Source organism: Scomber japonicus, chromosome 11, assembly GCF_027409825.1.
Source record: "Scomber japonicus isolate fScoJap1 chromosome 11, fScoJap1.pri, whole genome shotgun sequence".
Lineage (NCBI taxonomy): Eukaryota > Metazoa > Chordata > Actinopteri > Scombriformes > Scombridae > Scomber > Scomber japonicus.
In genome coordinates this window covers 6,990,510-7,041,013 of record NC_070588.1, presented here as the reverse complement: position 1 = coordinate 7,041,013, position 50,504 = coordinate 6,990,510, and the positions used below count along the sequence as shown (strand labels likewise).

Below are 50,504 nucleotides of genomic sequence, written 5' to 3'. Positions count from 1 at the left end.
ACATCAGAGCCAAGCATTGTGTTATTCGTAAGAAATGTCGGATTGGATTTTCCACTAATGCGCTTATACGTACAATGCAGTAATCAGAGTAGCACAATTCATGTAATCATGTCAAGTTCCTAAATTCATGGCAGTGGTGATTGCTTTCCGCATGAACAGATGCCCCATTCATATTCCCATTCAACAGAGAACGTGATTCATCAAGGCTTGTTATAGATTTCTTAAGAAACTGAAAAGGCTCAGAGGTTGTGACATGACTGGCCACGAATGAGGAGTTCAGTATCTAGTATTATTTCTCCTGTGCTGTCTGTCCCTGTACAATTACAACCACGTAATTGTTATTTAATTCAATCCTATCCTTGACTTTGTTGATTCTTTGTTGATTATCTGTCTTATCCGAGAAAACGAAAAGTGCTGATATGTTTAATTTTGTCTTTAACTTTCTCCGGGTGAAGGTGGAGGTGGAAGATGACGAAGGATCAGAGGAGGAACGAGAAGGAGAGGAGGAAGAGGAGAACTGGGAGAAAGCACTGTCTGTGGAGCGCTTTGGAGACATCTTCAATGACTCTGCTTCCACAAGTGGAGACCGGATGGGCAGACACTACACGGAGAAAGACTTCGAGTGTAAGCAAAGATGCTAAATACAGATTACACATTATATCATACAATTAAGAAGTAAGTGTCACTTATACACTGTTAATTACTCCAGTACTGAGTATTGATTAACATTTTTATCAGGAAGTCAGCTACTCAAATAGGAAGAAGAAGTTTAGTGTGAAATTTTCTGATTTTTTCCCCTCAGTGTGACTCAAATACTCAACTATTAACTCAACAACTCTCATAATAAGCCTTTTTCTAATAAAAGTTTATCATAGCATTATGACTTTATCGTGTGACATTACTACTTTTTCTCATAGAATTACAACTGTATTCTTGTAATTATTATGACTTTATTCTTTTTTTTTTTTTTTTAAACAAGGTTAGTTAGTCTTGCTTCTCTCACATAGATGATAGATGTATAGATTAAATGTCTTGACACTGTTTTGTGAACAGTTGATAATGGGGCCAGCAATATTCCAGACAGGCTGCATTGCATATGGAGTAGCTCAAAATCACCTCCCCTGATAATGCTGCCCATCCTGAGGACAGCTCATGACTTACCATTTTCAGCATCAATTTAGGTTTATATCAAAAGCACCAAGGACAATACTTTGTCATCTGAAATGTCAACTACTTCCATAGTAAGACATCATATGCAGTACAGAGGGACAAGACATGACTTTCTGTGTGACAGTATCTACTTAGTCATTAATCAAAAATCTATATATTGCTGTGTTTTTGACTTTTTTTTTCTTTTTAACACAGATCACAGACACACATTTCATCACACACATCACCCCCTGTCCACCCACCTGCCCCTGCCACAGCGTTTACGCAAGAGGGTGCACAGCACAGACAGAAAGCGCAAAAAGAAACGTAAGAAAAAAAAGACCTCTCTGCCCCCCTCCGAGGTTACGCCTACCATCCACGAGGTAGATGAAGAAGAGGCGGAGTCCGAGAGAGAAGCACATGAGGTGGCTGCCACTCCGACAGAGCTACCTGATATTCAACCACAGGTAAAATAAGATTGAAGAGCCACGGGATGACTACAGTGTCAAGGCAGCAAAAGTGCTATAAAAAATGAACTCAGGGTCTTTTCTTTTCCTTATTGATTTTGTGCATCCGTTGTTTTTCACACCACACGTCACCATATTCCACCCCTCTCACTGATCTTCCTCTTCCTCTTAGTTTAGTTTGGGGAGCCAAGAGGACTTGGAGGAACCCCTTCCGCTCACTACCTTTCACACGGAAAAGGAAGAACATCTGTTGTCGGGGAAATCCACACCAACTCCCATAAAGAGGGAGGTTCATCTTGCTGTCCTTAGACACCATAATGAGTTGAATGGAGAAGAAGCAGCTTGCAACAGGTACGCTCTTACAGCACCTCACGTTATTCTGTTTGTACTGAAGGCTCCTGTGGTATATGTCCTAAGAGAGGTATTCATAGGGGATTTGGGACACATTTTAGGATTACATAATTGACTTAATTTACCATGAAAAGGTTTTGAAGCATAGGATGGTTGACCTAAATACATTACAGCCACCTGTGCTGACTACAATTGTGCACTCATGATCTATAGGGCTCAAACTGTCCATACAGTAGAATCCCCAAAAAGTCTGAATGGGAGAATATATAGATAATATATAGTATTAAGTGTCATTATAGATAAGCAGTCAAGCACAATGTCAAAGTGTATTATCATGTTTATACCATGGCAACATGCTTCAGGGAAAAGCAGAGCAAATGCTATTGTTATTGTAACACCTGTACTATTCAGTCTGCTATGAAAGGCCTGTTGCCATAGCCTACATTGATGGCTATAGTATTATGCTCAGCCACTTCATGCTTTAAATGCATCAGCTTATTCTTCAGATAGTTGTAATCTTTTGCAGCTTTAGCTCACAGTGGACCTATCAGAGCTTTGTCACTAAAAACAGCTACCTACTGTGGCTGGAAATGAGTGAAGTTAAGTTTTGGGCCATAAAATCAAAATCATGTCCTAGGAGAAAAAAGGAAAAGGAATCTGTAAAATAAATGTGTTCCCAGTTTCATTTCATACTAGATAACCAATGCGTACATGTCTAAAAGCAATTATGATTGACTAATGGCTCAAGCTGATTCATAGATATTAAAGGACCCATCTGGCCTGGCAAACATGCATAACCATCAGAATATAAATTATTTGGTGGTGGTTTGAATAATGTATGGAGTTTGCCACTGGGAGGTTAGGGGCTCTATGGTGACTCACATATTTGTCTCTGCTGAGTCCAGCGTTGGAAAAGACATAGAAACGCCACCATGTCTGTGTCATGTATTGCTGTGTGAGGAGTTCAATGTCAGCTGCTGTGTTGTGAAGCCCTCTGTTGGTGAAGAGACAGCAATACAACCAAAAGGCATAACACAGTGTATGTCCAGTCAGCAGCAGCAACATTTAAATCTTATTTGGTTTAAGAAACACATTAAATACAGTGGAATTATAATTTATTGAAATATTACTATACTGTACATGAATAACTCATTATAAAGTATACTGCAAATTAGTGTAAGAATGGTGTGTAGAGTATGTCAGTATTGTTCAAACCTAAACAAAATATACTGTACACACTAATCATTACTGAAATAATGCACATAGACAAAACAATAAAAAAGTTATTTCCTAATGTCATGAAATGTGGAGGTCACCATGGCAACATTTTATCATTATACAACAGTAACCATCTGTCTTCCTTGTCAGTGTTTCCCTAGGATCAGATCCCTCAAGTGCGTCTGCAAACCGTGGCTGGTTCCGCAGGAAGCCCATCCACCATCGTCTGGCGGGTGCCCAACGGAGCAACTATGACCTGCGGGAGCGGATCTGCATTGGCAGCATGACTGCTATGGAGACTGCCATCTATCAGCAGGTGCCCACTGATGAGGCTGAGGCACAGATGTTGGCCACTGCGGACTTGGATGACATGAAAAGTAAGGGAGATATAATTTAGGTCTCTTTTCTTGCCACCATTTTAGAGGATAGGAGCTCTTGGAAGAGATGATTGTGTTTTAAGCACGATAAAACAGTCAGATGGTTTATTATTATGGTGTTTCTTATATAATTTATCTTATTGATCTCATTTGAATAATGACTTGTAAATGAGCTATTCACTGTCTTGTTGTAAACATACAGTACCAGATCAAAAAATATGGCTAATAAACAAAGTAACAGTTCATTTGTGTTTCAAGCTGTAATGTAAACTACCAACTACAGGACTGAGTACACCACATTTTCTGAACATTCATGGTTCTCATACAATACATCCTAATGACTTTTGTGATCCACTGACTTTTCTTCTGTCAGTGCCATCATGAGGTTAACATTTGTGGTTTTGCTTGAAATGTTTGAACTGTTGGATGGATTGCCAAGAAATGTTATAAACACAATTATATCCCCTTCAGGATTAATTGCAATAGTTTTCATTTAGCTCCACCATCATCATCTGGTAAACATTTTTATTTGTCCAATACTTTGTTTTATAGCCAAATTCTTGCAAAACTAATGGCATTCCCACCAACCCCAGCCTCACTTTGTGTTAGTGCCAATTAGCAAATGTTAGCATGCTAACACTCTACTAACTAAAATGGCGAACATGGTAAACAGTGAATAAATGGTATTTCTGGAATATGAGCATATTAACATCAACATTGTGAACTGTGAGCATCCACCTAACACCTTTCAATACAATGCATGTATCAAAATATATTAAAATATAACATAAGAAAGCAGGTGAATCATAGAGTAAAATTGTTACATAATCCTGTTAGAAACATTATCCGGAGTTGATGGTTCTTGCTTTTTTTCTCCGTTTGCACATAACATGCTTGTTTGTGGCACATTTTGTCTTACAAAGTTGTGGCATGGCTGAGTCATTTTAAGATTTTCAGTAGCTTGAAGAATTACCTTCATGTTCTCATTGCTATTGAGAAAAAAAGGCTTTGGGGCAGGGGAATGGGATTTCAGCTGTGGAAAAAACTACCTTCTGAGATGACTCAGTGTTATTTTTCACCCACACCACAGCAATGTTGTGGGGGGATCTTTGTTATGTGTCTTTTTTTAGTGTGGTTGTTACATAGTGTTTCAGTCAGTAACTATGACAATTTTCTATCGGACTTCCATGATTGCACCTGATGTGGTTGCTAGGGTATTTATGATATAACTGCCGAGTCTCTGTAACAGTGCAAGTAGTCGTGTATGAAATGTTTTGACGTTCAAGGATTGTACAGCCTGTGTATGGACACTGATGGTTTTTATGAAATGGCTTGCATCCAATTTTTTAATTTGTTTAGCTCATTAACACAATTGTTTGGAGATTATCAATTAAGATTTCCCCCAGTATCTTAATTCTGCCTTAATGCGATTGATATTTACCGGATATACTACAGTAAATATGTAGGTGAGAGCGACAGAGAGATGAAGACAGTCTGTGGAAGAAGAGCAAGACTGTGGATTTGTCAAAAATGCTGTTAAAGACATTTAATCTGACTAAACAAATCCATAGGTCTTGTACTGACTTCAGCACTCTGGTTTGAATATAAAATGCTGTGACTTCAGACTCTTTTCCCCATGCAAAGGAAAGACACTGTCAGCATCAATTCTCCCTGATACAGACCTGGATTTTAGTCCCTTGTGGAAGACGAAAAGACCTGTGCTGCTTTGATTGAAATACTTAGTTATACTGTAGGTCCAATTTATTGTTATATTTGGTCATGTAGTATTTTCATGTTCATATTGATTTAGAGCTAGATGGATAATTTGTTTTAATGGAAATTAATAAACTCTATATCTACAGTGTAGATGAACGCTACAGCACACTCTACTGTTAATATAAAGTACTGCTACATACTTGTGAAGTCTGTCTATGAAGCACATTAATCGTGGTCAGCTGTCAGCTATCTTGAATGTTAGAATTTAAACATTTTAGCTTTCACGACTTTATCTCAGCCTCCTTCTGTATTTTTCTGACTGCTTTATTTTTTTTTCAAACCAAGTGCGACTTATCTTCCTTTGTGACTCAGCTGCTGCAACTCTGGTCATTATCTCCCTTTTGCTAGGCTCAAAAAATAAAGCTATTAAATGAAGACAGAAGGATGAAGGTATAATGGCTTATGCTTTTTTGTGCATACTGTTTACTGTTACAGAACAAATCCATTATTTTGTCATGTTAATATGCAATATATTTATTCCACCAGAAAACTAACAAATAGACAAACAAAAAAGACACAATGAAACTGAGTTCATGAAACCGATCAGGACCTTTAACTAATATAGCTGCAGGTTTACTTTATGTTATATTAATTTGTATTTCTTGAAATGTCCAATTCTGAATAACGGTGACCGATTATGTAGAAGAGGCCCTTTGTCTGAAGTATGCCATGACCTACTCATTAGATCAAAACCATATACCTGAATTAGCTAGCTATCTTGTAAATGTTATGTCAAGACTGAAACAGTAATTTTTGATAAACATGGCTACAAAATGTTGTTATTTCTGCTTCTTTGAATTAGTTTAAACCTATGCTGCAACATTTATTCACTCCTTTGCTGCTTTAGTGCTGCCCATCAACATGTTAGCTACTTCTCACATTTCTCATGTCTCCTGCCCTACAGCTCCAAAAATGCTTCCAAAGCAAAGTAATACAAAGTATATGGCTCAGAGAAGTTAAAAGTATGTACTAGGTATTCCTTTGAATGATAATCACGTTTAGACCAGAATACTCCTAGATATTATTCTGACACTGTTCGTTATCGCAATACTGTGCATTACAACTCATTTCCATTTTCGAAACATTGCAGTTGAGCATATTAATGAGAAAATCTGTAGCACAATTAAGAGCAGTACCTTTCAGGCACACTGAGCTCACTTCCTCATCTCTTCACAAAACAGCCAGACACAATGTGGTTGGACTTTATGTGTTCGGCTTACCAAATGGCTGCCTCATGTATGACACAGGGGAGGCACCATAGCTGTTGACCTGCCAGATGGACAAATATTGAGTTAAATGTTGAGACTGAACAGAAAAAAAGAGCCTACAATAGAGAAAAAAGGATAGAGATAGGGATGCAAAACCTTGTGTTGCAAGAGAAAAACTTTCTCTCCCAGCAACCAGGGGCATTAATTAACGGAGGCTACAGTCGATTCCCCTTCAACAGCAACCCTGCCTCTGGCCTTTCCTGCTTTGTCAGAGCAAAGTAATCATTGACTGTTTAGAAACAGAAAACAGGGCCACCAGAGTCACTCAAAACAGGCTATTGGATTTACAGAGAGTGATGCTTGACATTGACAGGCCATGTATATCACTGCTGTATATCTCTCTGCTCTCATATTTCTCTGTACTTAATCTTCTGATGCAGTATACAAGTTTTGTTTATTTGGTGATAAGTCATGATTTGAATTTGTATTTATTATGAACTAGGGCTGATATTTAGTTTTTAATCAAAATCAAATAAAATTCAGTTTATAATGTTATGTGTCAGCTATTTGAGATGTGACTTTGAGATGTGACTTAAAAGGCAAAATATATGTTTTTTCCAGTCTATTGGTGTTTCGTATGCCAGTTACAATAGCCATATCACACCAAATACTTCAAAGTGCATACATTGCACTAAAAGTCCAGTTGAAAGTAGTTTCTGCTTGGAAAATTGTGTTTCTATAGACTACTACTAAAGTTTTGATCTTAACACAAGTCTGCAAGGTTACATTTAAGCCAGAACAAGTATCAATTCTGAAAGTGACTACTAACTTTACAGCAAATATAACTTTTCCTAATTCAAGTACATGTGTCTAACTAAACTGTTGTTGCCTCTCGATCCAACTAGCCACTAATCCATCCCGCCTGTGGTCTGCTACACGTTTTTGTCAAAGAACTGTCCATAACTCACAATCCAGCAGTACCAATAAGATACCACTTCACCACCACACCCACACAGAGGGTGTTATCATTGCTGCTGCTCAGAGGAAAGCTACTCCGGGATTCAGACACTCTGCACACGTCCACATAATAGCTAACATGCTGGTCCTGGACACAGCTCCTGCTCATACAATTAAAATCTCCATTTGAATAGTTGTTTACCACTAGAGCCTTAGGGCGAGGGACATCTTATTCCCCTTAAATGATAATAAAGCCAAACTTTTACAACTCTACTTCAATCACTCCTCCAGTCGGCTGTTCCAATCCTCACACTTTTCAGGGTTCACCATCCAATGCCACCCTTACACCACATGACGATTCAGACCTCGCTGAGGATGAAGTTATATTTCCCCAAGTTCCTGATCCCTTTCAATCTTGTTTACCTCATGCATTTTGTTCATTTCTTTCATCCCTGTGTCTGCAGGCTGGGCTTACAGAATTCTTGACCGATGGTCAACTCAAGCTTACCACGGCTACATCCACAGCCACCTCAGTGACATCCAAAAAGCCTGCTCTCACCTCATCATATGAAGCAAACCTTAGGGGACCCCTTGACCCTCAATAATGCCACCATACATGACCCTCATTCAACTGACAAACTAAAAAAACTATTTTGTGTATACTGTACAAATGGTATGGTCTTTTTAGTTAAATGCTTTAATAGTTTGTTAATAGTTAGTTAGTGCTGTGCATGAACATGAGCATCAGAAATTGCTTTACAAGTGTATGTTCAAAGGTAATAAACAAACTGAACAAACTGCTGTACAAATCTATGCAATTAATTTGTAACAGCTTTTTCATATCAATGGGTCCACCACGGGTTGAACAAACGTGAGACATAAAAGCATCTGCTGTGTGAAATCAGTATAACATTAGTTTAACCCTCCTGTTGTGTTCGAGTCAAGGAAATAAGGAAAGGAGGGAGGGAGGAAGGAGGGAAGGAAGAAAGGGGGATGGAGGAAGGAAGGAAGGGAGGAAAGGAAATGAGGAAGGAAGGAAGGACGGAGGAAAGAAGTAAGTAAAGAAGGAAGGTAGGAGGGTGGGAGGAAATAAGGTAGGAGGGTGGGAGGAAGGAAGGAAAGAAGGACAGAGGAGAGAAGGAAGGGAGGAAGGAAGGACGGAGGAAGGAAAGAAGGTAGGAAGGAGGGAGGAAGGAAGGAAGGAAGGAAGAAAGGAAGGGGAAAGGAGGAAGGAAAGGAGGGAGGGAGGAAAGAAGGGAAGGAAGGAAGGAGGGAAGGAAGGAAGGAAGAGTCAAAACAGATGGGTCAATTTGACCCGGGAGCATAACAGGAGGGTTAAGCAGCTACACTGTAGAGTAATTTACAATGTGAGATCAAATAAACTGTCTTTTCATATTAACAAGACATTAAGCAATAGCAAAAATGGCCTCCTTGTTTTCCAACAAACGCTTATGGCATATACAGACACAAGTAAGCATGCATACAAATGTGGACAAACACATTTTTAAAGAGGGTCCTGTTTAGCTCACATTGGTGCATCTGTTGTAGACGAGTCAGACCATGACACCTCAGGGGACACATGGTTTCCATGGAGACATGGAGACAGAAACGGTGCAGCTCACTCTGATAATTAGCATCTTGATGTCTCATTAAACAGAGAGCCAGTGCTGATTCTTGGGTGTTATTCCATTGTTTGTATCAGTCAGGTTTAGTAGTAGTATTTCTGTGCAGTATAAGAGTGTTTTTTATGCCTCTGTGCTGGCGACAGTTGTGACCAGAGGTATCTGTCCATACGGACACGTCTGTATCAATCTTGTGACCATATCTCAGGAACACCTGGAGGGAATTTCATCTATTTGGACTCAAAGTTGAACTTATTAGAATTTGGTGGTCAAGGTGACCTCACAAAATGACAAAGTTTCACACAATTATCTAATAGGAAAAAAATATGTCCTGATGACATTTTACATCCAAAAGGTCAGAGGTCAACTTCACTGTGATGTCATAATGTTCTGCAAAAACACTTTGGTGGCCATTATTCAAAGCCCAAACTTTTGAACAGAAGGTGAGATTGTGACATTTGGTCTGATACTGAATTGGTGACACTAAACTTGGGTGAAACTGTGGTAATTGTACGGTTTGTGAGAGCTGCCAGATTGAAGTTGTGTGTGAAACATCTTCATTTTAGAATTTGTAGCTTCTTTACAGCAACATTTATATCTGAAGCTTTGACTACTGTGTTCTATCAGCATCAACTTTATTGGTCAAGCATGTGAAGACTTAAGGAAAATACACTTGTTTGGATGGACTGCAACTTAACTGATAGTCAGAGTCATACAACCACAAGGCGTATTTCTAGTTTTAGTTTAACGCAATTCAGTGGAGGCGTCACCCTATGGAACTTGATCTTTACCCTAAACATCAGCAGGTTGGAAAGTGATGGTGGCACAGTGGAAACAACAGGCATCAACTCTTCTCTGATGCACTACATCTAGCTTTCCCAACAACCACAAAGATCAATGAGCTGTGGACATCATTAAAAGAGGGCGGCACTTTCATTCAGCTGACAGATCCAACAAAGTAGACCATCAGTTGTCAATACTTCTTTGTTTATTTGTGGCTTAAGTGAATGTTGCTTCATTTTTGCACCTCTTTGACTGTGGATTCATCAGGGGTGCTTCTACTTGCCTGTAGTTTACATTTTGTTTTTATTTTTGAAATAAGGTCAATATTTTGACTGACAAATTATCTGAAAATATCCTTGATTTTACTTTTTTGTGCTTGTTTTTTGCTTCATGTAGTTTCTTATTCAGAAGTTGGACTCTTGACTACAAGTTATTTCTTTTCTTGGTTGCCTCATGCACAAGCCTCTCAAATACGTTGGATTTCTGGCGCCACTTAGGAACTGGTTTCCAAAAACCAAACAGGTTTAGTTTGGACATAGGTCCTTTTGCACCGCCAATAAAAAAGAGGTTGACTGGTGGTCTCTGTGAAGGCCCTGGCTCTTCTGAACAGTGACCCAGGGCAATCACAGCGTTCAAGAGTCGGGAGCCCTGGATGAGCAGTGAGTTTGCTTGGAGAGAGGAGGATAGGAGGAGGTACCGACTGTGGAGATGACAGACATAGAGGAACAGGAGAACCAGGGGCATGGGACCTCTGATAACAAGCGTTCCATTGACCACCATGGACCAGATCGTCGGTGCAGTGTCCAAAAAGCCATTGGCACCCCAAGACTTCATGAGCATCACCACTCATTGTCCAATGCGGAGGGCTTTGAGGACTTTGAAGAGTTTGTCTTGGACTTTGATGATTATGACTTGCTCGAGTCAATCCACACCCAACTGGAGTCTCCAATCGAGCCTGTTCGTAAGTAGTTTGTAGTTGTGTTTCTATGGAGATTCACCTGTACTCATACTGGGTAGAAGTTTCTGTCCATTCAATGAAGAGTTTTAAATCATTCACATTTGAGAGTAGTGAAAGTTACATCAAAGCATCTTAGGTTCTGATGCAATCATAACAACATGAAGGCAAATTCACATGGAAGAGCATTTTATTCTGTTTTTACATGGTGAACTGATGGATGGGAGTTTACTTGTTTCAATTGATTATGTAGCTCGGTGCTAGCTTGATTAATGGCAATATATGGTACAGTCATAGCCACACAGAGAACTAAGTTGTCCACAATATTGAGTGAATTGACACAGTGCTCGACTGCTGTTGTTTCCTGCTTTTGTATTGATCCAGTGGCACCCATTTGGCTTTGGGCTCAGCCACAGCTAGAGCGGAAAGATATTTCATTGACAAACTGTGTGTGTTTCTGCTATTTGTGTCCCTATTTGGACTTTTAACATGGCACATTAGTTCTGTGATAAAGCTAGGTTCCTGTACATAGACGATAAGTTAGGGTGGTCAGCCTGCAGTAAAGAATGAGTTGAAATACTTTTTGCACTTGGGCAGCAAATGGCATAATCTAACAGCTCCAAAACGTCAATTTTTTTTCTTGAGGTAATGCCTGTTGGACAGTGCCAGACATTCCCATCAACCTCAGTGTTGCTTGTATAGTACAAAGTAAAGCATCCTAATAAGCTAAACTAAGATATGAATATCACACTAAACATCAGAATATCAATATTGTCATTTTAAGCATGTTAGCATGCTGATATTAGCATAAAGCACAAAGTAGCACTTTGCCTAACACTACTCAGCCTCACTGAGCCACAAGACTGTGTTTATCTGTGTAAGTTCCACTTACGTTATTATTAGAAACTCTAAAGCCTGCTTTTGGTGTCTGTTAGCTATATCTTCTCATGACTTTGTCACACCAATAATAGAATAATGACAGAACCAACAGTGGAAATATTCAGTAAGAAGAAGCTTTGAATCATAATGACTTTTCAATGGCGGATGCACATGGGACTGACAAAATCTCACTAATAATTACATTACATTGCCTCAGTACTAATATTTAGAAAGATTGTGACTACTTCTCTATATTTTGTGCGCAGGCATATATTTAGCATAATAGGTTATATTAAGATTTTCAATTTGTCTATGCGTCAAACATTAGCCCATAAAGTTAAGGCTCCACATAATGTCGAAATTGGGTGTCTCAATCTTTTCTTCCTAATAAAGACAGATTCCACCTCATTTTGTGCACAAGCCCAGTCCTTTCATCACAGTATGACTTATTAATTTCACAAAATGACAATAGGCTCGTGTGGATTGCAGTAACAGAATGAGTCAAATAAAATGTCACTATAGTTTAAAACATGCTTTAGTCCCTTTTGTTTTGGACTGAAATGAAGCTAGATTTGAGATTTGTTGGTTTAAAATGTTGCAAATCAGGTTTGTACAACTGCATTTCACTCCAGCTAAGAGCACAAAGAAACAGAAAATCAGACATGTTGGCACCATGGTAACAGGAAAGCAAATTGCCTAAGGATATTTGATACTGAGGGAATTATTTGAATCATTCTTGGCATTTTAAAAGTGCACATTCATCAGTATTATCAAAATGAGATAGGAATGGGATGCCCTAGAGCTGACATGTTTTCCTTTGAAGAGCATGTGTGTCTTATCATTGACCCAAATTAACAATCAAGACCAGTAACGACTCTCATTACAGAGAAGACCCTAAGAGGTTTGTCTTCCATCTCACTAAAAAAGAAACAGGGGCTCAAAGGTATACGTATGAATGTGCCATATTGAATTATATATTGAATTACATTATAATCTGTATATTGATCTGTATTCCTTCGATCCATGATGTGATCTGAGAATACTTAGATGTGGCTTTTGCAGTAAGTGTACATGCATGTTAACCAAGAGAAGAACTGGAAACTGCCCAGTTTATGCATGATAATTACTTTTTGCCAACTAGAGATGCTGATATAATTAGTTAAAAAATGTTATTGCCTCAGAAACCTCTTTAGATATTCATTTTGTTTTTAAGTTTTGTTTGTTTATAACAATTAAAGTTGTTATACTTAGGTTAGGTTTCATCTTATTAAGTCAGACAAGACATTAAGTTTACCATTAACTGGACCCGCCTCTCACCCGCCTCATGTGTCGAGGCTACAGTCCTCACTGCAGGTGACCCCAGTTCAAATCCTGCACCAAGTGGTCTTATCCATTAAAGGCAAAAAGCCCCAAAAAATATACTTTAAAAAAAAGTTTACCATTAACTGAACTACAGAAGTACATAACCCTAATCAGTTTATTGGGAGTCCTCGCTAAACCACAACAGACTTATTTTAAAGTATTTTGGTATTTAAAGCATGAATGCTTTTGTGTTGTGCCTTCTCATCAACATTAAAGTACTATATTTAATCAGATATCCATGAAAAGGATGACTGATAAAATGTGATTTCTGCGTAGACAAGCTTTTTAAAAAAGTCACACTATCACAAGAAGAGTGGTAGGAGGAATACAATCCTACATAATTCTTATCCTTTATCCTTTCACCAAGAGTTTGCCCTGTGTTGCTGTGCTCTATAGTGAGAAAGGCCATCTTGTCCACATCAAATGGAGCAGTTCATACAAGTACAACCCTTAGAGCTTTTCCTTTGGGAGAATCTAAAAAATGAAACACTGCCTAAATGTTTCTCTGCTTTCCACTTCTCTGTTTCCCTGAGGAAGGCAACAGAATGAGCTGCAGTTTCTGCACAAATGCACACATTTGTGCCCACACAAACTCTCTTTCACCTCCATTTTCATGACCTCAGACTACTCATGTGGAAGATTGAAAAAGGACAATGTATTTTAAGGAAGAATTGTTACTCAGCTATTTGCCAGTCTGGCTGGTCAACATTTCCAGACATTTTGCAAATGTCAGCTTCTAAACTGCCCATAGATATTTACCTTAACCATACCATGCCCAGTTTATCCATGTATAACCTAAATGCCTATGCATAATCTTTATATTAGATCTAAACAACGCTGCCATTTATATCAGTTTTTTCTTTGTTGTTGTTTTTTGCCAGAATACTCCGTGTTAGCACCTTGCTGCATCAACCAATGATTTCAACACAGGTGTTACACTTTTTACTTTGCTTTTCCCAGTTCTAGTGGCATCTAGTGGTGAAGTTGCAGATTAAATACCAACCAACCAACTGAATACCCTCTCCCCCAACCCATCCAAGCATGTAGACAAACTACAGTGGCTGCGAAACACGCAAAAAAACACCAGGGTGTTTGGTTTGTCACACTATGAATAATACTCATTTCTGCCAATGTCAGTGGGCAAAACCACTGTTGCTGGATATGCTTCTGTCAGCTGGAAACGTAAACAGTCCTAAAAAACAGTTTACTTATCAAATTGGCCTATTAATGTCTAGACATCATGACCTAGCAATGTTGACCTGTTGATTTTTAACTTAAAATACTTGTGGCTCTTCAGGTCACAGATTTGAGGACAACCCCGGGGTGAGACGCCACCTGGTGAAGAAGTCATCCCGATGTCAGATGGCCCGTGCCAGCAACAGTTCTACACCGCTATCCAGCCTGAAGAAGAAGAAGAGAGCAGCAGATAAGAAGACTCATGAGGTATGCAGCAAACTACCAACAGTGCTTTGTTCCCACATCTATTACACTGAATAGTTGCCATTTACACATCCAGCACATACAGAGGTTCTTTAGCTTAGTCCAATGTTCACACTCCTTGTAGCTCTGCTTTGGCCTTCACCAGGTCTTTAGGGCACTATTGTACGTTCATCAGGTAGTTCTTAACTTTGTCTATTTGCCATTTTCTGTGGGCAGGTATCACAGGTGTGTACCAAATACTTAAACCAAAGTTGTGAGCTGATAACACTAAAACACTCCACAGTGCTGAGGGTTGGAAGATAACTTTTTGTGGACTTATCACTGCAAGCAACATCTTTCACATGACATTATACTCAATTGATCCATTATGAATGTAAAATGATTGATAGTTTAGCTTTAAATGTCTGAAATTAAAAGAAAACATATCTCTTAAAATTCAAACCTCTAGTCTTCATTACATTCCTCTTTACTGAACTGGCTACTCACCAGACCAAAAATGAGCTTTATGTTTCACATCATGTCACAAAAACACTAGTGGTTTAATTACGTGTTGTCCTGGAATCCCTTTATTAAATATATGTACTCTTTTCTTTGAAATGTGACAAAATGTCTTTCCAAACCACTTCAATAACCTTCTAGTTAAGTCCAAAATATGTAGATATCCTCTTATATGGCCCTTAAAAATGTTATTTCTGTTCCCAGAAACTTGATCATGTAGTATTAACAACGTGTTTTTGCTAGATGCTGTTTTATACCCATTGAGTCACCATGTGTTAGCAATACCTAGTTGTTAAACTTCCTCCACATCAATCTTGTAAATCCATGTATCTGCAGTTTTGGAACTTACATATCTGCTTAACTTCATCTCCAGTTGTTTGTGGAGCTGAATGAGCTGATTGTGGAGAAGGACCATGAAATGCGTTGGAAGGAGCGGGCTCGCTGGATCAAGTTTGAGGAGGATGTGGAGGAGGAAACAGATCGCTGGGGCAAACCTCATGTGGCCTCACTCTCTTTCCGCAGCTTGCTGGAACTTCGCCGCACCATCACACAAGGTAAAAGGCTCCTGCATGTGTATAGCAATCTGCAACTGAAGTAAAAACCACAAGGATGAACATTACATTTAAAAGGAAACCAAACTTTTCATCTTTGTTGGTCAGATCTGGTTTGACAATATTCCAATGATTTCCCAGTAATATGTTGGCTTGAAAAAAAAAGATTGTGATTAACATTCAGCCAAGCACACAATGTGGATACTTTCCCCATAGCCCAGTCATAACTTTCATTTCACTCCTTGTCTTTCTGAACCTCAATTTCTCAGGTGCCATCCTTCTGGACCTTGAGCAGAACTCTCTGCCTGGCATTGCCCATCTGGTGGTGGAGACGATGATCATTTCTGATCAGATAAGAGCTGAGGACAGAGCCTGTGTACTCCGAGCTCTGCTTCTAAAACACAGGTCAGCAACCAGGCAAACACTTAAAATGCATCTTATTTGATGTTATACCCTCAAACAGAACATATGTATCATCTGATCAACACTGACCAACTCTGACTCCGTACTAAAACAACCAAAAGTGCATTTATGTCAATATTATTTTGTATAAGAGGTTAAAAAAAACAACATATTGACACATTTTGATCCTTGTGTACAACATACACTAATACTGGCAACAAGCTCTCTCAGTATTTATTAGAAACCTTGTTTTATAGGCAGAGTGGAGAATTAGTTACACTGGAAAGATTTACTATGTTTCTGATAAAATATATTATCATGGAAAGTCTTGCTACTGGTTTGTAAAAATATAACTCTGCGCTTGCTATATTTTTCCTATTGTCAGCTAATCCTGGTGAAAACGCCAAAACCAAAAATTAATTGATCTTAAAATACTATCAGTGCAGCCGTAGTCCTATTTATCTTATGTATCCCTGCCATAGACCTCCATTGTTGTCTGAAAACTATTAAAAACACATCAAGTCACACCATCACACTGGATACATGGGCCTTCATTAACATGAACATGCACACTGTAGATTGCTTTGGGTATCCCACTTACTTCCATGCTGTTGGAAATACTCCAAATCCAGCTAAAAATAGTCTGTTATAAATGCCCTTTTTAAATGTTTACTAAAAACTGAAGAGAGCCCAGCTGTTTGAGGCGTTAAAAAAACTTAAACCACACAATCAGGATTCTTTTTTAAAAATATACATGTTCAGTAGAAACCAATGGGCTTGCAGCTGAGTGCCAGACATTTGATGGAAGCTGGAAAGTGTTGAAAGATTGAGTAAGAGTTTGTTTAGTATTTCCATGGGATTTATCAACAATAACACTAATATACAATATTACCAGCCTTATCCTTTAAGCACCTGTCCCTTTAATGTGGATACGGTATTTTTGACATACTGTTAATTGATGAGAATGTGATTCTTTTTATGTATTTGATCTGTAAGCTTGAAGAAAAACTCCTACCTGTCTGCCTTGCCAGTGGTGTTAGTTACCCAGGCAGCAGAGCTCAAACATGCCAGTCCCAATGAATCCCAAAGTTGATGACTAACTCTACTATTGCTACAGTACTTCATGAGACATGATGAACAACAATGTTATTTTAAATGGAGTTGTTTCTTTATCCATGTATAAACATAGATATCAGTGTTTGTTGGTGGGCATGCAGCTACATTTTAATTATTAATTGTAATAGGTATAATATGTTTATTATAATAAGCATGAAAAATAGAATCCAAACCCCTCTCCTCCTCATCCTTATTAATCTTTCTATTGCACTGAAAGTTGTTACAAAAAGGCTAACTCGAGGGAACTGAGCAGGGAATTTCCAGAATGTGACATTTAACAACACTTGGCTCATCACTGGGTGTACTTCCCCGTGGTTGACTAAGCTGCAAATGTCAAGACTGCACTGTAGCTGCACTGGGTTTTAAAACCTCACCCATTAGATAAAAAAATGATGCTGCATTGTGTGAGCCATTGTGGTCCTTTGATTTATGTCTTCTTAAGACCTCTGCCTTCGCAATCCTACCACGTGCCAGGCTTTCATCTATTTCACACACAAAAGAGTGGATGTTTCAATCTAATGCTCAGTGCAACACACTGAGAACAAAAAGGACAGTTTGCTTGTTTGAACTTTAAGCTGTTTGGCCAACTTCATGCCAGATGTTCACTGTTTCTAATAGGGTTACATGTTATTTTGCCCTCTGAAATGTGGTGCTTTGTAGTTAATGTATATCTAAGCAGGTTCCTTCCTGTTAGCACACTCCAGCTAACAGATATGGACTGTCCCTATCCAGGTCGATGATGTTGGAAATTATTGGGTGTGAAGCGGAAGTGTATGTGAGTAGATTGAAATAGCGGATGCATATCACAGGACACCACAACTTGCTCTTAGGTGATTTAAAAAGGTTTTCTCACTAGAAAACCTAGAGCCCCTTTCTCCAAGCTGGGTGTGCTCATAAAGTACCAGAGGATAGTTGCATCATTTTCTGTGATGATACCCTGATACAATCTCTAGCCCCCTAAAATGTCTCCCACTTATTGATTAACACTTGCATTGACATGCCATCTAAACTGACCTAACACACAGGGCCAATGGAATAGTGCATAGTGCATTATAGATTTTTTTGTGTTACATAATGAACAAAACACGATTACTGCATGTTGGCTGTCAAATTGAATTATCAGAGGATGGATAAGCCATGCAAAAATACAATAAATGCCATCATGCTCACAGCTATACATGTAAGTATGCTGCCATAAATGGCAAATGGTAAATGGCTGCATTTATATAGTACTTTTGTACAAAGTGCCTTACACTGTTTTTTCTCAAGGACACTTTGACATACAGACAGGAGGAGGGGATTGGACCAACCCTACTGAGCCACAGCTGTCCCTAAGAGTTGCATGCTTTTATTTAACCTTTACTTTTAAAGGCTGGTCCAATGAGAGCAGTTCACTCTCCTTTGTGTGTGCGCCCTGTCAAACATTGAAACGTAAAAAAAGTTGAAATTCAAATTGTAAAGGCCTAGTTAACCTTAAAGATCTACACTTGACTCAGATCTAACCATTACAGGAATAGTCAACGGGACAATATCATAAAAAGTGCTCAGGAAAAAAGGCCTAGTTAACCTTAAAGATCTACACATGACTCAGATCTAACCATTACAGGAATAGTCAATGGGGCAATATCATAAAATGTGCTAAGGAAATCAGGTGATCCAAGTCCTGCTGCAGTTTATTCCATCTGAGTCAAGCAAAGTATTTAACACCTTTTTTTTAACCAAGCTCTGTTTTTAATTTGAGTAATATGAAGTCTTGAGTCTTCTGAATAAGAATTTTTGTGTGTCTGCAAATGTAGTCTTCCTTTTGTTTGAGTTTTTTGTAAATCTCAAATCTCAGCAATTAGTATCCACCATAGACTATACTGTATATGTTGGGAAGGGCACATCTACGTTTTTGTTGTTGCTGTTTACATTGTAAGGCCTGGAAAATCAGCTTGTAGATTAGATATCTTCAATGACTCAGAAAAATATGCATTACCTGCATACAAATGTTATTTAGATTATTTACAGAGCAACAGATATTGTGTATAGAGACAATACCAGTGGCCCCAAAACAGACCTTTGAGGAACTTCCTTACATATTTTTATAAATTTGGAGTCAATGTCCAATTTCTGCACACTTGTTCCTTGTGTCTCTGTATACTCTCCTAAGCCATTGGCCCAGCCTTGTGTGTCCGGCTCCCCCCTTCTATCAAGTCATTATGGTACAGCCGAGGTTTGATCAGTAATAGTTTCGTGGCTGATGTTGTCAAACGTTTGGGTTAGGCCAGTAGATCATAGCAAATAATTGGATATCATCACATTATGTTGACTAAATTTGCTGCGTTTCACAAAAAAATAATGCGTATAGGACGGATTTTGTATGCACACACACAAAGTAAGCCGGCCAGCTGAGCCATTATGCGGTCACTCTGTCTTTCACACCCTCTCCACATAAATTCCCAGCAAGTCACTGGCTGCTTCCACAGGGACAAAAACACTGTCATTAGAGTCATCACGAGTCTGAGATATCAGATTTATGATGTGAAAAGAAACACATTCAGATGCTGCTAGAATTTAGCTCATTGCTTTCTCAGACCACTTAAAAGATCCACAGGAAACATCTTGAGTACAATTCACTTCAGTGTCACACCTCCTTCTTTTGTCTCAGGGTGCTGTTATGTCCAATTTGTGCGCCGTCTTATTGGACCATGTGGGCCTAATGAGTGAGGTGATGTCACCATTGTACTAAACAGTGATGTAATGACGCTGTTTTAAAAAACTTGGCTGGTGTTACACACTAAATATTTCACTTTAAGAGGGAGTGAAATGTGCTTGAAACTCATCTGTGCACTAAAGTACTGATAATAAGGCTATGCAGCTTAGTCTCTGGCTGTTTTGTTGATGTACTTATCACATTAGTACATCACATTTTTAAAAGTTAATGTGTCAACCCAGATTTCCTCGTTACAGCTTTTTAATTAGCTCGACCTGGAAAGTGGTTTAGAATTGGAGTGATTTTGCTGACAAATGTTCTGAATTTATGAGCTGCATTGCAACAGCATGAAAAAAAGCTCTCCAACATGCCAAATGAAAGGTGGCTTAGGTAAGCAATTATCACAGCTATGCGGTGCATTTCTAGAATTTTAAATCATCTGGCAGCCCATTTTATTGAGTGAAAACTGCACTATTATCATTATATGATCGTACTTTCCATCACGCTCAGGCTGGATACGAGATAACAGGTCAGATACAGCATATGTTCTTATTGAGGAAGTTAGAGAAAATTAATTCAGCGTTTACAAGAACATGAACCAACTCCATGACAGCAGAGCAAACTCCATTTGCCATGAGATGTGATTTTAATTACCTTTAATTAAACATACATTGATTTATTGAAGCCTCTTAGTTCTGTTTTGGCTTCCACCAACTCCTGAAGCAATATATGGATCTTTTGCTGCTAAATGCTCCACTGTGTTCACCAATTTGTCTCTAATGCTTTGTGTTGCTGGTTGATGCTGGGCAAGAGCTTTTTGCTGGGAACATTTGGCTGAGAGACTGAACCAAAACAGTAAACAGCTGAGGGGAACTGGGTCAACTGAGTCAATTCCACAAAATATTTCACATTGCAGATACATTTTACCCATTTCCAACATTAGCAAAAATCAAACTACAATGTTGTGATGTTGCCCCTTCTAAACCTGTTGCATGAAGCTACCCATATTAAACTTTCCACCATGCTGCTGGTATGGTTTGTGTTTTGCCTTAAATGGTTGAAGCTAAAGTGTGGTCTTCAAAGCTGTTCTTTTGATTTATTTCATAAATACCGTACAGACAAAGCGAGACTGAATGTTGAAATTGTAGAATTTATTGGAACATAACAGGACCACCCTGCCGGTACTGCCAGTGCTCGATGGTTGGCAGTGGCAGTTGGTCCAACATTTTGGTCCAGACTGAAATGTCTCTGTAACTATTAGAGAGATTGGTTAGAAGTTTGGTACTGGCATTCATAGAGGATGAATCCTAATGAAGTTGATAAACCCTTGACTTTTCATCCAGTGTCACATTCGATCCTTGACGTTTTCTGTGTTTCTTTGTCATCAGTTTAAAATTTCAATTCGTCCAATTCTTTGTTTTATGAACTGTTAACATAATGTAATCACTTTCCCAGCTAATACATCCTTACAAAGCTGCTAGCGTGGCTATGGATACATATCAGACTGATTTTTTGTTTTGTTTATCTTATTTTTCACAGCCATCCAAGTGATCTGAAACCTCGTTTTCATCGCCACCACTCAACCAGCAGTCTGCATGGCAGCTTCAATCACAACCACGTCCAGGACACCAGTCTGCCACTGGTAGCTGAAGAGCCAGATGAACACAATGAAAACAAAGGGCCGCCAGTATATGACCCCAAACAAGATGTGTTTGTCAGCCTGTTTGTAAGTTTATTGTTTTTTTCTTCTCTTTCTAGGTCTCTTTTACACACTACCTTTACTTTTCATGTCGGTTTTGAGAGGTGGAGATCTAAGAGATATGAGATCTGGGTGATGATAGACTGTTATATAGACAGACAGCACAATTCACCAAAGCCAAATGAAGTGATTACACACTTCTGACATAAATCCACCAGGATAATTGAACTCAGCTATCTAAATGGACAAAGATAAAAGAAATATTTAGCTGTCTTGTTCTAGTTTATGGTTTGCATTAAGTTCTAAGAATCACCAGTAAGCATAGATTTAATCATGATTACACTAAATTCCTGATGTGAAGCTTGTGGCTATTGCATTGTTCTTTGAAACGCTCCTCCATGAGGGCAGAAGTCATGTAGGTAGTTCTTGAAGTTGGAGAAACCAAGTCTCGCTGTACCACATGTGTTAAATTATGTTCTTAGTCAACTTACAGGTGCTTTTAGTTAAAACTTCTTGATGCATTAACTGTGAAAACTTAATGTTCCCCATGGCGTAAAATGTTGGCAAATTTAAAACAGCCTATTAAAAAAAATCGGTACAAACGTAAAGAACCAGTCATCTGTGAGATTTAAAATGAATTGCATAGAGCATTATAGTTCATAGTTCATACAGTACATACATTGCCATTCTCACAATAGCTCTGTATTATTGGCCCCATGCAACATTATGGTGTCACATCATGTTATTCGGAACAATAATGTGGATAATCTGTGTACTGTTCTTCCTCCAAGAAATCTCTCCACCCTTTGCCTCCTGAGAGCCATCCAGCTGCAGCCAGATCTATGAAACTGCTCGCCAAGATTCCCAAAGATGCTGAAGCTGTCATTGTTTTAGTTGGTAAGCTATGGGATTTTTGACAAAGTAGATTACTTAGATAAGTTATTTTCTTTTCTTTTAAGTTTTTATAAAGTACTAAGAAGATAGCAATCTGCTTGTTTTAAGTTATCCACTTGGCTTGGCCTCAATCATACAAATCAAATAATTGAAATACTTCAATATGAGATCACAGTCATTTTATACTCACCAACAATGGTACCTACTACTGTGTATTCTGATCAGCTTTTGGCTTTGCTATATTATGTTGTGTTATGGTGTTGTTAATGTAAAGTCAACACTTCTGCAGCTTCTTTGCTGTGTTACCTGTGGACCTTCAAACTTTTACCATAAAGCCTTAGGAAGTCTTGATATTTGCCTTAACAGCCAATTAACAACAAAATAATTCAAACAGCAGTAGATTCATTTCTGTTAAGATATTTGATAATAAACACTTAATAAATGTACTATTGGCCGTTAGATTTTTTTTTTTTTTAATTCACCCCTAATGTGAAGATATGAGAAGTCACAAATAAATCAACATGTTGTGTTTTTTCTGTCTGTTCGTACCAGGTAATGTTGAGTTTCTGGAGCAGCCAGCCATGGCCTTTGTTAGGCTGAATGAGGCAGTACTTCTTGAGTCAGTGCTGGAGATCCCTGTCCCTGTTCGCTTTCTTTTCGTCCTGCTTGGTCCCAGTCAGTCCAATGTGGACTATCATGAGATTGGACGGTCCTTCTCCACTCTCATGTCTGACAAGGTAGATATGAATATTCCACATATTAGCCAGATTCCCAAATTTTTAGTCACAAAACAAATAATAAAAAACAAATAACAAAGTATGTAATTTTCTACAAAAACTTTTTAAAGTAAGTCTACTTTAAAAAAGGATTTTATTCTTGTCAGCCATACTGTATATGGACATCCAAGACTCATCATTTTAGTTTTATTACAAGTTTTCACTGAACCCTGGATTTAAAACAGATTTGTTCTTCCAACGAGGACAGCTTAGAAAATTATTATTGGAAAGTGTCATATATCTCACTTGTGCTCTGCCACTGATATTTTTTACAAAGTAATCATCTAGACTTTGCCTGGTAGCCTGTGAAGTTAAATAATTGTTGGAAGGAATTTTCTAATCACTAATAACACTGGCATTCAGAATATAGCACCTCTCCCTTCTTCTATATACTGTATATATATACTTCTGTTTAGCTTGAATGGCCTTTCATCAACCATCTGGTGCTGACATTCAGTTGCATTTTGCTGTAGAACTTCCACGAGGTGGCCTACTTTGCTGACGACAGACAGGACCTCCTGAATGGTATCAATGAATTCTTGGACTACAGCATCGTCATTCCACCCTCAGATATAGAAGGCAAAGACCTCCTGAAGACAGTGGCTGACTTTCAGAAGCAGATGATGCGCAAGAGGAAGGAAAGAGATCTTAAAAAGCGCCATTCTGTATATGGGATGGAGCACATGGACAACAAAGGTACTCAGTCATGTCCTAAAGAGCTTTTATTTTCTAAGCCAAATCTCCGGTTACTTGGTTGGAAGGCCACATTTCTGAATCAGCAAACCATCTTTAGTCTAGCAGTGCTAGATGGCAATGGCCCATTACTTGCATTTGCCCTGTTAAAAACATTAGTGTTTCACCTTTCAGTAGATTTAAAGTTACCCAATACTGTCAGTGAACAAAACACTGGTGCAAGAAGGGGTGAGTTGGTTATTATTTCTAGATTATGTGTTAGGGATTTTTTTTTTTAATCTTGTTTTTCATAAAAATTATAAAAACATTTTCAGTGAACAGAAAACAACTGATTAGATGCTTGCTTTTAAAAAGCTTTCAATCTGTTTAAAGGTCCATCCAATAATGTTTTACAATATATGGATATTTGCATGAATAACAAAGAGTTTGGTATTATTATTATATTGCAATAATAAATTAAAAAGTCTGATTTTTTTTTAGAAAGGTGTGCATTGCTGGCTGCCACAGTGCCAGTAGGGGGCACCAAAGTCAGCAGTGGTTTAAAGATTAGGAGTGGCAATTATGAACTTCATGAAAAGACTGAACCCAACAATACAATAGTAATGTAAAACAGCTTGATTGCTGGGCTTCTCTGTGTATTTATGTCATTTGCTAGTCAAGATAGTGAATGTGGGATTGACTCAAAATAGAGTCAGTGAAGGAACATGTCACCCAGAGCAACCATGAGGCTCATTGATGTGGTTTTAATATTTTAGGACAACAATGGAACTCTGTTGCACAGTTTAATAAGCTATACACAGAAAATGCTTCTTAGACAATATTATCTCAGATTGTGCCTTAATGCCTATTGTTGACTTTTTCTTGTAGTACTATGGATATAATAAGTTTCTTTGATGTAATGGAGTCTGTAATAAACCTCTTAGATGTGAGTCCAGAAGAGGAGGAGGAAGGAGACCAGGAGGTGGACCCATTAAAGCGTTCTGGGATCCCCTTTGGAGGCCTGATCCACGACATCCGCCGCCGTTACCCACACTATGTCAGCGACTTGAAAGATTCGGTGGACATGCAGTGCATCGCTGCCGTCATCTTCATTTATTTTGCGGCACTGTCGCCCACTATAACCTTCGGTGGCCTGCTTGGTAGGTTCAAATTGTGAACAAAATGGAGACATTTGGATTCTTGTCAATATGATACTTATTCTTTTATTTTTTCCATGTGTTTTTGCATACAGGAGAGAAAACTGAGGGCATGATGGGAGTGACCGAGCTTATTATTTCAACTGCAACTCTTGGAGTTATATTTTCGCTATTTGCTGGTCAGCCTCTTCTTATTATAGGTTTCTCAGGACCCTTACTGGTGTTTGAAGAAGCTTTCTACAAGGTAGTAAAGCAAATAAATCATATACATGTAATTTACATATAGCAGCTGCTACACATGAACCCAGTTTTATATTTGAAGACATAACATAATCCCTAAAATATGTTAATGTAAAACTAAATATTGCTAGAATATATTTACCACCTCTTAAATATAATGAGAAATGAAAGTGTCATATGATTACAATTTTGTCTGTGTGTTTTTTCATACAGTTCTGTCAGGCCCACAATTTTGAGTACCTCACTGGTCGAGTGTGGATTGGTTTCTGGCTCATCTTCATAGTCCTGGTAATTGTGGCAGCAGAGGGTAGCTTCCTTGTTCGCTACATCTCACCCTTCACTCAGGAGATTTTTGCCTTCATGATCTCCCTAATCTTCATCTATGAGACCTTCTCTAAGCTCATCAAGGTAACTATTCACAGATATTGCACAACACACTGGGCTCCACAAGAATGTGGACCTTTCCCTAAATGCAAAAAACCCCTACAGCCAATCCACGAAGAATGAATTGAGACTCTTCTTGTTTCCAGGTGTTTAAGGAACATCCACTGAAGGCAACATACCACGATTCCGCTACCCCAGCTCCTATGTCTCATGATGCCATCAACCAGCCCAACACTGCTCTTCTGTCTCTGGTCCTCATGATGGGCACTTTCTTTGTTGCCTTCTTCCTCAGGAAGTTCCGAAACAGTCGATTTTTAGGTGGCAAGGTAATCTTTCCAAAACATATTCAAAAAGTCAGACTCTCGTGTTGGCATTTAAAGGTTCCCAGAAGAGAGTTCACAGTTTTTCAACAAAAAAATGCACGGGTGTATCGTACCTAATAAATGTCTTGGTAACATTTAATTTGTCATTCAACTCTTGCAAAGCTGATTTTTATATGAAACCTACTTTGTTACATCCATGCTTACATAATCCAGCTTCTTCTTCACTTACTTATCTGGAGCAAGGCTGTGCTCCTGCCACCAATTGTTGAGCTGTAAAATGGGGACCCACACATAAATATTTCTGTTGTTATATGAGCGGTAAAAATCAACACAGGGTGCCTTGAAATTCAATTTCAGTTTCAAAAATCAACAGTTAAAAATGTGCATTGCCAATACTCCTTATACTTTTCTTGTTATGTTTGTGTTGTGTATTTTCCCTCCCTCTGTGGATGCTGTCTAAATTTAGATGATCTCAAGATGTGGCTTAGCAAAGGTCCAAAGTTTGACAGAATTTCCATGTTTCTAACATTCAAAGTAAATGTCAGGTTCTTTCTGGTGTGTATAACCTGCTGCATGGTCCAGGAATAAGAACAGATAAACTGAAATGTTTCCATGATTCAAACTTATCCCACTGCAAATTCCCATTTGGCATTATAAAGTTCACTATGATCTATCTGTTTGCTACCATATAACTTTCTATACCAGTTATCTACATGCTTTCTAAGTCACCTTCTTTTTTCTTTTAATTGTACTAATAGACCTTTCCACACCATTTCTCCAAAATGAAACAAAAACACCCTAGAAGTAGTAGTACCATTTTTTCTGCCAGCAGTAGCACCTATAGACCCTGATGACATGCAGACATAAGACATACAGTGCTCTGCTGAGTATCTTGAAAATGAGTTTTGTTCATGCTGCTTCTCTTAAGGCTGCCAATAACCATTCAGGCACACTAAATAGCCAAAACACTTTGGGGAAAAGTGGGCATGTCAATATTGTAATCACACATTCACATAAACAGAAAGAAATGGAATCGAAATGGAAAATATTGATCCATCCACCTGTGACCTAATTTAAAAGGAGTGGTGTTGGGTAGCATAGATTGATTCATCTCTGGCTGAATGACAACTTAATTGGATTTATGTTTTTTCTCCCACAGGCTAGAAGAATTATTGGTGACTTTGGCATCCCCATCTCAATCTTAGTTTCAGTGTTGTTGGATTACTCCATTACTGACACGTACACACAGGTAACACTAGTCTCAATCGCTTCAGTCACAGCAACAGCTGTGTACAGTTTGCAGCTCCAACATTAGAGTCATTCCTCATTCAACATGCTCATGTCCTGCCTTATCTACTTCTAGAAACTCAACGTGCCGTCAGGCTTTTCAGTAACATCCCCTGACAAGAGAGGTTGGTTCATCAATCCCTTTGGTGACAAACAACCCTTTCCCCCCTGGATGATGGGAGCATCTATTGTACCCGCCCTTCTTGTGTTCATCCTGATTTTCATGGAAACTCAGATCACTTCGTAAGTAGAGTGTGGTCATCTAATGTGGTAATGCTCTGTAAAGTTTCCATTTTACAAATTTACACATACTTCACTGAATTTCCAACTTTTCAACATCTTCCTCTCTTCCCTCAATTTCTCAGATTGATTGTCAGTAAGAAGGAGCGTCGCCTGGTGAAAGGCTCAGGCTTCCACTTGGATCTGTTGCTCATTGTCATTCTGGGAGCCATCTGTCCACTTTTCGGCCTGCCGTGGCTCACCGCGGCGACTGTGCGCTCCGTCACTCATGTCAACGCCCTCACTGTCATGAGCAAAGCCACAGCGCCTGGAGAAAAGCCAGTGATCCAGGAGGTGAAAGAGCAGAGGCTGACCGGGCTTTTTGTGGCTGTGCTTGTTGGTAAGAAAAAAGGGGAATATTGGCTGGGTGTGTTGGAGGCTTTTTGAAGGAATGTTTCTTTTAAAGTCCATGAGAAATGTTGTTCTATCTAGACACATGACATGTTTTCTCATTCAAAACCACATTAAGGTTCATTATTATACTACATTTACATATTGTGCACTGTACAAATGCAAAATGTATGCATTCTACCACATGTCTGCAGTTTGATTTATAGTTAATTATTCTCAAAATTAAATAAATCACATGAACACTCAACAGGCCTCTGAATTAAACTGGAAAAACTGAATCTGACCTACCGATCAATCCCTGAACGATTTTTCTTATTTCGTTTTGGGCCCGTTAGGGTTATATTTTTGTGCAGCGTCATTACAGTGCTGGAATTTCCAGGCAAGTAAGTTTCTTGAAAAGCACAAGAAACCTGAGCTCATAGGTACAGAGTGGCAGACTGTACGTCCAGTATGTCTAGACACTCATGACGCATGAATCGGTTCTCCGGATCAGTGTTCCCAAAGAAGTGTGAAATACAGTTTGATCCAGTGTGGTTATACAGCCATAATGAGTCATGATTGTTGGGTTTTTGTTTGATTGAAATGCTGTTTGATGTAGGATTAAGACTTTTTGGATTAGTCCAAATTGTGTTTCAAACAAAGCAGCTCAACAGTGAATGTGTTTCAAATCAATGGCATGATGTTCCCTGGTTGAACGAATAATTCTCTCCACAGTTGTAAATACTTGTGCATGTGCGCAATGTAACTGGAAGAGTAATTGAATCTAAAAAAATAACTATATCCCACCTTTATGCCATCTCTATCTATCAGGTATGTCCATAGTGATGACAGATGTGCTGCGCCTCATCCCTCTGGCTGTGCTCTTTGGCATCTTCTTGTACATGGGGGTCACCTCTTTAACAGGCATTCAGCTATATGAGCGCATCACACTGATGGTCACGCCTGCTAAGCACCACCCTGACCACATCTATGTCACCAAGGTAACATAACACAATAAGAAGTTATTAATGGTATGATGGAGAAACAAAACAGAGCAGAGAGGAACCAAACTGGATCCATCCTTTGCCGTTGAGTCACCTCACTCAATACAGAAATGACAGAGTATCTGGGATGTTGAGGATTCAAAGACAAGCCTTCACTGACACAAATTATTAGAAACCTGAATAATGAAAGGGATATATAAATAATGAGCAGAGCAGAGATTTCCCCAGAAAAAAATATAGCAAGGTGGTAAGCCATCCAGATTCTGACACCTCTTGTCTCTCCAGATGACAGCATAACTACCACACTCCAATTAAATATATGGCATTTTCTGTATGAAATACAAGTTGTTAGTAAAGATGGTCTCAGTTTCAAGCAAAGTGGCCCACCCCCCAATATAGAGCACTGCTATAAACACTGCATAGTTATTAATAATCAGGTTACATGTCCATGTTCCATATAAACATCATATCACGATTACGATGAAAACCAGGATAGGACTAGAATAAACAACTGGGACACTACATATAAACATACTCAGTAACGTAATATTTACAACCTACTGCTTGAGGTTGAGTTTGGGGTTGCAATGTGGAGTAGACAAGTAGGGACTTACGGCACAACCTCACCCGCTTTCAAGGTGCACAAAGATATTAAAATGTCTGAAAAGGTCAAAACCTCCAGCAACGCTTCTTGTATAAAAGGCCAACTTTATTATCAGACCACCACAGGGTCACAATGTGGAAACATGAATCAGCAAAGATGATGGGAAAAAATGGATTAACAGAAGAAACAGATTGGAAAAAGCGGGTTTCTATGTTGCAAATAGAATGCAATTTCAAGCTGAGAGTCTTGAGGGTGGCCCAGGCCAAAGTAATAAATAAAACCGAGCACTCAAAAATGTGAATATGAAAAAATAACTGGCAACAGCCCCAAACACAACCAAAACTAGACTTGAACAACCAACATGTTTGTGTCTAAAGATGGACAAAAAGAGAAAAAAGCTTTTTTTTTTGTATACTTCAGCACTACATTCACCAAACACATCCAGCACAGCTATTGATCAAGCGGACTGACGCCTAAAATAGTCCCTAAAAGTCCCTACAACTGTTTACATTTGAATTTATCAAATGAAAAATGTGACAGAAAAGGTTAACAGAAAATTCAGTCCCAATTGCATCTTGGACACAAATAATTATCCACTAGATGGAGCCAAAAACATGTAAGATATTCTTTCTGCAGGGGAGTGTGAACAGGATAATGTGTCTTTACCTGTTTTGAGTATCTCTGTCTGTCTGTCTGTACTGTGGTCTAAGCTCTATTGGTTTTTCTACCCATTACCCACCACATGTGTGTTGCTTCAGGTGAAGACTTGGCGTATGAACATGTTCACCATTATCCAGCTGGGGTGCATCGTGGCTCTGTGGGTAGTGAAGTCTACTGAGGCCTCCCTGGCATTCCCCTTCGTCCTCATCATGACAGTGCCGCTGCGCCGTGTCATACTCTCCCGGATTTTTCAGGAGCGTGAGCTCCAGGCGGTAGGTTTGCTAGCTGAGGCCATCCCGGCATGTTTGAATCTGTGCCATAATCATCTGATTCCACATAGCCTCGGGATACTTATTTTACAGCAAATTTAACATTGGATGGATGTTGGCATGTTTTTGTTTCTGCCTAATGCTAACATCTCTTAAAGAAATGCTACAAATTAACTTCACCCCTGAAATTCCTGGTGATTTTCTCTCTGTGATTGTGGAGAGCTTTCTCATTCAAATATTTTCAAATGATACAGAAATATTTCTTTTTTGCTTTGTGCTCTAGCCAGAAAACCATTCACAGCCCAATCCAACCTCATGTTTTTTTCTTGGTTAGATACCCTAAACCCATAAAAGTGGTATAGAAATATTTATTTTTGCTCTATGCTGAAGTCATAAAAAGATTCACAGCCCATCCCAACCTCCTGTTTTCTTGGTTAGATATACTAAACCCGTGCATGTCATCACTGTCAGATTAAAACCCTCCATTTGCTAAATGTCAGCTTCTTCAGGAGCTTGGATAAACAGCTTTGTTCTTTGTTCCTAAGGTCTCATGAACCCCAGGCATTGTAGCATTGCCTCAAACTAATTTAAGCAGTTAGCCCTCTACAATGCCAGATTCCTCTCCCCACTACCTTCACCGCTACATTAACCATACAAATCATATATGTACTTTTAAAATTGCTATTCTTTTCTTAAACCAAACATGATTTTTCATAGGAATCAAAAATATTTTATAGTAAAGGGTGCTTTCATACCTGTAGTTTGCTTAATTTGGTCCAGACTAAGAATAACATTATTCATTGTTGCCTTTTAGTTCTGGTTTGCTTTGTATTCACAATTACTTTTTACAAATGACACTTTTGACAATGTCATCCTGCATTATCAGTGCTACATGAACCCAGACACTGACATAAAGTCATTCGGCATGTTATTATTTTATACTTTTATATTAATTTATTTATCTTGCTTCTCTGGTCACAAAGATCTGACAAAGAAATAAGTAATTGTGATTATTATAAGTCAAGACTACAAATGAATTTCCTATATCACAAATAGTGATAAACATGTCAAATTAGATAGACAAAGAGAGAGAGAGTTTTTTTGTGCAGTAGCATTACAGTTTAACAGTTACAGTACAATCACCCCTTTTTATTGGTGACACACACTCAACACACCTTTGATTAAAGTATTTTTACTCTTTGATGTTATAATCCCTGTACTTTGTAATGAAGGGCATACATGTTGCTGTTGTAACCTGTTGTGTTGCATAACAATATGCAATATGCAAATCAAGAGATCACTCACTTTCAGCAACTGGATTCAGTTGTTGTTAAGCTTATGAATTAATCTATCTATCAATCTAGGGGTGCAACAGATCACAAAACTCACAGTTCAGATCGTATCATGGTATTGAGTCACAGATCTGATCTCTTTTTTTTTTAAGGGAAAAAACTATAACGTAGGTTTCCATTATTCTGTATTAAGGAACTATTGCCCATGGTTTAAAATAAAACTGACATTCACAATGTCCAATGTTTCATTAAAATCTATTTTATATATTAAATATTTAAAAGTCAATTATTACATGAATATGAAATTTAAGGCAAGATACCTTCTTCCTTTAAATATGGTAGTGAGTGAAAAAAAGCCTATGTCCACATTGTCAAAATTTGAACCACCAAACAAACATTTACAGGGGAAAAGTGCACCACTAATGGTTAGCAGCTAGATAGCTAAACAGCACATAAACATACCTGCAAATATCAGTTCGGACCTGTTAATTTCTGGTTTGGTTGTGGCTCTTCAAGATCTGTAGCTACAGTAGTCTGTCTACTTTGTCTCTAATGAGACATAAACCACCCATGCCACATATGTGCTGAACTGTGTGGGTTGATTACGGATGAACGACTTTCAATTACAGCACTATTATAATCACATATCACACATTTGTTTGAACCGTACCAACCAGGTTAGGTGTGAAAGCAAACTATCCAGTTTTGACCTTTAAGCAAACCATGAAAGAGAATGACTGAGGATGATGTGTCTATTCACAGCTGGATTGCGACGAAGATTCTCCCAACTTTGATGAAGATGGACGAGACGAGTACAACGAGATTCACATGCTTGTATAAATTCACATCGGATCCACAGCCAATAGGACTTTCTCCATCCTCTAGCTCTGACCATTCAGAGCAAACCTCTTTGGAAACCTCAGTGTCTCTGAGTAGTAGTGACAAAGCAAGAGGAGCTACAGTAATGCTGTTTGTAAAATATACAAAAGCTATAGCTGGATAATCACTTCTTACCTTTGTTTATTCCAGTTTTCTAAAAGAGCACACCTAATGTTAGATCTTTGTGATGGTGGTGTTGTGTTAACCTCCCTGAAGAAGTTATTCTGTCAGACGCCAGCAAATAATATGTGACATGGACAATGCAAAATCTAGCAAAACTCACATGAACACTTTATTCAACTTTTTATCCTCTTTATCCCTTTAACTGTTCTACAGGTTTGGGGCATAAGTGCAATGATGATGGTGACCTCTGAGACTACAGCAGACTTGTTGATTCATGCTGATTTTGGGGGATGAATGTAGGAAATAGGGTCAATTTGCTTTCATTTCTGTTAATTCATCAAAATTCATTATAATGTTTTTCACCCTCTCTTTACCTCTCTTTGTGTCCTGTTTATGTGAACCACATTTTATACTGTATGGCCATGTGAATTGACCCTAAATCCAAGTGGTGGTGCAGGATAGCCAACCAAAATTGATTTAACTGCCTATGTAGTTCGGCTGCCTTTTTCCCTTTATACTACTGCCATTACCTTTAGATTACAATGATGTGCAAACAAGGAGTTAAGTAGTCTTTTTCCTTTATATGCATACTTTTAGTAATGAGCACCTTGACTGGGAAGTTTTGTCACTGCCAACTGAGCTCCCTGGCACAAATCCTCCACTCTAAATGTAATCTCTCCTTGAAGCCAAAATGTAGAGACTGCGTGAGCCCCTTCAAGGGGTGTTACCATGTTTTGTTAGGTGTATATACCCAACATACCAGTCCACTGACCCCATTATTGTGACTTTGGATGTGTAAGGAAATAACTAACAAGGTCTTTTTCAACTTTGTTTTGTCTACTTATTACGTGACCTTCGGACTCATTGCCATGGTTTGTTATCAGTGTTGTTTAGACTCTAAATAGCATAAACAGCTGGTTTAACATTAAAAATATATATATACTCTATGTATATTAGGTACTTCACACACACTAACTACGGTACACAATGGCTAATTCTCCATCCATTCAATTATTTCATCCTCTCTGCAAGATTTCTATAACGTGTTGCACTTTTCACAGATGCCGTGAAAAATATAATAACACACTTGACTGGAAAAGCATAGAAACTAAGCAAACACACAAGTACTGAAACTAAGCAAACACACAAGCACTGAAAAACGCTGGGGAGCAGTTGAGTGTTGGCAGAATGTATGAATGATGCATTGTACAGTAAGACTGCAGAGCTAGGAATTATAATGTACCATCTGTGTTCAGAGTTGTTTTGAAATACCAAGATATTTAGTTTATTCACCTCCTATATTGAGAGCCCACTATAGAATTTTAATTACCATTTAGTAATGACACGTTCAGGAACCTTACTTCTGCAACACAGAAACACCAGTTTTTAGAGCTACTGTACACTGAAATTACACAGCTCAATTATTCCAAGATAATAGAAACAAACCGAACTGAATGAAGCTCTTATTTATAGTAAGTATAAAGAAATCAAACTCTGATAAACACAGTATTTCATGAGTGTTGTCTGGATGTCAGATTTCAGCCTGATGTAGTGAAGGAATGAGAAAAAGCAGAAAGTGTAACATTCACCTGACATGTCTGGGATGTTCTGTGACGTGTTTTTTCAAGATAATGTTTTGAAAACTGGTGAGCAAAGATCAGATATCAGCAGATGTGCTTGAACTTGTTCACATGCATGTAATAGTCCACTGTTCTTCTAATGGTATCTCTGCAGTACACAAAGGCCCACTGAACACTCTGATCACATTCGAGGACAATAAGATGATAAGATAATTTCCAAACTCCACACTCTGAAAGGTGCTAGATATATGAAGGATTAACTAATTCAAAGTAGATGAAGGTTTCTGCACACTGTCACTGTTGCCAAATCCAATATTTAGTCAATAAATATGACATGTTCAGAGGAAATAGTGTCTAAAATCCTACCTTCTATTCTTTCCTGCTATGATAATACATTCATGGTGTAATCAGTACAGAGACACTGTGTGGCTCAAGAGGTTTCTGTAAATACTTGTCAAATATAACTTTAGAGTAAAAAATGAATGTGTTCGTGTATTCACCATTTAATTTTATAGCTGCAGTCAGTCATGCAATCTACTGAAAAAACTCCAAAGTGCATAAAAGTTAACCATAAGAATGAGTGTCTAATTTACATAACTGTGTCCTACATTACAAGCCATGCAAGAATTCTGTCTCAGGGGAAACTGACCTTCGATCTGTAAATATTGCTTCCCAGCCTTTAGTTTGTTGAGACTTTTGTGTACATAAAGCGTTCAAGGCAATCCAACACTTGCAATGTAAAAGTATATGGCTTGCAGTCCAGTCCCCGTTTTGTGTTGTACAATGGAGTGAATGAGGTCAAGTGAAGAGAACAGTGTGTTTAGAGAGGTGACATGGTAAAATCAATCATTTTTTTGCTTTGTTATTGTCTTTCGGCTTCAACTTTAAAGCTACACTTTGATGTGAAGCATTCACCTGCTGTAGTCTATATTCAATTCTACAGTTTCCCCAAGTTAATGAGTCACTGAATGTGCTTTGCATTAGCACTCTGTAGCAGTTTAATTTGAAATGGGCTTCACTGTTAATGGACCTTTTGGACCAGGTGTTTGTTGTCAGGTTTTAATCTTAGATTGAAATGGCAAACTGTGTGCTGATAAGTGTTCTTGCTTATTAGGAACACCGTGTTCATGACATTATTGAATGTAAATGTTTGGCTGCCTGTGTTTTCAGGGTCATGATTTTTCTTGGCAGAGGTAGCAGAGCTGATCATAATTTATGGAAGTTCATTACCTGCAAAGCTACTGAGCAACCACTAACACATTTAAAGGAGTATTGCACTTTTTTTTTTTTTTAAACTCCACAACAAGCTAAATTTGTATTCTCACATTTGACACATTGATGTATTTTTGACATGTTTGATGCTGGCCTGGTACAGATGATTTATCAGCACTTTTTTTGCTGAAAAATATTTCTGCTATGGGTGAGAGAGTGAACAAAAAAAGGTATGGACAATTAAACCAAAACAAGGCAAGGTAGTTTTATTTACATAGTGCATTTCATACACAATGGCAACTCAATGTGCTTTACATAAAACAGAAAAACATGTAATTTGAGAAACATTAAAACATACAATTAACCCCCCATCCCCCCTCCCCTCACCCTAATAATAAAAACAAAGTACAGAAAAATAGAAAGAGAGAAATAAAATGCTAGAATAGAGCATTAAATATAAGATTGCAGCATAAAATAATGATTTGCTTTGAAAGCATTAAAAGGACATAGAATGCAAATGAAAGATTAAAATGTAAAGTGCTTTAAAAGAGTTCAATCATAAGCACAGTCAACTAAACAGTCAACTAAAAGATGCTAAAATTGTCCATATATAAATGAAGGAAACTGCAGTGATGGGTGATCATTTTTTCATTATTAATGTTACTAGTGACCTTTTTTAATGTGACACATAGTCATTTGGCCCATTTTTCCATATACAAATATTTACTTTGTGTGTCAAATGTCAGCAAGCATGAAACCTTTCTCTGCTCACTCTCTTCAAAGTCACATGCTCTGTGTTTTGGCAGTTTATATTCCTTCAATTGAAAGAAGAGCAGAATTGGAATTGACCTGGAACATAATCCAGTTAAAAGACTTAAATTATGATCCTAATTGCTGGATGGGAGCACATTTTGTCAAAGCCTGTCACAGAAAAAAATGTTGGCAAGCGGTTGTACGTTCTTAAGATCTCAGATTTTGTTAAATTGGCTCAAGAAAAGTAAGAGCAGATTTTAAAACTATTTCTAAGCATATAAATATACATCCATGCAAGCTCTCTTTTTTTTATTATGAGCTTGATTAAAGTTTGAATTTGTTTTGTGATTGATGAATAGTTTTGTCATGAATTAACTTCCATACATAACCGGCTAAAGTGAATAGTTAATCATACACACTGTACGAAACAAACAGTAGATTAAAAAAGTCATGCCTGCACACAAACTGTTTGCCTGGTCCAAAATATTTCGACATGATATAGCTCAAGCTGTGAACAAAATACCTAACTTTAAGGACTGAAGTCAGTTTTTTTTTTTTTCTTTTGGGACAAATATCTCTTAGCCAAAGCAGCTGTCACTAGGCATCTGCCATTTGAATCTATTGGAGCTATGTATTTTTGTGCTGGTTGACCAGTAGTGGTAAAAGAGGCACACGGGTGTATGTGCTGTGTTGTCTGAGAATACAAGACTGTTAGACTGTTCAACATGTCCACGTGCTCTTGTTTTGACAAGAACTGGTGTGTGTGTGTGTGTGTGTGTGTGTGTGTGTGTGTGTGTGTGTGTGTGTGTAGCTGCGTAGGCTATAGCCAAGACAGAGCCGGTGAACGCATACTTAGCACAACATCCTTTCAGTATTTACACAAGGGAAAAAAATGAATTATGGGTATTATTTAAGATAATAAAAGGTGTGGTGCTGCCACTCTGTCCTGTCTGGACGATAGATGTTGAAACACGCAAGATGAAAAGAAAAATAGTTTTGTTTTTTTTTGACCCTCAAAAAGTTCTGCCATGTCAATGATCTTAGTTCACCACACTTCGTCGCCTTATACCACCATGGTTGCAAGGCAGACCACCCACCCAAATCTAAGACGTGGCTCTGTTGTTTTTGAACCTCTTTTAATTCAACATTATTGGTTTTAGTAAAGACGTCTGGCGGTCTTGGAGTCTAGCATATGGAATAGTGTATTATGTTCAACAATTCCATTTTATGATTTGTAGTACATATATATGTACTACAAATCATAAAACTTACCTATTATAACAGAGGTTGCTCATGCGTATATTCTTACAAAAGCAACAGGATCCTAGTTGATAATATCTTTTGGATATTGTAGGAATGCCATTCATTTTTCTTTAATTGCACTGCATACCAAAGGATTAGCTCCTCAGTAGGACTAGTTTCCTTATTTTGGTCTTCATCGTCACACCTTGTCAATGATCTCCTACGATGTAAATAAAATACTATCTCTTTTTTTTTCTTGACAGAATTATAATGCCGCCTGGATTGTGTTTGTTATCAGGGGCACGATCTCTTAACAAAATTGTTTTATTTCAGTGGTGTGACAGTGATGATCATCACAGAAACACCTTATTTCTACATACATAGTACTCATTTAAAGCCACTGCTTCCATAAAGCTTCAGTATTTATTGCAAAGCACTGTTAAAGCTGCATCTAGAGAGGTTTCTTTAGATTGCTAGATGCTTGACTCTCTTCACCACCCTCTCATTTACTTTGACTCTCTGCCTTGGTGGACAGGTGGAGAAAGCCACAATCAGTACATCTCAGTACTGCAGATTGCCGTGTTGATTCTCAGTGTACTGAGTACTAGCATCAGTTTCACTTTATATGGAGTCACTGGATTCAGTGTTGAAATTGAAAATGTTGTCTGAGGAAACTTTACATTGTTTTAATGACACACAGCTGGTCTTCACAGGGTCTGCACAACTATCCTTTTATGTATACTAAACTGATGATAAATGATGAAATGCAGTACTTTTCAGACTGACACATAGGTTGTGTGGATACTTGAATAGCAGGTTTGTCTTGCTATTGCTGTAAAGAGGTTTTCAAACAACTGTAAAGCATTATTTTTTGTCTGAAATAAATATTTATTATGTGTTTCAAATACAAACAGAATCGCCATTTTTGTCAGATTACAAACATTGAAAATACAATACATATAATTAAAGTATGAAAAGTCAGTGTGAGACAGTTAGGTTTATCATTGTGAAGGTTTTGTTTTCCTCTATTTTCTATAGGTGCCAGATGGATGAGATCTACCATATCATAAAACAAAGAGTTCCATAAAGTTCAGACATTCACAGCAAAGTATATAGACAATCAATCTCTTCAATAAATTCAAAATGACTACAGCTGCTGTTTCTGTACGGCAAAGTATACAAGCATATTTCAATTTTAATAGTCAAAAGATAATATTAACAAGACTTAAGCTTTTTGTGAAGTTCAGAAACAGTGACAAATATGATCTTATATAATATAATATAATATAACCCACAGTGAAAATGCCATTGAGAATTGTTCCCCTTACTTTATTTGACCCAATCAAGCAAATATGTGTTTGTAGGTACATGATATGTTTAATGCATGCTGATGTATAAAACAACAGCAACCTTGGTCTTATCCTCATAATTGTTCTAAATATGGATCATGTCAACCTTAATGATGATTCTGGAAACAGACTACAGCATAACAACATATATATCAGAGCAAGACATAGACTTTAGGCATTATAATCACTGTTGCTCTTTATATGGTGGGCTAGGTTTGGCCCAACTGGGTGCTAATTTCCTCTTTCCTTATTGTCTTTGCACTCTGGTTCAAATAAGTATAGTTGCCCAATCAAAGTGAACATTTTAATAGTTGTCCCCCCAGCCCTCCACTGGGTAATCAAATTAAATGGTACTTATTTTTTTCTTCAGTTTTTCTTCTTTTATCTACGTAACCGCAGTGATTGTGTGTTTTACGCTCTGAGCACCAAAACACAGGTGGCCTACTTGTGCATAAAACAGAAAAATATCATTAAAAAATACTGCAATTTTCCTTTGTCATCTCAGCACATCAGAGCCCCACAGTGCAGGGCATCTCTTTGTTCCAGGTGACCAGTTTAAGGCACAGTAGGGGCAAGAAGAATGTGGCAATGATACCAGGTGCTGTAAGCATAATTAGAGTGGTGATTGGGGGGTCTTGGACCTGTCCACAGAGCGAAAAGTATTCCTTATGGACCTCCAGGAAGATTTCATCTAGCAGAAATTTGCGACCCCCGCACCAAGTTGCTTTTGCCGAGTCATCCATACAATGCTTCAGATGATTGTAGATGCTACGGGGGAGGAAAGCAAGGCAGAGGACAAAGTTAAATAAGTCTAGCAATTATGTTTGACATAAATAAAGTATGAGACACATTCCTTACTCAAGCAGAGCAAAAAATTTGACATTAATCTGCACTTGTAGCTAATTTCATTCATACAGACAATGAATGGAAAACAATTTCTAGAAGGAAAAAGAATAAAGCCATATAAAATGTACTGTATTATATGTGTTATTTTGAAGTGAATTGGCAAAAAAACAAACAAACAACAACCAAAAAGGCCGTCATGGTCCTTTAAAGACGCACATGGTAACTGTACAGTTGGCAACTCAGGAAGAAGCAACTGACACATTTAAAGTCTGCACTTCTAAGATAATGCAAAGTGACATCTGCGAAAAACATCTGACTTTGGCGACTCTGAGTGTTTTATAAATAGAGAAATCACCGCTGATGTTTGGGAGGCAGCTTAAATTTCACTGTTTTGATTCGGGGAAGCGACCATAGCCTCACTAAACCAGCATAAATCTCACCAGCAGTTGTCACTACAAGATTTTTAGTGTGGAAAACATCCACAGAGAGTCAATTGAGCCTGACAGCTGGAAGCCTGATCAACAAGATGGGCTCCTTGTGATGATGGATACTCCACCCTAACACACCATTTGAGCTCTGTGGGAGCTCAGCCCCAAACCATGTTAACAGTAAAATATGGATTATTACAGCCATAATTAAAGAGGGAGTCTACAGTAGGTACCATGAGCTAAAGTCTCCACAAACAACTGCTGTCTGGAATATGAACCCACGAGCAACAGTCTGGAGCTTTTTTCATTAAAAGATGACTAATTAGATGAAACCTTGAGCAAATGTAGCCAGGAAACGGGGAAGGATCTGACTTTCCCATGACTAAAGGTCATATATCTTTTCTGAAAAGGCTATTAAAAGTGCCTTCTTGTTTTTTTCACTCACTGGGCTCTGCAGTCTTGTGCTCATGGGGCAGCTTCTGGCAACACATGCATGCCAAGGCTCAGATAGCAACTAATAACACAAGACTCATGAGTGCCATTGAGAATAATGCATTTAAATTGATAAGTGTCTGCTAATCACATACACAATTCAATATTCAGGTGATGTATCTTCATGTTGAGAACTTGTCCACTCAAATAATTCATATCTTAATAGTAACAGAACCCTATATTCTCTTAAATATGACAAAAATAAACTAAAACTCACCGTTTAACTGTCGGCCAGGGGCATATGTCGTGATAGTTACTTGTCTCCATGCTGTTGTTGAAGACTGACAGGCAAACGTCAACTTTGCTATCAAACGTGTCGATGTCACATGGTGGAACAATAAATTGTGCCGATAACCCTGGAAAATAAATACTTAGTGTAAGTGAGAATCCAAATTTTAATTTTAGGTAGTAAATACTTTACCAATGAACAAATGAATCCTTGAAAAATATCACAAAGCTCAAATTCACCTCCGTTAGACACTATATCATTGCTCAGTGTTTCTGTGGATTTTATAACAAAGAGTAAGTATAATGTGCTACGCAGCTTTGTAATTTAGAAGAGAATGGAGAAAGTTCTTTAAAGCCAAACTGCAGAGGCGGGCGGTGTGGTCTAAGAGAGTGAAGATCCCTTACTGACTGAATGAGAGCACATTCACACTAAGTGGAAACATCTGAAAATGTAAGAAAATGATGTCTCCACATTAGCAATCTCAATGGAAGAAAGTACAGGATTGCCTATTATTGTTTCTCTTTTACTGTGATTTGGAAATTGCCAGAAATCCTGACCTGAAATCTTCAGAATCTGTGTGACTATTACATTTACTTCAGTTAGATTATTTGTTTAACGTGCATAACGGGTTTACCTACCATTAACTACCTCTCCAAGTTAGTATGGTAACTACACTCCTATCCCATAAATGAACTATGTTGCTGTGAGCTTTGGGAACCGTTAAATCGGTGTGTTACCACTGAACATCTGCTAGAGAGCTGAATGTGAAGGTTCTGGCTTACCTGTCCAGAAGAAGATAAATGCCAACAAGTATGAAGTGGACACCATCTATTGACATAAACAATCATGGTCTTAATTAATGAATGGTCTTTGTTTTATACTGTTATAAATACTGTATAACTTACCATTAATGTGAAGCATGACTGCATCTTCAATAATTAACATCTTTAAATGATTAACACATGCAAATATCTTTCAGCATTCACTTCCCTAATGAAGATGAATTAAATGTGAGTGTTTTAACATAGAAATCTCCAAAGTAAATGATCTGCTTCTTCTGAGGAAGTAAACCTATTTCACAATATTTGTTGTGTTTCAGTTTGTGATATCTGACACAGTTACACTTTGCCCAGCTGGTTAAACCAATTTTCTTCACTTCCTCCCACACACTTGACTGATAATGCAACACAGTACTTTAATTAAACACATTAAACCAAATCACAACAGCAAGGCATGATCTCTTTAACAAGAATTTCGTGATATACAAGTTTATAAAAGCTCTGTTATTCCCCAAAGTATCACTTTTTAAACAATTTGAACTCAGGTACAATTATCACACAGTTTGAAAAAGAAGAAACTATAAGCTCTGTATGACACAGACATGATGGCCATCTGCTTCCTGCACATTCCCACAAATTATTGAATTTATCTCATGGGAGGCATACGCTGAAAACAGATGTTACCAGGGAATGTACTGTAACAAGAAGAGGCTTTAAAAAAAAAAAAAAAATTGCACACATATAATCTCTTACTGTATGAAAGAAATATTCCACAAATGCAGTGACGTTAACAAGTTTGTTCACATGGAAGGTCAAATATTGAACATCTGATTTAAATGAATGAAATAGATATATTTAAATAGCTTAATGAAACAAAAGAGGCAGTTATTGATTTGATAAATATAACAGTTATGCTATGCAGTTGCGAATATATTCAAAAAAACATCATTAAGCACATACTGTACCTTAATTTGTTTGTTGTTGCTTCAAAAAAATATTTAGTCCTCACTGTAGATCCCTTGTAAAAGCCCTGGAGTAAAACCTGTGCTGATGCTTCAAATTGTTTACCAGTCAACTAACAGATGCACCACTGGTCACAAATAGCCTCTGTGGTGATCTGGTCCAGTTTCTTATCGATGTAACTCTGAGCTAATTGGATTGCGCAACAGCAATGGACAGCCTGCTTCCTTTCCCAGACTGAGCCTGGCTTTTCCCATGCTACCCAAATATGTTTCACACACACAACCCCTCAGAGACACTTGAACCCAGAGGCCTCAATGTCAGCAAGAGCCAGCTTGATTATATCTCACACATATATTTAAATCATTTTTTTTATACTTTGTGGTGAATCTTATTCCTGAGGGATTAGTGGGTGGACTGATTTCTGATATCCCAGCATTCACTGTGAAAAAAGCAGGAAAATACTATTAAGAGTTGGTCAGGCTGTTATCACACCCAAAAAGAAAAACAAACATTCACACATAGAAGCAATTCATAGTTTGACCTAAACTCACCTGAGCTTTTTGTCCGTGGACTGTGAGGAAAAAGCAGAGCTCCTGGAGGAAACAAACCCAAACTTAAATGTTTCAGTCCGCGTTTAGCACTTTCTTCTCGAGTGTTTATCTGTCTTTCTGCAGTCAAACTCCCCCGGACTGTGGGATGTATCTCATGGGTATCGCCAAGCAACACACATAACACTTTTTTGTGTTATTTCCTCATTTTTACTGGTTTCAACTTTGATAGAGACTTTTTTTTTGTTGGACGGCCAAAATAATTGTGTATGTGCATTTGCTCACTTTTTTCACTCTTCTGAATATTCATTTCCTGTCGTGCCTTGTATCAAGATTTTTACATTTTATTTTACTGAGGGACTACTCAACTATAAACCAGAGACCAAAATGAATATACAAGAGATGTGTCAAAGACTGCTTGTTTATTTATTCATTTACACATATAAAAAATAATAAATAAAATACACAGTAATGATGAGTACAGAACAATGTGAAGGAGAATTGCTGAGAAACCCTCAAGGGGCTTGCAGAATGGCATTGTCCAAAAAATCAAGGATCACTATCACACAATTACATTACAAGAATTCATGCAGGTATACAGCACATTATCACTGCCAAACATGACAAACACAAACAGTAAAATAACCCAAACATAGCAGTCACACCACCAATTGGAAGATTGGCGGTTCGATTCCCGGCTCCACCAGTCCACATATAGATGTGTCCTTGGGCAAGATACTAAACCCCAAATTGCTCCCAATGGTGCATGAATGTGTGTGAACGGTTAGTCTCCTCCTGATGAGCAGGTTGGCACCCTCCGTGGTAACTCCTGTCATCAGTGTATGATTGTGTGTGAATGGATGAATGAGACATGTGATGTTAAAGGGCTTTGAGTGGTCATAATGACTAGAAAAGCGCTATAATAAGTACAGTCCATTTACCATTTACTTAGCCACCATATGAATATGAAAAGACATTCACTGGACTCAGACTAGATAGGTAGTCCAAAAGGACCATATTGTTTGGATAATAAAACAGATTTCAAGGCTCTTTTTAATTGTTGTGGGGATAAATTCACAAAATATGATGATAGTACAATCCACATTTTGGGTCTTCTGTATAAAATAGTGAAGTGAAACAAAGATGTAAAAAAATGAGGAAGTCGCAGAAGAGAAGAGCTACAAATAGAGTAAGTATGAAAGTGATGATTAAATAAAAACAAGTCTTGAAAAGTCCTGACTGTCACAATAGACTTTACAGTAAAATACATGTATAGAAACCTGCTGCTCTGTAACTCTTTCAAACTCACCTGAGATTCTGTCTTTCTTTCAGTTTGTAGATTTGGGTGACACAACTCGAGAGTTTCGTGATAGAGGCAACTCCTGAACATATGGTTAGATCTTTCACTGTGACATCAGAGCTCACCAATCCTGTCAGGCTACAGCTGGCAGGATTTTCATAAATAAATGATGCATGACATTCAAAAATGAGTCAGACAAGCTGTGGCTAATTTAACTTATAACTAATGTCCATGTCTTAATGAAATGACACATATGCAATAAAAGTGTTGCCATATCATCAGGGTGAGTATCCCCCATATCCCACTCATTCACTCTTTATCATAATAGTGCACTTTTATTCAGAAAAGGATTATGGTTAGGGTTAGGGTCCTGGCAGCTCTGCAGAACACAGTAACATTTACATGGCAAACAGCAAACTTAAAACACAAAGTGAAATTAGCACTAATTTGTAGTAAATAGTCCTGTATTTCTGTCCTTATGACAAATATAAGTCAAATATTACCTCTCTTTTACCTTTTTTGGTCTCCACCAAGTCCTGTTGGGAAAAATCTTGATCTTTAGCAGCTAGATCCCTTTTCCACCGAGCTGGAGCTGGTTTGGAGCCAGAGCCTGACTAAGCACCAGTTCTTTGCTTTTCCACCGCCAAAGCTCCAGCCCGGAGCCTCAGAACGGGAGCCAGAGCAAGCACCAACTCTTTGCTGGTCTAAAGAAAGAACTGATTACGTCAGTGGACTGGGGGCGGGGCTAACGTTTATTAGCCGGCTAGCAGGGCTAACGTTTATTAGCCGGCTAGCGGGGCTAACGTTCATTAGCAGACTAGCGGGGTTAATGTTCATTAGCTGACTAGCGTGGCATTTACAGAGGGTTAAAGATTTGTTGATTAAAAGTACTATTTTTATCATTTTTTTGCCAGAGCTGTCATCTCTTCTTCTTTTTCTTCTTTTTCGTTTCCGGCAGGCTAGATGCCTTGCGCCATGTTGCTGCCTCTCACTGGTGAATCATGGAAGTGCTTCAAAGGCGCGCGCTGGCTACATTATACAGTGACGTAATCGCGTGGCTGCTTGCCGGTGGAAAAGCAACAGGTTCGTACAGTGAGAGGTGCTCGGATTAGCACCAACTGAGCACTAGCTCTAGCACTAGCTCCGAACCAGCACTGGCTCCAGCTAGGTGGAAAAGGGGTATATGTTCACTAGCTAGTTGCTAACAGATTTTTGTTTGGTGAAAGTATGATAATGTGAGCTTTTTGCAATAGCCTTTTTCTTCCTAAAACAGATGCCTACTGCAGCTGGAAACCAGGTTAATGAGACTGAACGGTGAGACTGAACCCAACAGTTAAGATTTGAGCTGTAACACTAAAAAAATGAGCCAAAAAAAGGCGAAAACTTTTTGTAGAGCTGACAAAGTGGCATTTCTCTGTGGGTATGTCACATATTACACATTGATTATATATTTAAGTTAAAATATTGATTAGTACATCTTTAAATCTAAATATTTTCATTAAAGAATCAATTCATTTTTTGAGGCTTTGTGTAAACAAAAGTAAGTTAGACAAGTAAAATCATCTGCTATTATTATAGGACCACAGAGGATATCCAGGTATTCACATACATGACTGTGAAGCTAAACCACATAATTGGTAAAATAACCATTGAATACAAATTCAGTCCCCATGCTCTGCTTGTACAGCCCCTGTTTCAGAGGAATGAGGACAGACAGAGTTGTTGGTCTTGCTGCAGCACTGTTTGGTTTTCTCTCCCCTCTGCTTTTCGCTATCTCTCTGGAGTAATTACATGATAATCTGCTTCCATACATCTGCCATTGAGCCTGCTTCCTCAAACTCCCAAATAACACTGCAGTCTGTTTTTCTTAAAACATCTGTGTCATCAATTCTATTCTGAAGAACAAACATCCCATTCATTTAGGGTTTTTTTTTTCGTTCACTGTCCTTTAAGGTTGTCGAAACACACATACAAACGCAAAGGCTTTCAACTGCTTTTCAAACAAACAAAACAATTACACTAAAAACATGTGAAAGTCTTTTGTGCTAATCCTAATGCTACTTTATTGACAAGTATTCCAAGACATTTAAAAAAAAAAATCTTGTAACCTTGCAAGTCTGTTGTTAAGTGCTGGATATCAGAATCCCTCCAATTATATAGGCCTCTTTTTCATTCCTCTCCCATGACTATACTGATGACTGAGGAAAATGACTGAGTGTGGAAAATTTGACCACCTTTCTGTGGTATTCCATTTGTCTTGACTAAATGACTCTTTGAAAGATGAATCTTTCAGGAGTCCAGTTAAAATATCTCTCAGCACTGTACTATCAGCTTGTTCCGCTTAAGTGTAAAATTAAACGCTCCAACATTGTTCAGCTATTGCCCATTCATTTGAAGTTGCTGAGCAACGCATACCCACAATATAATCATAATGCATTCATGAGCAGAGAAATGTTGAGGAGTGGTCATAAGAAAACATTTCCATTTCCCTAAATTGAAGGCATAATAGTACAAGCCAAAGAGCAAACAGAGTGCACAGCAGATAGGTTTGGTAAATGCTCTGAGCCTGTGAAAGGGAATGCACATGCTGTTTGGACAGTGTCTCTCATATACAGTAATGGAAAATATTTCCTCAGGTAGGAACAGGAGAGGAATGAGGTGTACATTTACTGTAAACGTGATATTTGTCTTAGAAAGGAGTGAGAGAAAAAAAACACATAAATCATTGTCTAGAATATACACTTCACTCTGTTTCCACACAGTTGTTACATGTTGTACATGAGGAGATGTGACATTTCATATGCTTATATACAGTATGGGCGGGATATGATCACCCAGACAGAGGGGTAGACAAGAAAATAGAGAAATATGCTGTAAAATGATGTATTAAAGACTCTTTTCATTTACAATTAATACTTTATAAATTGTACAAAGTATTATAAGGGGTTACAGGTGCATCCTTGGTCTGTGCCAGTGGTCAGTGTAATGAGAGTGTAATTTGCACATTAGTGATGTCCAACAAACAGGAGTGTGTTTTGGAAAGACAAGCTAAATGCATGTTTTGAAATAATTTGAAAATGTAGCTTAAATTGATAATGAAATCAAACCAAATAGATGAGTGAATGAAGTAAAACAAACTATATATCATCTATTTGAGTCTCTGAACAAAGCAAACAAGTGAGCAACAATTCAGATCTGTAACCGAGCTACAACTTACCTGCATTCACTCCATAATAATCATTAATTTAGCACCAGTCAAGTGCATGGATGATTTGTAGTCAGTCAAATTAGGGGAGGAAGTTTGCAGTCTTAATGAAAGAATGGTGATGGATGAAATGTATATTACTGAAGCTGATCACTGAATGATTTTATAGTCATGCCATCAGATCTGTGCCTGTCTTGGATAGTCCAGTTTAGAGAGAAGAGGGAGAGCAAGGCACTTAAAAACGCATTATGTAATTCATACCGTCTGCAAACCAGAAGGATGTTCAACATTACTGACTGATTTTTTGGTCAAACCACTCTCACCAATTTCAGCTGGTGGTCTGTGAGTGATAACATTTTAATTATTGTTTAATAGCTAAACAAACTAAGATCTAATATACGTACATGTAATGAGGAGAATGCCTTAGCAGCCCTTTTTTGGGCTCCAGTTGTTCACATGAACGAGTGTCTTCAATCACTGTGCAGCTGCGTACATGAGTGGGTGGGAGGGAAAATTTAAGTGCCTTTAAATGCCAGTCAGTTGGAATTTTTCATCCATATTGGAGTTTGGGCCAGAAAGCCAGAAATGAAATCACAGTGCAAAGTAGTGGCGTGCATTATTGTCTGCCACAAAGTCTTTTTGATACTACAAAGTAAGAAATTTTCAAATTTCTACAGCTGGTGACTTTAACCAAAACCAAAACTTAATAACCAAAGCTCTAAATTCATACTGTTATATGAAGCTCACAATGTGCTTTATTTTTATTCCAGAGATGATTCACTAACATAAAAGTGTTTTTGAGCTAGCATTTTTTAATTCTAGGAAATGACAAACTCCAATTTATTTTGTCAGGAACTCATCTCGTGAAAAATAAGTTGACTCCAAAAATAGTTGAAACCATCACAAGCATTTCTTTTTTCCCCGTTGGTCTTGTAGCAACATTTTTTTTCAAAACAGAAACCTTATGCAAGTGGCAGAATTAGGCCAAGTGAGGATAGATGGCCCTGACAGACATTACTTCATGCTTCCAGACCAGCAAAGTCGCAGCGTGTTGTACAGCGAGGCACGCTGACATCACGCTGGAGTTGCACTGCAGGGCTGGAAACCCTAGCATGCATCCTAAGATCAGTCAAAGATGAGGAAATATCTTTCACACGTAATGGGCGAGAAGTTTCCAGGAGGTGCAACATGCGCTTTATCATATGACTCCGTGTTAGTCCATCATTACATCATGTGCCACTACGTAATCATCATTCATGCTCTTGTGTTCCTCATTAGGCATGACAGTAAAATCCTATAATCCTAGCTTTTATGTTCAAATTAATGAGGCGAAGTGAAATATTAAATATTAATATAACTTGTAATCATCCGGTGTTTCCTCGCAAATTCCCGGAGACACACAGTATGAACGGATACAAAAACAAAATGACTGATTACATTATGATTTCCATTATAAAATGAATAATTTGAAGACTAAAATTGCTGCTCTCTCAGCCTTATAACCATTTGCCTAGACATTTACCTAACTTGCAGTTAAATAATAAATAACCTAGTTATGGTCAGCTCTCTGCAGTAACCTGTTTTCTGTGGGTGCTCTGGAGCAGTGGCGTGCACAGACAGTTTGAAGGGCAGGGGCGAAAAGAAAAAAAGGGCACATACAGCGTGTTCTCGCCACTGAAGAGGGCACTTTAGTGCATGTTTTTGCCACCCAAGAGGGCAGTTTTGTGTGTTTTGCCAACCAGGAGGGCACCTTAGCACGCGTTCTGGCTCCCAAGAGGGCACTTTAGCGCATGTTGTGGGGCCACGAGGGTTAGGGTTGTGCACACCACTGCTCTGGAGTATGGGCACCTATGGGTAACCTTTGTGGAAATCTGGCACATCAGAAGATGCCAGGAGGGCATAGCGGAGAACAGACAAAGCAGAGTTCCTTCTTGATATTACACTTTCTTGGTATCCTGACAGCCTCCTTCAGGTTTTGACAAATCAATTATTTCTTTCAAATTGCATCACCTTGTGGATCACTGCCATCTGGCTCCAACACAATGCACAATAACTCTCAAACGGAGGCTGTTTTGACCAGTTTGACACATTCAATCTATTAAGAATGACACCTTTTAAAAACACAAGGTTAATAGTACCTCCAGGGCCCTGACTGAGCACCATTATCAGTAGCTGCGTGTTATTTTCTAATTATTTCCAAGTATACACAGTCTCATCCAGAGTGTTGTATAAGCTTAGGTTGATTTGTTGTGCCAGGAATCTTTGGTTCAGATAGATCTCCAGTTACAACTAAATAACTGCTAGTCTAAACAAGTTGTATTGTACTTTAATTATTTAACTACACTTGAACTTTTTGTACAGCCTTATGCACTACAGAGGCCGCACACACAAATGAACTCTAATGAACACTTCCTATATGATGAGAATTTTCAGATTAACCTGGTTTCTGTATCATTTTTACTCTTAGCTGGTTGCCATTTTTTAGACACAACTTTTCATGGATGTAGCTAGGTGGCTAGCTAGCTATGTAGGAACATGGCGTCCCCTGTTATTAATTCTGCCCACACAGCTCTCCATAGTTCATCCAAACATAATTGAGTGCAGTACTAGATGTCTTTGAACTGTGGAACAAACCAGAGATATGGTTGGCAATTCAGAGGTTTGAGGATTTCTCGAGTGTGAAGCACTATGTAAATCAACCCTGCAGCCACATTTTTATCCCTTATTTTTTGTGTAAATTTAAAAACACTGAAGGATAACATGCTGTGAGGCTTTAAAAATCCAACCAGACGTTTTGCTGGCTTGGAAGGGTTATATGGTTCAAAGAAACAATGAAATTCCTCCTATAATCCAAGGTAAATACTCTATTTAGCTATATTCTTTGAAAATGAAAAATGAAT

General features: G+C 38.2%; 2 protein-coding genes across 2 annotated transcripts; one reads left to right on the top strand and one right to left on the bottom strand.

Moving 5' to 3' along the window:
- Window positions 1–575: 575 nt before the first annotated feature.
- Window positions 576–32,516, top strand: slc4a3 (solute carrier family 4 member 3). The gene is made up of 21 exons (XM_053328106.1): window positions 576–624; window positions 1,366–1,616; window positions 1,789–1,967; window positions 3,336–3,562; window positions 14,402–14,547; window positions 15,416–15,596; window positions 15,863–15,998; window positions 21,346–21,532; window positions 22,297–22,402; window positions 22,952–23,136; window positions 23,649–23,871; window positions 24,792–25,007; window positions 25,100–25,248; window positions 25,458–25,652; window positions 25,775–25,954; window positions 27,111–27,200; window positions 27,315–27,481; window positions 27,604–27,857; window positions 28,679–28,848; window positions 30,214–30,387; window positions 32,439–32,516. Exons 1-21 carry the CDS (start codon window positions 591–593, stop codon window positions 32,514–32,516), a joined length of 3,528 nt encoding a protein of 1,175 aa, XP_053184081.1. The 5' UTR covers window positions 576–590.
- A 6,499-nt stretch (window positions 32,517–39,015) lies between these two features.
- Window positions 39,016–42,764, bottom strand: LOC128367530 (receptor activity-modifying protein 2-like). Its single transcript, XM_053328107.1, has 4 exons — window positions 42,554–42,764; window positions 41,592–41,637; window positions 40,798–40,936; window positions 39,016–39,582 (listed from the first exon to the last, which is right to left on the bottom strand). Exons 2-4 carry the CDS (start codon window positions 41,635–41,637, stop codon window positions 39,324–39,326), a joined length of 444 nt encoding a protein of 147 aa, XP_053184082.1. The 5' UTR covers window positions 42,554–42,764; the 3' UTR covers window positions 39,016–39,323.
- Window positions 42,765–50,504: the final 7,740 nt, after the last annotated feature.

Bases quoted from the DNA above. Each gene is read 5' to 3' on its own strand.
- LOC128367530 (XM_053328107.1), bottom strand. From the start codon at position 41,637: ATGGTGTCCACTTCATACTTGTTGGCATTTATCTTCTTCTGGACAG. The intron at 40,937-41,591 runs GTAAGCCAGAAC...TTTATTTTCCAG, and splicing joins ATTTATCTTCTTCTGGACAG to GGTTATCGGCACAATTTATT. The intron at 39,583-40,797 runs GTGAGTTTTAGT...CCTCCCCCGTAG, and splicing joins CCCTGGCCGACAGTTAAACG to CATCTACAATCATCTGAAGC.
- slc4a3 (XM_053328106.1), top strand. From the start codon at position 591: ATGGGCAGACACTACACGGAGAAAGACTTCGAGT. The intron at 3,563-14,401 runs GTAAGGGAGATA...GTGGCTCTTCAG, and splicing joins GGACTTGGATGACATGAAAA to GTCACAGATTTGAGGACAAC. The intron at 27,201-27,314 runs GTAACACTAGTC...ATCTACTTCTAG, and splicing joins TTACTGACACGTACACACAG to AAACTCAACGTGCCGTCAGG.